Source organism: Pipistrellus kuhlii, unplaced genomic scaffold (genome assembly GCF_014108245.1).
Source record: "Pipistrellus kuhlii isolate mPipKuh1 unplaced genomic scaffold, mPipKuh1.p scaffold_m20_p_56, whole genome shotgun sequence".
NCBI lineage: Eukaryota > Metazoa > Chordata > Mammalia > Chiroptera > Vespertilionidae > Pipistrellus > Pipistrellus kuhlii.
In genome coordinates, this window is record NW_023425558.1 from 1,166,355 (window position 1) to 1,232,203 (window position 65,849).

A 65,849-nucleotide genomic window follows, 5' to 3' on the forward strand; every position below is an offset into this window, starting at 1 on the left:
GGCTCCGGGTCGGGGTCGGGGTCCAGGTCCGGGTCCGGGTCGGGGTCCGGTCCGGGTCCGGTCGGGTCCGGGTCCGGGTCGGGGTCCGGTCCGGGTCCGGGTCCGGGTCGGGGTCGGGGTCCGGGTCCGGGTCGGGGTGGGGGTCCGGGTCGGGGTCCGGGTCCGGGTCCGGTCCGGGTGCCGCGCCGCCGCTCGGAGGGCCGGGAGGGTCACGCGGGGCGCGGCCGGCAGGTGGCGCCGGGCGGCGGGCGGCGGGCGGGGCGGCGGCCCTGCGTCCGGGCGGCGGCGGCCATGGGGCGGCGCCGCGTGTGAGCGGCCGCGGAGCCGGGCGCGGAGCCGGGCGCGGGGCGGGCGGGCGGGCGGGCGGGCGCGGGGACGGAGGGCGCCGAGCGGAGGGCGCGGAGCGGAGGCCGCCGCCGCCAAGATGGCGGACCTGGAGGCGGTGCTGGCGGACGTGAGCTACCTGATGGCCATGGAGAAGAGCAAGGCCACGCCGGCCGCGCGCGCCAGCAAGAAGATCCTGCTGCCCGAGCCCAGGTGAGCGGCCGGCCCGGCCCCGGCCCCGAACCCGGCCCCGAACCCGGCCCCGAACCCGGGCCCGAACCCGGAGCCCGGCCCCGGCCCCGAACCCGGCCCCCGGAACCCGGCCCCGGCCCTGAGCCCGGCCCCCGGCCCCGGCCCCGGCCCCGAACCCGGCCCCCGGCCCCGGGCCCGCGCCCCTGAGCCCGGCCCCGCGCCCCTGAGCCCGGCCCCGCGCCCCTGAGCCCGGCCCCGCGCCCCTGAGCCCGGCCCCCGGCCCCGGCCCCGGCCCCGAACCCGGCCCCCGGCCCCGGGCCCGCGCCCCTGAGCCCGGCCCCGCGCCCCTGAGCCCGGCCCCGCGCCCCTGAGCCCGGCCCCGCGCCCCGGAACCCGGGCCCGCGGCCTCCCCGCCCGCGGCTCTGCCTTCTCCCCGGAGCCCGGCCCCCTCCATCCTCCCCCGGCGGCGCCTGGGCCCCTCCGGCCCCTCCTCCGCCTCCGCGGCCGCCTGGCCGCCTGGGACCCGGCCCTCTGCCGCCCACCGGCCCGTCTCCCCGGTCTCCGCCTCCGCTCCCGGCCCTTGTGGTCCCCCTGTCCCCTTAGGGTCACCTCGTCCCCTTAGGATCCCCCCGTCCCCTTAGGGCCCCCTATCCCCTTAGGGCCCCCCTGTCCCCTTAGGGCCCCCCTGTCCCCTTAGGATCCCCCCTGTCCCCTTAGGATCCCCCCTGTCCCCTTAGGGCCCCCCTGTCCCCTTAGGGCCCCCCTGTCCCCTTAGGGCCCCCCTGTCCCCTTAGGGCCCCCCTGTCCCCTTAGGGTCCCTCTGTCCCCTTAGGGCCCCCCCCCATGTGAGGTGTGAGGTCTGGGGGAGGCCGGAGTCTGTCTCCCCGCCGTCCAGGGGTCCCTGTGGGGTCGGGTGGCGGGGAGCAGGGTGTGGTGCGCCCCGTCCCCCTGCCCTCCTCCCCGGGGCCCTGCCACGGCGCACCTGGCACCAAAGTTTGCTGTGGTGAGGGTGGGCACAGAGCACCAGGATGAGGCTTCATGGTTTCTAGAGTGTTTTTGTTTTGTTTTGTTTTCATTGTTTGAGCCCGTGGCCACCCAGGGGCAGGGAGGGCGGGTGTGGTGTTGGCCCCGCGGAACAGGTGGGGAGGCTGAGTGCCCGCCTGGCGTCCCAGGTAATCCAGGGTGGTGCCCGCCACCCGCTCAGGGCTTCCGGCTCCGGTTCCATTTCTCCCACTGGCCGGCCTGGCCGCTCTGGATCTGAGAGAGCTGGTGCCCACGACCGTTCCTCCAGTTACCCAGCAAGGCCGGTCTCAGCACCGCCTCCCTCCTGCCTGGGAGAGGGGGCACGGGGGACTGCCCGCCCCGGAGCCTGGGCCCGTCCTGGCTGCCTGGTGTTGTCCTGTGACTTTGGGCAAGACCGTCTGGCATGGGGGCTCGGTTTTCTCATCTGTGCTGTGTGGACGGTGAGCCGTGTGGACGGTGAGCCGTGGGGACGGTGAGCCGTGGGGACAGTGAGCGTGTGGACGGTGAGCGTGTGGACGGTGAGCCGTGGGGACGGTGAGCCGTGGGGACGGTGAGCGTGTGGACGGTGAGCCGTGGGGACGGTGAGCCGTGGGGACGGTGAGCCGTGGGGACGGTGAGCCGTGGGGACGGTGAGCGTGGGGACGGTGAGCGTGGGGACGGTGAGCCGTGGGGACGGTGAGCCGTGGGGACGGTGAGCTGTGGGGACGGTGAGCGTGTGGACGGTGAGCGTGGGGACGGTGAGCCGTGGGGACGGTGAGCGTGTGGACGGTGAGCCGTGGGGACGGTGAGCAGCAGGTTGTGCCTGCAGTGCCCTGAGCCTGAGAAGCGGGGCCGAGCGCTGCCCGGGGTGCAGGCTGCAGCCCCCGGCGGCCTCCCCAGGGCCCCCTCGCTGAAGGGGTTTCGGATTGACTGAACTCCGGGCCTGGGAGAGGAAAATGGGTCGGCAGTGTGGAAAGGCCGTTAGGGCCCTTTTTTCTAGCCATGTGCAATCAGATTTCTCAAAACAGGAACCAGCCTGACTGTCAGCCAGGGCCGTCCGGGGAGCAGTGACAGTTAGAACAGAAAGGAGTTCAGAAATGACACAGCCCCGGGGGAGGAAACGGGGAGTCGGCCTCTGCGGCTTGCAACGGCCCTCCTCGGGGCCAAGACCCCAGACCCTCCCGCGGGGGTCGGAGTTGTGCAAATGGCGAGGCGGGCCTTTTCTGGAATGCTCTCTTGGGGTAACCTCTCCCCAGAATGCACTGCTCCCCACGGGGCCCCACCTTGGGTGGGCTCTGCAGGTGTCAGCACCGGAGACGCGCGTCCCCTTTCCCCGGCCCCTTTGCCGTCTGTGGTGGGGCTGGCGGCGACAGGGATGATGGTGGAAATGACAATAATTTATTATTTATTTTGACATCTGTCATCTTAATTGATCCAAGAACCAAAATGTGAGGTTGACGAGGCCGCACCTCGTGTGGAGTAGCTGCACAGGCGCTGAGCCCAGCGCCGTGTCCAGCACCGGGATGGTGTGCGCTGTGGGCAGACCGCAGGCGCCCGGGAGCCGGGGGTCCTGGGTTCTTGTCCAGGGTCACGCTGCCAGGCAGGCTGCCCACATCTGTGAGATGGACCAGAGGCGCTCAGCAGTGACGGGCTGAGCCAGGCCTCCGCTCCTGCTTCCTCCCCACACCGCGGCCAGATGCCCTGCGCGGGAAGGCCATTACCGCTGGGTCTGCCTGGCAGCTCCCAGTGTGCAGGGCTCTGTGCCCCACGTTCTCCTTTAGGATCGCTGGGCGTTCTGGGAGTCTCCCATTGCATAGTTGGAGCAACTGAGACTCGGAGGGGGGAGCTGGAGCCTGAACTCAGGCCCCGGGGCTCCCACGTGCTCCTCCTCCCCGCTGGGGTTCCTCCGTGCACCCCTCTGCAGCTCTGCTCTCACCCAGCCGCACCCCTGCTCCAGGAGCCCCCGGCACCGCAGCCGTCCCGGTTCACCCGGCCCGGCCCTCCCCAGCCGCTGCCCTGGCAAAGCTGGTGCCTGGAGCAGGCAGCCATGTCTGGGGTCACACACACAGGTCAGGGTCCGGGGGAAAGGCCTGCCTCCGCCCAGGACGAGGTGCCAGTGGAGTGCTCCCCTCGGGCGGGCTCCCTGCGGCCGGTGCCAGGCTGGGCTTGGCTGGGCACGGGGTCTGTCGTCACAGCTCCGGCTCCCCAGGGCTGGGGCCGAGCCTTTGGGCACAGGCCGCTTGGAGCTGGCACAGGGCCTCCCCTCGGCCCCTGTAGAAGCCAGGGAAGCAGACCCGTGTCTTCTCTTCCTCACTGAAGGACTGGCCTTGTGTGGAGAGGAGGCCCGGCCCAGCCCTCCTCCCGGCCGGCCTGCCTCCGCGCCTGCCAGCGACCTTTCAGGGTCCGGGCCTGCTCCTCTCTCCGGAGGAGCCCTGCGCCCTCTCCAGCGGCCGCAGCAGCTGTAATTACTGCCATTTGCTTAATGTGACCATGGAGGCCTCTGTAATTAATCTCCGGGCTCCTGCCGAGCAGCCCGTCTCGGCCGTCCCCGAGGTGCCTGTCCTCCCCAAGGTGCCTGTCTTCCCCGAGGTGTCCTCCCCGGACCTGCCCTCCCCGGACCTGTCCTCCCCGAGGTGTCCTCCCGGAGGTGTCCTCCCCGGAGGTGCCTGTCCTCCCTGCAGGAGGCTGTCCTCCCGGAGGTGCCTGTCCTCCCCGAGGTGCCTGTCCTCCCCGGACCTGTCCTCCCCGGGGTGCCTGTCCTCCCTGCAGGAGGCTGTCCTCCCCGGGGTGCCTGTCCTCCCCGAGGTGCCTGTCCTCCCCGGACCTGTCCTCCCCGGGGTGCCTGTCCTCCCGGAGGTGCCTGTCCTCCCCGGACCTGTCCTCCCCGGACCTGTCCTCCCTGAGGAGCCTGTCCTCCCTGCAGGAGGCTGTCCTCCCGGACCTGTCCTCCCCGGACCTGTCCTCCCCAGACCTGTCCTCCCGGAGGTGCCTGTCCTCCCTGGACCTGTCCTCCCCGAGGTGCCCTGTCCTCCCTGCAGGAGGCTGTCCGAGCCGGCGCCTCTCTCAGCCCGTTTTCCCGGCTCCTTCCTGGTCCCTCCCCCACCGTGGATTTCCTTCTTCCTGTCCTTCTCCCGGCTTCCCTGTCTCCCGGACCCACCGCTCTCAGCCTCCAGAACTTCCTGCCCCGATTTGTGGGGGATGGGGTGCGGGAAGGGCTTCTCCCCTCCTCCTCCCTCCTCTGCCCCCCCCTCCCTCCCCCCGGCCTCTCTTCCTCCTCCAGAACTTTCCACTCCAGTGGCAGTCCCTCCCTCCGGGCTCCGGAGCCCTGGGCCCCGGGAATGGGTCCCTGGCCTGTCTTTCCCCATCTGTCCTCCTCTCCCGATCGCTGGCTTTCACATGTCTGCCACCACGTTGCTCGCTGCCTGTTTACCCAGGAATCGGGGGACAGGAGCCACGGGCTGGGCTCCGTCCGCCCAGGAGTAATGCCTCCTGTGAATGCACCATCGGTTCCTGCGGCGAGTTCCCAGCAGCTCGGATGCGGGTCCTCCCCCCGCAGGCCCGGCCCGCCTGCAGACGGCCAGGGCTTCCTGGACACGGAGCTCCCCCGGGACCAAACAGGCCACGAACCCAGTCTTCGGGGGCTGCACAGCCCCCACCACACCTGCCCCTCTCCCGTGGCCGCTCCCTCCTCACAGATGGCGCCGCTCAGGGTATTGCTGCCTTTCGCACGGAGGCTCGGCAGCGGGACAGCCCCCGGGCACCTCGGGGCGCAGCGCCCGGGAGTGTGTTCTGGCCGCGTCCTGACGCGATGGGGGGATGGCAGGGCGTGGTGCTCGTGTCGTATCTGTGTGGAAGCCGGGACGTGGGGTGACATCCCACAGGGGCCTGGGCCGCTGCAGACATGGCAGCGGGCTGGTGTGAGGTGCCCGGCGGGCATCCTTCTCCCTCCCCTGGCAGCTGGCCGGTTCAGTCGGTCTTCCCGCCCCGTATGCGCCCCGTCCTCGGTCTCCGAGGCCATTGCCAGCCCGCGGGAGAGCCGTTGAGAAATATTAATAAGAAGCCCCAGGGGACCGCTCCTGCCGCTGCCACCGCGGTGCCAGGTTTCCTGGAAGTGCCACCGGGGAGCGCCTTCGCCGCCGCCTGCGGCTGGTTAACTGTCACCTCCCAGGCCGTTCCGGTGTGGCTGCATGGGCCTGCCAGGCCCCGGCCCCGTGCCAGCTTGCATTGTCCCCCCGTCACTCAGGGCACAGGAGCTACGGTCCGTGGCCTGCCAGGTGCCAGTCAGCCTGGTGGGTGCCCAGGGGACAGGCTGCTGCTGCCTGCAGCCACTGGCAGCGAGGCAACCAGGTCAGGAGCCAGGGTCCCCCGAGACCCTGCACAGAGGTTAGGGGGCTCCGCTGGTGGGAGCCCCTTCCTCAGAGAGGGCTGGAGGTTCTCTTGCCACTAACGCGGGTGGGACTCTGCTCCGCTGCCTTCAGCCCCGACTTCCTCGCCATCAGCCTGTGTTTGCTCTGACCCCTGCTGGCCCGCCCCGTCCACGGAAGCCACCGCCGTGGCCCTGATGAGGGTCCAGACCAGCCTGCCGGGCCACTGCGCCCCAGAGCCAGGGCCTCTGCGCTTCCTGTGGGCCACGTGCTGCCAGAAGGTTCCGGAAGTTCTCATCCCTCCCCGCCTGCTGTTCTGTCACCCCAACCCTGGCTCTGGGCTGAGGGAGGAAGTGCTCCCCTCCGCCCGCCCCCTCATGCCGTGTGAGCTGGACCTGCTCCTGGAGCAGCTGGGGCCGGTGTGGGCAGCCCTGGCTGCAGGTGGCAGTGCCACGCACCAGGCCAGCACCCCCTGCCACGGGGGCGGGCCTCGTGCTGAGGGGCCCCCGATACGTGGGCAGGGCAGGTGCTGGGGTCTGCCCGAGGCCCCAGGCTGAGCAGCGCCGGTGAGCGAGGCTGATCTGCCAGCAGAGTGGTGTGGCAGCCACGTCCTGCCCCCGGCTCCTGCCAGGCTCGCCCGTCAGGAGGCCTGCCACGGCCGCAGGCCCCAGAACACAGCAAGGTGCAGCTGTGGCCACAGCCCAGAGGAGGTGCGGCTGTAGCAGCCATTTGTTTATTTGTATTTTTGTTACTTTTGAGAGAGAAACAGGATGGGCTGCCCCCTGAACCCCCTCCCCCACTGGAGATGGAGCCTGTGGCCAGGCGTGTGCCCTGCGGGCGAACTGGACCAGCAGCCTCCGGGGCCTCCGGGGCCTCCGGCGTATTCGATGGCCAGCTGTGGCGGCAGGTCGGCGTTTTGTTGACATCCGCATTTCACAAATGAGGAACCTGGTGGGTGAAGTGGTGGCTTGGCCTGGCTCCGGGGAGGGCAGCCTCGGGGAGACGCTGCAGGACGGAGGCGGGCACTGGACAGCCCCGGTGGATGTGGGGCCACATGCCCCTGGGCATTGGCTGTTGGCTGGGCAGGGGCAGGAATGCTGCCTCCTCCAGCGTCACAGAGGTGGCCCGCCCGAGGCCATCGCGGCCCTGTGCCCGCCCGTGCGTGCCGCCCGGCGGAGTGGCCCCTGGCACGCTGTGACCTGCCAGCTCCTGGCGGCCCGGGGCGGACAGGAAGCCGCACGCTGTCGCTCCGGGGCTGCCGTTCGAGGCTCTGCCCGAGCGTGACCTTGCGCTTGGTTGGGGCCGTGTTTGTTTTGTTCAGGAAACATTTTCTTTTTAAGGAAGAAAGTGAAGAGTGTGGGCCGGGAAGAATGCCGCGGCCTCGTGCGGGCTCCGGGGAGGGCGGCTCGGAGCCGGCGGGCGGCCCTCCGAGGGGGACCCGGGGCCCGGTGTCCGTTCCCAGCTGCCCTGCGGGGCCGTCCGTACGTGGCAGCACGGCTCCCGGGGGCATTCCCGTGGCCTCCCTCACGGAGCCAGCACCAGGCTCGCTGGTTCTCATAACGGGAGCTGGGGCTCGGGGCTTCCCGGTGGCCATCGCAGGAGCCCCGTTGGGGTCACTCAGACAGGCTGTGCGCCGTCCGCGTCCCCTGTCCGGACACTCACCCGGGCAGCCTGGCCGCCGTCTCAGTGTCCACTCCAAGCGGGAGGGACATCTGCTCCACTCGTTCTCCCCCAGCTGCTCTCTCACCCCAGCACAGGAATGGGGTGCAGGGCAGGGAATGAGCGCCCGCCCTCCCGGTCCCTCTCCCGGGAGACACCCTCGGGTGTCTGCCCTCGGCCCAGGCTGCCCTCGGCCCAGCACCCCCACCGCCACCCCCACCCCACCCCGCGTCCCAGAGTCTGAACGGAGGCTCCAGGCTCCGCGGCCCCCGTGCTCTCTCGAGACTTTCCCCTGAGTGGACTGACCATGAGCCAAGGCCGAGGAAGGCTGGGCCCGGGGCTTCCGCCCGGACCATCTCAGAGGGAACACGCGGAGTGGACAAGGGCAGGAGCCCCCTTCCCTCGAGCCCAGGCCCAGAGGCTGTCAAAGGAGGATGTCAACAAGGCCTTGTCAACCCTCTCCCACCCTCCGCCAGCCTGAGCCGCCTCTCACCCCGTTCCTTTCCCTCTCCCGCCCGCCGGGCCCCAGCGGCGCCCGCGCACTCCTGCCCTGGCCGAGCTGCCGGAGGGTCCTTGGCGCTCACCCTGCCTGGCCTTCCCCGGTGTCTCCTCCGCCCGCCCACCGCCCTGGGCCTCACACCTGCTCACATCCTGTTTGCGCAGAGGGACCCACCGAAGTTCCGCCTTCGCCACAGCCTGTCCCCAAGGCCCAGAGCAGCGGTCGGCAAACTCACCAGTCAACAGAGCCGCATGTGGCTCTCGAGCCGCAGTTTGCCGATCGCTGGCCTGGAGCACTCTTCCCAGTCTGCGTCTCCTGGAGCCGGCCGGTCCCCCTCCGGCTTTGTCACCCTAATGGCACCCACCGGACCGGGCTGTGTCCTGGAAGCGTGCGTGGCGCCTGCCTTCCCGGAGGCTATGGCCACGTCCTTGCCCGGGGTCTCTGTTAGCCGCCTGCTGGTGGCCCACCGACCCTCAGGGCCACACGCCCTTGCCTGGCCTCAGGTGTGACCGCCAGCATGGCCCTCAGGGTGGGCAGCCAGCGTGCTCCTGGGATCCTGGGCCGGTGCGGACCGGCCGTGACCAGCGGCCGCCGTGACGGGCAGGCTGCAGGGACCGGCTGCAGGTGGCCCGGGGTGGGGGGTGGGGGGGACGGATGGCGTGTCTGCGGCCTGAAGCATAGTGGGCGGCGCTGCCCCAGACTGCGCTGGACGTGGGGGTGAGAGGAGCGGGCGGAGCGTGGGGCTGGCTTCGGCGTCAGAGCGGCCACCCCTCCCTGCTGCAGCCCAGGGACAGGCGTCAGGGACATGGGGACTGAGGCTGGGCTTTTTCTCTTTTTAACCATTTTAAAAAACTGAGATATAATTCAAATGACATAATTTTAGCCCCGGCCAGTCGGTTGGCCATCATCCTGTGCACCTAAAGGTCGCTGGTTCCGTTCGAGTCGGGGCACAGGGCGGGTGCAGGCTCCGTCCCTGGTGGCAGGGTGCAAGAGGCAGCTGATCGATGCTTCCCTCTCCAGTCTATGTTTCTCTCCTCCCTTCCTCTCTCTAAAAATCAATAAAATATATTTTTAAATATATTTTTATTGATTTTTTACAGAGAGGAAGGGAGAGAGATTGAGAGCTAGAAACATCGATGAGAGAGAAACATCGACCAGCTGCTTCTTGCACACCCCCTAGCGGGGATGTGCCCGCAACCAATGTACATGCCCTTGACCGGAATCGAACCCGGGGCCTTTCAGTCCACAGACTGACGCTCTACCACTGAGCCAAACCGGTTTCGGCTATAAAAATATTTTAAAAATTTATCATTTCAAAGAGTACAGTTGAGTGGGTTTTAGTGCATTCACTATGTTGTGCAACCCTCCCCGCTACCTAACTCCAGGACAGTCCCGTCACCCCCTTCCTTTCCCCAGACCCTGGCAGCCATAATCTGCTTTCTGTCTCCGTGGGTCTGTCTGCTCTTGGCATTCCATGTAAATGGAGTCGTACAGCGAGGTCTTTTAGGATTATCTTTTGTCACTTAGCGGGATGCTTTCAAGCCCCTCATATTGTAACGAGTCCGTGTGTCACTGCTGGTTCTCTGTGGCTGAGTGGTGTGCGTGCCATGGTGGGGACAGGCCACCATCTGCTGCTAGTGCCAAGACCCCAGAGCCAGCACAAAGCAGTGCTGGGACCCAGCTTCTCAGCAGCCTCCTCTGGCCACCCCGGCTTTGGGGGACAGAGCCTTGGGGGGCAGGCCCGGCTTTGGGGGACAGAGCCTTGGGGGGCAGGCCCAGGCTTCCGGTCCCTCTGGTGTGACCTTCAGAGGGAGCAGTGATGCCCACCGCAGTGCCCCCTGCTGACGGCGTCCGGGGCCCCGGTCACCGGCCTTCTGTCTTCCAGCATCCGCAGCGTCATGCAGAAGTACCTGGAGGACCGGGGCGAGGTGACCTTCGACAAGATCTTCTCCCAGAAGCTGGGTGAGTCGGGGACCGGGGCCCCGCCAGCCTGGGGACGGGGTGTGGGGACAAAAGGCCGAGGCTGGCGCCGGGCTTGGCCGCCCTCCCCTGGGGCAGGGCCCGGGAGCCCCTGGGTGTCAGCAGAGCTGACCCGCTGTGCCCCGGCCCTGGCTGTCGGCCCAGAGCCCTGTGGAGGGTGGGGGCCCCAGTCTTCAGGGCCCCGGGGGAAGTTCCTCCTTTGGGGTTTTTGTTTTTGCGAGTTGCAGCTTCCCCTTGGCGCAGGCACAGCTGCTCCGGGCAGTTGGTAGCGCTGACAGGAAGGGGCGGGGCTCTTCCTGAGGCGCCTGCCTCGCTGTGGTCGGCCCACCCCGCCCCCATGGCCCTCTTTGTGAGCAACCTGCCGGCCTGGTCCTCCTCCCTCCCCGCCGGGGCTGAGTCTGAGGGGCCCTGGCCTCGGGGCCGGTCCTCCTCCCTCCCCGTCCTCCTCCCTCCCCGCCGGGGCTGTGTCTGAGGGGGCCTGGCCTCGGGGCCGGTCCTCCTCCCTCCCCGTCCAACTCCCTCCCCGGTCCTCCTCCCTCCCCGTCCTCCTCCCTCCCCGTCCTCCTCCCTCCCCGTCCTCCTCCCTCCCCATCCTCCTCCCTCCCCGCCGGGGCTGTGTCTGAGGGGCCCTGGCCTCGGGGCTGGTCCTCCCTCCCCGCCGGGGCTGTGTCTGAGGGGGCCTGGCCTCGGGGCCGGTCCTCCTCCCTCTCCGTCCTCCTCCCTCCCCGCCGGGGCTGTGTCTGAGGGGCCCTGGCCTCGGGGCCGGTCCTCCTCCCTCCCCGTCCTCCTCCCTCCCCGTCCTCCTCCCTCCCCGCCGGGACTGTGTCTGAGGGGGCCTGGCCTCGGGGCCGGTCCTCCTCCCTCCCCGTCCTCCTCCCTCCCCGTCCTCCTCCCTCCCCGCCGGGGCTGAGTCTGAGGGGGCCTGGCCTCGGGGCCGGTCCTCCTCCCTCCCCGTCCTCCTCCCTCCCCGTCCTCCTCCCTCCCCGTCCTCCTCCCTCCCCGCCGGGGCTGTGTCTGAGGGGGCCTGGCCTCGGGGCTGGTCCTTCCTCCCCGCCAGGGCTGAGTCTGAGGGGGCCTGGCCTTGGGGCTGGTCCTCCTCCCTCCCCGTCCTCCTTCCTCCCCGCCGGGGCTGAGTCTGAGGGGCCCTGGCCTCGGGGCCGGTCCCCCTTCCTCCCCGCCGGTCCTCCTCCCTCCCCGCCGGGGCTGAGTCTGAGGGGGCCTGGCCTCGGGGCTGGTCCTTCCTCCCCGCCGGGGCTGTATCTGAGGGGGCCCTGGCCTCGGGGCCGCAGGCTCGTCACTCAGCTCGGATGGGGCTTCGGAGGACAGGACCTCAGCTCTGAGGTGGGAGTGGCCTGGCTGGTGGGATCAGGCTTTGAGGTCAGGAGGGAGCCAGCCCGAGGGGAACCACGTGGCTGGGGTACCCTGGCCTGTGCTGTGTGACCTTGGGCACGTTGCTTTACCTCTCTGAGCCCGCCGGTGTCCTCACCCGGGACCTACAACGCAGGAGCCCTGCCTGTGGGGGGACCGGAGGTGATAGTGCCAGTGAAAGCCCCCGAGTTGTTCAGGGGCATGACACTGGAGGGCCAGGCCCCCGGCAGGAAGTGCGTCTGCCCGCTCTGGAAGAGGTGCCTGGGCGGGAGGGGGGCAGAGCCCCCAAGAAGCAGGGAAGACTCCCAAGGGCACGATGCTCGGAGGGTGCAGGGGCCACGCCTCCTCCTCCTTCGCCCTCAGGGTGCTCTGAGCCAGGCCTCGGGCCCCTGCTCGCTGGGAGGGTGAGACCTGGCCTGTCCGGGGCCTCCTGGGAGTCCTTGCCATCGCCCCTCTCACCTCTGCCCCCAGGGGCCCCTGCCCTTCAGCCCGACTCCCCAACCTGCCTCTCAGGCCTGCCTGACACACCTCCTGAGCCTCAGTTTCCCCAGGTGGACCTCCCTCCCTGTGTGCTGTGTCTCAGCTGCTGTGAGTCAGCGGCTGACGGGGCTATAGTTTAGGGGAGCAGGTGGCCCTGAGAGGCAGCTTGCCCCCCCATGCACGGCGCTGGCGAACCTCACTGCGCGGCCACAGCTGCCCGGGGCGGGGTCACACTGTGGGAGGAGGTGCAGGTCCCTGGACGGCAGTGAGAGGGCAGGCACCCAGGTGCCAGAGCCAGCCCCGGCCTGTGCCTCACCAGCGTGCCGGCGCCATCTGAGGAGGAGATCCTGAGAGGGCGGACCTGCAGACGCCCTGACCCCGAATCCAAGACTCTGCCATTGGCTGCAGCCTTCAAGGCCGCCTTGCCCAGCCACGGCCTGGCAGAGACCGCCTCTGCCACCTCCTTGCCCTGTTCTGCCCAGGAAGCCCAAGCCCACACCACCCTCGCGGTGGGAGGGCCTCCGAGACGGGGTGGCTCAGTGTGACCTGACCTTGCTTGCAGGGTACCTGCTCTTCCGAGACTTCTGCCTGAAGCACCTGGAGGAGGCCAGGCCCCTGGTGGAGTTCTACGAGGAGGTGAGCCGGCCGCGCTGCTTTTGCCGAGTTCACCAGATGCCCGGTGCCTCCGGGCTCCCTGGGCCGAAGGTCACCCGGCATCTTGTCCTCCAGATCAGGAAATACGAGAAGCTGGAGACGGAGGAGGAGCGGCTGGCCTGCAGCCGGGAGATCTTCGACACCTACATCATGAAGGAGCTGCTGGCCTGCTCGCACGTGAGTGCCCGCACTGCCCGCGGCCGGAGCGCCCTGGGCGCCGGAGGGAGGAGGTCTCCTGCCCGCGGGGCGTTCACGCCGCCTCTGTCTTCCCAGCCCTTCTCCAAAAGCGCCACCGAGCATGTCCAGGGCCACCTGGCGAAGAGGCAGGTGCCTCCGGATCTCTTCCAGGTGTGTGATGTGCCCACGCTCCCGCCCGCCCGGCCAGGGAGCGGATCAGCTCCCACCCTGGCACCTCGCCAACCTCTGCCTTCCTCCCTTAGCCGTACATCGAGGAGATCTGTCAGAACCTCCGGGGGGATGTGTTCCAGAAGTTCATTGAGAGGTGAGCGGGCGCACGCAGGAGCGGAGAGGAGCAGAGGGAGGCAGGGCTGTCCTGAGTGGGTGGGTGGCGAGGGGAGAAGCCAGCCACTTTAGGCCCCAGGCAGGGGTGCCTGACTCCTCAGAGGTTAGGCAGGCCAGGTCACTGCCTGCCCACACTCAGCCCCAAGCCCGGCCCAGGTCCTTCTCCAGGGACCTTCCCTCCCACGGACTGTTGGCGCCTGCTGGGCCCGCCCGGGCTGAGAAGCATGGGGGGGTTCGGGTGGACACTAGAGGACACACTGCCCAGCCCGCCCTCATGGCGAGCACCCACCTGGTGGGGGGAGGGGGGACTGCAGGCGGATCTCGGCCTGAGGTGAGGCGTGGCCATGCGGGGCCTCCGGGAGGGGAGTGAGTGCCGTGTCCTGGAGGCACGGGCACCCTCGGGTCTGTCGGCAGGAAGTCTCAGGCTGGAGACCGTTCTCACCTCTGAGCGCGCGGGAGCCTGGTGCGGGTGGCCAGGCCCACACAGGCCGGCGTGCGGGTGCTATTCCTGGGCCGTTCCAGGAGAGGACCCTGAGGCTGGGACCCCCGGGAGCGGCAGTGGGTGGGGTAGGCTCATCCCATGGATCTGAGTTTGCCTGAGCCCAGGTCCTTCTCTTACAGCGATAAATTCACTCGGTTCTGCCAGTGGAAGAATGTGGAGCTCAACATTCACGTGAGTGGGCGGGTGGGTGTGGGGCTGGGCCGCGGGGCTTGGCCGGGGAGTCTGCCAGCCTCGGGTGTGGCTGTGGGCGCGTCAGGGTCCCCACGGGTGGCTCCGGCAGGCGGGCAGTGAGGGTGGCCGCGGCTGGGCCAGCAGCCGCAGTGACAGGCCGTGGCCCTGCAGCTGACCATGAATGACTTCAGCGTGCACCGCATCATCGGCCGCGGCGGCTTCGGCGAGGTCTACGGGTGCCGGAAGGCCGACACGGGCAAGATGTGAGCTCCCTGAGGGGAGGGAGGGCCCCTGGGTGCCCACGGGAGAGCCAGGTCTCTGCCCGGGACAGATGCTTGCTCGTCACTCCACGCCCCGTCTCTCCCCATTCTTACACCCTGAGCCTCCAGCCCACCAGCACTTCCTCTGGCCCCTCTGTCTGTGTGTCATAAGCGTATTGGGGTGCCCAGAGTTCCCCAAAAGGGCTCTGAGGACCCCCGCCCCGCCCCTGGGCCAGAGCAGCCTGGCTCCGCACACAGCGCCCCTGGGTGACCCTGCCGGCCCGCAGGTACGCCATGAAGTGTCTGGACAAGAAGCGCATCAAGATGAAGCAGGGGGAGACGCTGGCCCTGAACGAGCGCATCATGCTGTCCCTCGTCAGCACCGGGGTGAGCGGGCACCGGGCGGGCGCCGGGCGGGCGGGCGCCGGGCGGGCGGGCGCCGGGGTGAGCGGGCGCCGGGCGGGCGGGCGCCGGGCGGGCGGGCACCGGGGTGAGCGGGCACCGGGCGGGCGGGCGCCGGGGTGAGCGGGCGCCGGGCGGGCGGGCGCCAGGCGGGCGGGCACCGGGGTGAGCGGGCACCGGGCGGGCGGGCACCGGGGTGAGCGGGCACCGGGGTGAGCGGGCGCCGGGCGGGCGGGCACCGGGCGGGCGGGTGCCGGGGGCGGGCGGGCGCCGGGGGCGGGGGTGAGCGGGCGCCAGCGGGTGGCCCCGAGCAGCCGGGGCTCTGGGCCTCCGGGCGGCTCCCGCTGACCCCCGTCCCTCTCCTCCCAGGACTGCCCGTTCATCGTCTGCATGTCCTACGCGTTCCACACGCCAGACAAGCTCAGCTTCATCCTGGACCTCATGAACGGTGAGCGGGGCGGCCTGGGCAGGGGGGCAGGGGGCGGTGAGCGGGGCGGCCTGTGCAGGGGGACAGGGGGGGGGAGAGGGTATCAGGGGGCGGGGCCGGGGCGGCCTGGGCAGGGGGGCAGGGGGCGGTGAGCGGGTCGGCCGTGCGCGAGGGGGGGGGCAGGGGGCGGTGAGCGGGGCGGCCGTGCGCGGGGGCAGGGGGCGGGGCCGGGGTGGCCTGTGCGCGGGGGTGGGGAGGTGGGGGGCAGGGGGCGGGCCGGAGCTGAGCACCCCTCCCTCCGCAGGCGGCGACCTGCACTACCACCTGTCCCAGCACGGCGTCTTCTCCGAGGCCGACATGCGCTTCTACGCGGCCGAGATCATCCTGGGCCTGGAGCACATGCACAGCCGCTTCGTGGTCTACCGGGACCTGAAGGTGAGCCCGGCCGGCCTCCCCTCCCCTCGGCGCCCGCCCCGCCCCGCCCCGGGGCGCCCTTTTCTGGGTTCAGACTGTGACGGGGGGGGGGGGGGGGGGGGCGAAGACCCTGCCCGGGGCCTGGTCCCCGGACGCCCACAGCCCTTTGGAGGGAAGGCAGCGGCCAGCTGGCGCCTTGCCGGCGGGCCTGCCTGAGCTGCCGGGGCAGCTCACGGCCTCCCCGCAGCCCGCCAACATCCTGCTGGACGAGCACGGTCATGTGCGCATCTCGGACCTGGGCCTGGCCTGCGACTTCTCCAAGAAGAAGCCCCACGCCAGCGTGTGAGTGCCCGCCCGCCCGCCCACACGCCCTCCCGCCCACACGCCCTCCCGCCCGCCCACACGCCCGCCCTCCCCGGACCCTCCGCCCAACCCGCTCACGGCCCTGCGCCCACAGGGGCACCCACGGGTACATGGCCCCCGAGGTGCTGCAGAAGGGCGTGGCCTACGACAGCAGCGCGGACTGGTTCTCCCTGGGCTGCATGCTCTTCAAGCTGCTGCGGGGGTGAGTGGGGCGTCCCGCGTGGGTGGGCGGGGCCAGACAGAGCCAGGCAGGAGCTGGGGGAGGAGCCCACAGCTACCTGGGTGTGAGGTATGGCATCGTCCTGGCTTTGGAGGAGGACCAGGGATCCTACCTGCCTCAGTTTCCCCATTCCGTTCTGTGACTTTGTCCTTTCCCGCCCAGGCACAGTCCCTTCCGGCAGCACAAGACCAAAGACAAGCATGAGATCGACCGCATGACGTTGACAATGGTGCGTGTGGGGTTCGGCCCCGGGTGCTGGGTGGAGTCCATGGGCCACAGCGGGGTTGGAGTCGATGGTATCAGGGTCACGGACTCCTGGTTCTCACCGGCAATGACCTTGGGCCACTCATCCCCACTCTGGCCTCCTGCCCTGCGTTGTCAGAGCAGACATGCCCGCCAGGGTGGGGCAGTGAGGGAGCAGGGCCCGTTTCTCGCTCTCCTGGGCGCTGCTGACGGGCTCTCCCCGCAGGCCGTGGAGCTGCCCGACTCCTTCTCCCCGGAGCTCCGCTCCTTGCTGGAGGGGCTGCTGCAGAGGGACGTCCACCGGAGACTGGGCTGCCTGGGCCGAGGGTGAGTGCTCCCAGCAAGGCCCTGAGCACCCGGCTTGCTGCGGGGTCCAGGCCTCCGCAGTGGCTGCTGGGCCTGTGCCCGTGCCGCCTGCGGACCGGGCTGTGCCCCTCCCTGGAACCGGCCCCTCTGAGGAGCTCACAGGAGCCGGGCACAGCCAGCCGAGCCGGCCGGAGCTGGCTGGCGACCGGCTTCCGGAGGGCCCTGGTAACAAAGACGGCGATATCAGATGATGATGATGACAGCAGCTTTTTATGTTTATTAAACATTTACTAAGTGCCAGGCATGATGTTGCAAGATTTATGATATTAAAACTTACAACCACCCTGCGAGACGTGGGAACTCTGCTCTCCCCGCGAGAGATGAGGAAACGGCTCAGGTTTAGGGAACTTGGCCAAGGTCGCAGGCAGAAAGCGGCTGCCGCAGCCCGGTGCCCGGCGTCTCCCACAGGGCCCAGGAGGTGAAGGAGAGCCCCTTCTTCCACTCGCTGGACTGGCAGATGGTCTTCCTGCAGAAGGTACAGCGGGGGCCGGGCGGGGGCCGGGCGGGGGGCCCTGCAGGCCCTGCCCGTGCTGATTCGCCCTTGTTCCGCCACAGTACCCGCCCCCGCTGATCCCCCCCCGAGGGGAGGTGAACGCCGCCGACGCCTTCGACATCGGCTCCTTCGATGAGGAGGACACGAAAGGAATCAAGGTGCGGGGCCTGGCCTGGCCGGACCGGAGCTGCCCGGGCCTCCGCGTCCCTTCTCTGCCCCCGTGAGGCCTTGGCCGGCCCTGTGCTCCCTCTGGCTCCCTCCCCTGTCCCTGCGGGTGGACCAGCCCACGTGCCCCGGTCCCTCGGGGTGGGCACGCCCAGGGTGACGGACACCCCTGCCTCGTCCCCGGGGGCAGTTACTGGACAGCGACCAGGAGCTCTACCGCAACTTCCCGCTCACCATCTCCGAGCGGTGGCAGCAGGAGGTGGCGGAGACCGTCTTCGACACCATCAACGCCGAGACGGACCGGCTGGAGACCCGCAAGAAGACCAAGAACAAGCAGCTGGGCCATGAGGAAGGTGAGGGTGGGGCTGCCGCGGGTGCCCACTGCCCGCAGGAGAGAGGAGGGAGGCGTGGGCTGCAGGAACCAGCCAGGGCCACCGCCGGAGCGGCCGCACCAGGATTCTCTCTCTCGCAGACTACGCCCTGGGCAAGGACTGCATCATGCACGGCTACATGTCCAAGATGGGCAACCCCTTCCTGACACAGTGGCAGCGGCGGTACTTCTACCTGTTCCCCAACCGGCTGGAGTGGCGGGGCGAGGGCGAGGCCCCGGTAAGGAGGGCCGGGCCGGGGCCGGGGATCGGGGTGGGAGGGCCCGTCCTGTCCCCTCACCGCCCCTCCCGGCCCTCCCGCCTGCAGCAGAGCCTGCTGACCATGGAGGAGATCCAGTCGGTGGAGGAGACGCAGATCAAGGAGCGGAAGTGCCTCCTCCTCAAGATCCGCGGCGGCAAACAGTTCGTGCTGCAGTGCGACGTGAGTGGGGTGCGGGCCGGGGGCGGGGCTGCGTGGGGGCGGGGGCCGCGGGGCGCCGCCCCCCTGACGGCCCGGCGTGCGCAGAGCGACCCGGAGCTGGTGCAGTGGAAGAAGGAGCTGCGGGACGCCTACCGCGAGGCGCAGCAGCTGGTGCAGCGGGTGCCCAAGATGAAGAACAAGGCGCGCTCGCCTGTGGTGGAGCTGAGCAAGGTGCCGCTGGTGCAGCGCGGCAGCGCCAACGGCCTCTGACCCCCCCCCCCCCCCCGCCGCCTTTTATAAACCTCTAATTTATTTTGTCGAACTTTTATTATTTGTTTTCCCGCCAAGCGGAAAAGGTTTTATTTTGTAATTATTGTGACTTCCTGTGGCCCAGCCCCCGGGGAGGGGCCCGCTTGCCTTGGCTCCTGCTGCCACCAACCCAGCCGCTGTCCAGCCTCCGTCCCCCTGGAGCCCAGGGGTCCCGCTGCCCGCGTCTTCCTGTGCAGGGAGAGCGGCCCCCGGCCCGCCCTTCCCGGGTGGCGCCCCCGCAGGCTCTGGGCTGCGCTCTGTGCCAGCGGCAGTGGGTGGCAGCGTCCTCCGCGCAGGGCGGCCACAGCGCGGAATGCCGCCCGAGTCCTCCCGCTCCGGCCCTCCTGCCGCAGAGACGGCCCCGCTCGGTCCGCCCCGCCGTGGTGAGAGGGCCCCGTGGTCTCCCTGGCCCAGCGCCGCCCACGGTGACCTGGACTCCTGCCCCCTCACGTGGGGGAGTCCCCGTGTCACTGCTGCCTCCTCCCCCCCTTCCCTGGGCACGGGCTTGGCCAGGACGGTGGCGCTGGCAGCAGGTGCTGCTGCTGTCACCCCAGCCCCACTCTCCCACCCGAGCCGCAGGCTCAAGGACCACGGAAAGGCAGCTGTGGGCTGTGCCACGCTGGCCTCGCCGGGCCTGAGGTCCCCCAGGCCCCTGTCCTCATCGGGCCTCGCCCTCGCCATCACTCTGCCCAGGGCCACGGGGCCAGCCGGGGCGGGGGGCGGGGGGCTGCACAGCAAGAGGGGCCGGTTGGACCAGCCTCGCCACCCTGGGGTCGTCAGTGTGCCCGTGGGCTGTCCAGCCCCAGCCCCGTCCCACTCCCCATGGGCGCCCCCACCCGCCGCATGCCCCCGTGCCAATCGCGCTGCCCTGTGTGGTGCCACGTCCTCCCCCAGCGGCTGGGTCGGCTCACCTTCCCCTCCCTCCTGCTCACTCCCTGGGGCGTTTCTTTGCCAGTTTTTGAATGTGATTTTAAAGTGAGAAAATGAGATTATGCGTTTTTATAAAAAAATGGTGCCTGACCTCGGCCGTGTCAGACTCTTTTTTGCCCCGTGATCGTTTGCAGCCGCCCTTAGGCAGAGGGTCGTGGTGGTGCCTGCCCCCTCCGCCACCATGGGCAGGCATCCAGGGCCAGCCTGCCCAGGCCCACGCCCTCCCCTGGCCCATCCACCACTGGGGGAGCAGGAGGAGGTACCCGAGTTTCACCTCTGGGTGTCACCTTGGACTGACTGACACTCCAGCCGCAGGCACAGTGCTGAGGGCAGCGTCCGGGGCAGACAAGCACCTCTGCCCTCGGCCACAGTGAGCCTCCGGGCCCTGGGCCCGCCCTCTGGCCTGTGCTGCGCCCCGAGCAGCAGCCTGAGGCCTGAGGGACTCCCCAGAGGCTCTTCCCCAGCCCGGCCCACAGGCCCGTGGGTGAGGTCTGTTGCTGTCCACCCCTGGAAGGTTCTGCTGGGCAGGGCTGAGGGGCACAGGACCCAAGCACAGCTCGGCAGGTGGCGAGGGAAGGCTGCTGGGTTGGAGGCTGGGGCCTGAAAAAGGCCTCTGAGCTGGGCCTCAGTACGGGGTGGGAGGCGGGTGTTTCTGACCAGGGCTGGGCCGGGCAGTCGGGAGTGGCTCCAGCTGGCAGGAGCACTGTGGGAAGGAGCCAGGCTGGGAGGCCCTGAATGCCAGGCTCAGCCTGGCTCAGAGCCCAGCGCGCACTTAGTGGCCACAGGACGAAGATGGACGTGGGTCTGAGCTTGGATGGGCTGGGATGGCTGGGCACTGGGAGCGGCTGCAGGACCCGCCACCGATGGCCCCAGGCGGGATGAGGGGAGGGAGGCAGAGGATGGAGCAGGGAGGCGGCTTAGGGCAGACCCGGGGCAGTGGTACCATGATGGCCATGGTGGAGTCTGGAAGAGATGCAAACAGGCCCGAGGGGAAGAACATGGCCCATCAGTAATGGGGGGAGAAAGAGATGGGGGTTCAAGACGGCCCCTGGGGAGTATGGTGCCTTTGGGAGTCGGACAGCAGGGAGCACAGCGGCCTGAGGGGAGAGGGTGAGGGTGGCCGCCTCGTCGCCCAAGGCCAGGCCCAGGCGCCAGGCTAAGGCCGGGCAGCGATAGCGCTGGGCCGGGAGGCTGCCCCTCGGTTCCGTGTGGGCGGAGGGGCCGGCCGGCTCTGATTTCGAAACTCCTTCCTCTCCTTCCTCTGGCCCCGAAGGCAGCCTCTGCCGAAGGGCCCCCGCGGGGTCAGGACAGTCCTCGCCCAGGGACACGGGCCCAGGCCCCGGCCAGGCCCCTGCTGCGCTCAGCGGCCACCAGCCAGGCCCGGCGGGGGCCGGGGGCCGGAGGGGGGCCGGGGCCGGGACCGGAGGGGGGGCCGGGGCCGTGGGAGAAACACGGGGACCCACGCGCAGCACAGAGGCAGCCGCTGCGCGCGCACGTCCCGGGCCCCGGGCCCCGCCCCTCGCCCGGACGCCCCGCCCCCGCCCCCTCCTTCCGCTGCGGGACCGCAAGGAGGGGCCAGGCTGGGCTGGCGCGCCCCCTGCAGGCCGCGGGCGGAGCCGCAGCCAGGCCCCGCCCTCCGGACCGCCCCCCGCAGCCCCTCCCCGCGGCGGCCCCGCCCGGCGGCCCCCGGCGCGCACCGGCCCCGGGCTGGGCGGCGCGGCCCGGGCCTCCGCGCACGCGGCCCGGCGGCGGTTGCCATGGCTGCAGGCGGCGAGGGGCGCGCGGCCGACGCCCCGCCCCGGCCCCGCCCCGCCCCAGGCCCCGCCCCCGATCCGCCCCGCCCTCCCGCCACCTGCGCCGCCGCCGCCGCGGAGCGGGGTCCGGGCCGCGGGGGTGTAGCCGGGCGGGAGGACCGAGGCGGGGCCGCGCCAGGCCCAGGCACAGGCCGCGGGGCCGCCCTCGCCACGCCCGCCGCCCGGGATGCGGCGCTGAGGCCCAGCATGGCCGGCCCGGGCCCCACCTTCCCGCTGCACCGGCTCGTCTGGGCGAACCGGCACCGCGAGCTGGAGGCCGCGCTGCACAGCCGCCAGGTGAGCCGCCGGCGCCGGGCCCGCGCCCAGAGCCCGGCCTCCCTCCGAGGCTCGGCCCCGCCCGGCCCGCCGCCCCCGGCCGCTGGGAGCCTCCCGCCTCCCCGCTTCTCGCTGCACCAGCCCGACCTCCCGGCCGCCCGAGCCGGGCCGAGAGGACTCCCGGCCCCGGTCCCTGACAGCCCGGCCAGGCCCGCACTGGGCCCAGCCCTGTCCCCGCAAAGCCCCGGAGGCGGCGGGCCCTGCCCACCTGCCCTCGCCCTCCCTCAGGGCCAACGAGGGGCGCCCCCCACCCCCCGCCGCCTCACTGCCCAGGCCTCCGCCTGCCCAGCCCGCGGCCTCTGGCCGCCCCTCGCCCTCCGCGCCCCGGGCTGAGGGTCCGTCTCCCCCAGCACGACATCGAGCAGGAGGACCCGCGGGGCCGCACCCCCCTGGAGCTGGCCGTGTCCCTGGGGAACCTCGAGTCCGTGCGAGTCCTCCTCCGCCACAACGCCAACGTGGGCAGAGAGAGCAGCCGGGGCTGGGCAGGTACGGAGGGTGGCATCGGGCTGGCGGGCAACCAGGCCGGGCCGCCCGGAGGGCACCCCTCAGCCGCGCGGTGACCCCAGTCCTGCAGGAGGCGGTGAGCACGGGGGACCCGGAGCTGGTGCAGGTGGTGCTGCAGTACCGGGACTACCAGAGGGCCAGGCAGAGGCTGGCGGGCATCCCGGAGCTGCTCAACAAACTCCGCCAGGTACCGGGCACGGAGGGCGGCCGGTGCGAGGGCGGGAGCCAAGGCCGGGGCGGTCCCGCTGGTCCCCGTGCCTGGCCCGGCCTCGGAAGGGCACCAGCCCGGGCAGCATGCTTTCCCCACACTGCGGTGAAGTCCCCGCCCCTCTCTCTTTTTATCGATAGCTCTATTATTTTTATTTCAATTCTTTATTGTTTAAAGTATTATATATGTGTCCCCCCCATTGACCTCTCCCCGGCCCCTCCCGCCCCACACTGCCCTCACCCCCAGCCCCTCTCTGGGGACCCAGCCCGGGGTCAGCGAGGAGAGGGGCCGCAGGGACAAGAGCGGGCCCCGAAGGAAAGCGCTCACCGGGGTGGAGGCTCTCCGCTGGCCAGGCACCCCAGGGCCTTCAGGCCGGGCTCCCGGTGGCGGCACCCCAGGGCCTTCAGGCCAGGCTCCCGGTGGAGGCACCCCAGGGCCTTCAGGCCAGGCTCCCGGTGGCACCCCAGGGCCTTCAGGCCGGGCTCCCGGAGGCACCCCAGGGCCTTCAGGCCGGGCTCCCGGAGGCATCCCAGGGCCTTCAGGCCGGGCTCTCCGCTGGCACCCCAGGGCCTTCAGGCCGGGCTCCCGGTGGAGGCACCCCAGGGCCTTCAGGCCGGGCTCCCGGTGGCACCCCAGGGCCTTCAGGCCAGGCTCCCGGTGGAGGCACCCCAGGGCCTTCAGGCCGGGCTCCCGGAGGCACCCCAGGGCCTTCAGGCCGGGCTCCCGGTGGCGGCACCCCAGGGCCTTCAGGCCGGGCTCCCGGTGGCACCCCAGGGCCTTCAGGCCGGGCTCTCCGCTGGCACCCCAGGGCCTTCAGGCCGGGCTCTCCGCTGGCACCCCAGGGCCTTCAGGCCGGGCTCCCGGTGGAGGCACCCCAGGGCCTTCAGGCCGGGCTCCCGGAGGCACCCCAGGGCCTTCAGGCCGGGCTCCCGGTGGAGGCACCCCAGGGCCTTCAGGCCGGGCTCCCGGTGGCACCCCAGGGCCTTCAGGCCGGGCTCCCGGTGGAGGCACCCCAGGGGCTTCGGGCCGGGCTCCCGGTGGAGGCAGGCTCTGGGGAGGGAGGGTCTCACCAACTGCCTGGAAGGCTGTCTGCCCTCTCCAAACACACTACCTCCTTCCCCCATCCCGGGGCAGGCCCAGAGCGGTCCTTGTGCTCCGGCTGCAGATGAGGCTTCTGGGGGCCAGAACAGTCAGGAGCTCCCTGGGGGCCCCAGCACGCGGCAGCCAGGTTGAGGAGGGCCCTCAGATCTTACGGTTTGATTGCTGAAGGCCTTTAGGGCACCCCTTGGCCACCTTTCTCGGGGGGGGGGGGGTAGTGATAGGGGCACCCAGGGCCATGGCAACGCATCGGGATGTCCCCAAGCTGAAGGGCTCGGCTCCCAGGAGCGGCCGGGCCGCTGGCCCCAGCACCAGGCAGGGCCTGACCGGTGCTCCGCTCTGCCCAGGCCCCGGACTTCTACGTGGAGATGAAGTGGGAGTTCACCAGCTGGGGTGAGTGGGGATGAAGTGGGGGTTCACAGCTGGGGTGAGTGGGGGTGAAGTGGGGGTTCACCAGCTGGGGTGAGTGGGGATGAAGTGGGGGTTCACAGCTGGGGTGAGTGGGGATGAAGTGGGGGTTCACAGCTGGGGTGAGTGGGGGTGAAGTGGGGGTTCACCAGCTGGGGTGAGTGGGGATGAAGTGGGGGTTCACAGCTGGGGTGAGTGGGGATGAAGTGGGGGTTCACAGCTGGGGTGAGTGGGGATGAAGTGGGGGTTCACAGCTGGGGTGAGTGGGGATGAAGTGGGGTTCACCGCTGGGTGGGGGATGAGTGGGGGTTCACAGCTGGGGTGAGTGGGGATGAAGTGGGGGTTCACAGCTGGGGTGAGTGGGGATGAAGTGGGGGTTCACAGCTGGGGTGAGTGGGGATGAAGTGGGGGTTCACAGCTGGGGTGAGTGGGGATGAAGTGGGGGTTCACAGCTGGGGTGAGGGGGGATGAAGTGGGGGTTCACAGCTGGGGTGAGGGGGGATGAAGTGGGGGTTCACAGCTGGGGTGAGTGGGGATGAAGTGGGGGTTCACAGCTGGGGGGAGGGGGGATGAAGTGGGGGTTCACAGCTGGGGTGAGTGGGGATGAAGTGGGGGTTCACAGCTGGGGTGAGTGGGGATGAAGTGGGGGTTCACAGCTGGGGTGAGTGGGGATGAAGTGGGGGTTCACAGCTGGGGTGAGTGGGGATGAAGTGGGGGTTCACAGCTGGGGTGAGTGGGGATGAAGTGGGGGTTCACAGCTGGGGTGAGTGGGGATGAAGTGGGGGTTCACAGCTGGGGTGAGTGGGGATGAAGTGGGGGTTCACAGCTGGGGTGAGTGGGGATGAAGTGGGGGTTCACAGCTGGGTGGGGTTCACAGCTGGGGTGAGTGGGGATGAAGTGGGGGTTCACAGCTGGGGTGAGTGGGGATGAAGTGGGGGTTCACAGCTGGGGTGAGTGGGGATGAAGTGGGGGTTCACAGCTGGGGTGAGTGGGGATGAAGTGGGGGTTCACAGCTGGGTGAGTGGGGATGAAGTGGGGGTTCACAGCTGGGGTGAGTGGGGATGAAGAGAGAGTTCACAGCTGGGGTGAGTGGGGGCTGCTCGGCGCCGAGGGGCCCGGTGGGACCTCGGGGAACGAACCCTGGTGACCTCAGTGCCCCTGCAGTGCCCCTCGTGTCCAAGATGTGCCCGAGCGACGTGTACCGGGTGTGGAAGCGGGGCGAGAGCCTGCGGGTGGACACCAGCCTGCTGGGCTTCGAGCACATGAGCTGGCAGCGCGGCCGGAGGAGCTTCATCTTCAAGGGCCAGGGTGAGCTCGGGGACTCGCCGCGGGCTCGGGGCTTCTCCTGGGGCCTGTGGAGACCGGCCGTCCTTGCTTCCCGCTCTCAGAGGTGGACATGGAGTCTGGGGGCGGGCTCCCAGGGCTGAGGCCACCCTGAGCAGCAGGTGGCTGAGGGCATCGCCTTCGGCCTGGCACTGATGCGCTCCCCTCTCACCCCCGCCGGCTGGCAGAGGCCGGCGCCCTGGTGATGGAAGTGGACCATGACCGGCAGGTGGTCCACACGGAGATGCTGGGGCTGGCCCCGCCGGAGCCGGACGTGCTGCTGGCCGCCATGCGGCCCAGTGAGGAGCACGTGGCCAGCCGCCTCACCTCGCCCATCGTCTCCACCCACCTGGACACCCGCAACGTGGCTTTTGAGAGGTCGGTTGGGGTCTGGCCGCACGGCAGGCGCTGCCCTCCAGGCTCCGGGTGCAGGTCTCTGGGAGGCTGAGCCACTTGCGGAGGCTGCTCAGATTGCGGGGGTGGGGGGGGTGGGGGTTAGGGGTGTCACTGAAGGCCCAGTGCCCCCCGAAGATTGGCCACCTCAGCATCCTGTGGCAACTTCCAGCCTGCACCTGTTTGTCTGTCCTGGCAGCTGGCTTCCTGGGGAAGAGACCAGGTCAGGGTGTCCCCAGTTTTTTTTACTCCGAACCTCGCATATTTTCCCATCAAAACAAGGACTGGGGCTGTGGTCCAGGACAGCTGTTGGCGCGAGAGTTGGCTCCTCGGGAGCAGAGCTGTGCCTGGGCCAGAGGCCTTTGTGGGCAGCCGAGGAGCCTGACCCTTCCCGCCAGCGTGTGTTTCTGTGCCAACATATGCCCCAGTTCCAGCAACAGACTTCAGAATCACCTAAAAGAAAAACCAAACCGTTTCACTGGGATGCACTTGTCATACACCATCCAGCTCATCTCTCTCAGTGTACAATTCAGTGGTTTCTAGTGCGTTCACAGGTATGCACCATCACCACTGCTCATTTCCGGACATTTATCATCTCAGAAAGAAACCCTGTATCTTTCAATTTCCATTCCCTTTTCCCTCCCCCAGCGCTAAGCAACTACTGATCTTTATAGATTTGCCTATCCTGGGCATTTCCTATGATATGTTGCTTTTTCTTTTTTTAAAAAATAAATAAAGCCACAACCGGTTTGGCTCAGTGGATAGAGCATCGGCCTGCGGACTGAAGGGTCCCGGGTTCGATTCCAGTCAAGGGCGTTTACCTTGGTTGCAGGCACATCCCCTGTGGGGGGTGTGCAGGAGGCAGCTGATTGATGTTTCTCTCTCATCGATGTTTCTAACTTTCTATCCCTCTCTCTTCCTCTCTGTAAAAAATCAATAAAATGTATTTTTTAAATAAAAAATAAAATAAAATTTTATTGACTTCAGAGAGGAAAGGAGAGGGAGAGAGAGAAACATCAGTGAAGAGAGAATCATCAATCAGCTGCCTCCTGCACACCCCACACTGGGGACCGAGCCCACAACCCTGGCATCTGCCCTTGATCGGAATTGAACCTGGGACCCTTCAGTCTGCAGGCTGATGCTCAAACCACTGAGCCAAACCAGCTAGGGTAGTATGTAGTCTTTTGTAACTGGCTTCTTTCCTGTAGCATAATGTCTTCAAGATTCATCCTAGTTGTAGCATCCAGCTGCATCATCGTTTTCTATGGCTGCCTAGGTTGTGTGAATATACCACGTTTTGTTTAGTCATTCGTCCATTGACATTCTGATTCTTTCTACCTTTTGCCTCTTATGAAGAATGCTGCTCTGAAGAGTAGTGCACAGATGTTTGGGGGACATATGTTTTCATTTCCGTTGGGCATACATACCTAGGAGTAGATCTGCGGGGTCATGTGGTAACTGGATGTGTAGCTGGAGAACTGCCAGGCTGCCTACCAGAGGGACTAGCGTTTTCTGCTCCTGCCGGTGGTGCATGAGGGTTCTCATTGCTCCGCGTCCTCACTTAACGCTCCCTGCTCACTTACTTGTTCTGGATTGTGACATCCTATTGGGTGTGGAGCAGCATCTCCCTGCGGCTCTATTTGCATTCCCCTAAGGACGAGTGACGTTGAGCAGCTTTTCATGTGCTTTTGGGCCATTTGTATTTCTTCTTTGGAGACCTGTCTCTTCAGGTTCCTTGCACATTTAAAAAGTTGGGTTATCTTTTTATCATTTAGTTGTAAGAGTTCTTTTTATAAATTCTAGACATTCTAGGTAAGTCCCTTATCAGATACATGATTTGCAAATATTTTCTCCTATCCCGTGGGTTCTGTTCACTTTTTTAAAAAATATTTTTTAATTGATTTTTTACAGAGAGGAAGGGAGAGGGATAGAGTCAGAAACATGGATGAGAGAAAAACATCGACCAGCTGCCTCCTGCACGCCCCCCACTGGGGATGTGCCCGCAACCAAGGAACATGCCCTTGCCCGGAATCGAACCTGGGACCCTTGAGTCCGTGGGCCGATGCTCTATCCACTGAGCCAAACTGGTTAGGGCTCTTCTTTCTTAATGCAGTCATTTAAGAATTTCCCTCTAAGCTCTACTTTAACTATGTTCCATAAGTTTTGATATGTTGTGTTTTCATTTCCATTCATCTCAAAGTATTTCCTGATTTTCCTTTTGATTTATTCTTTAATCCTTTGGTTATTTGGGAGTGTGTTGTTTGCTTTCCATATGTCTGTGAGTTTCCCAAATCTTTTGTCTGTTATTGAATTCTAGTTTCATTCCCCTGTGACGGGAGGACACACACTGTGGTGTCTGTTCTTTGCGTTTTATTGCGGCTTCTTTGATGGCCTGGCATCTGGTCTGTCCTGCAGGCCAGTCCCCGTGCATTCCGGAAGCACGTGTGTTCTGTTGGGTGGGGAGTTCGAAGGAAGCCGGTGAAGTCTAGTTTATGGTGTTGTTCAGATCGGCTGTTTCCTTGTTGACCTTCTGCCCTGTTCTCCCCATCATTGAAAGGGAGATATTGAAGTCTCCAGCTATTATTGTTGAATGAGAAATACTTTTATTTCCAACTTTTTATCATGGAAAATTTCAAACATTTATGAAAGAAGAGAGAATAGTATTATATTCAACAAAATAGTATGATATTCAATAAATTCAACGTTTATTGAACATCTTGCCCGTCTTGTCAAATCTATCCTTCCTCGCCTTTTCTCTTTTTCCCTGGACCGTTTGGAAGTGCATCCCAGATGCCATGTCATTCCACCAGTAAACGCCTGTGCACGTGACTCTAACGCGCGAGGATGCTTTTAAACCCAGCCCTGCACTGTTACCACCCCTGACGGAGTCAGCAGTGCCTCAGCGCGTTCCGGTCCCCGGGCCTTGTCCCCAGTCCCAGCCGCCCGGGCGTCCCCCTCCAGCCCCGCACGCTTCGCAGTGAGAAGCTGATTGGAGGGAGCCAGGAAGGGAAGGCTTCGGCCAGGGCAGGGGGTGCGGGGCCTCAGGGACTCCTGTCTGTCTGTTTCAGGAACAAGTGCGGCATCTGGGGCTGGCGCTCTGAGAAGATGGAAACCGTCAGCGGCTACGAGGCCAAGGCAGGCGAGGCTGGTGGTGGGGGCTGGGGGAGGACAGGGCCCAGGGCTCCACTCCGCCTCCTCGCCCACCCCTGGAGGCCGAGGCAGAGGAGCCGGGGCTGGGAGCCCTGTGCGGCCCGGGCCCCCCCCACGGCACTGAGATGAAAGCAGACATGTTCCTGTCACTGTGACTGCCCAGGGTTTAGACCCGCCCTCCCTCCCTCCACTGTGGGGAGCGAGCGTTCCTGTTCCCGGGGACAGGATTGGGTCCCGTGCTGGTGAGGTTGAGTGTGGGAACAGGCCCTGAGCCCCCAGCTCCCCCGTCACCCCCTGCTCCCCAGGTGTACAGTGCCGTCAACGTGGAGCTGGTGACGCGCACACGCACGGAGCACCTCTCCGATCAGGACAAGTCCAGGAGCAAAGGTAAACCCAGGTGCGCCTACCGCTGCCCAGCCCACCCTGTGCGGGGCCACCCGGTCCAGGGGGCCAGAGTGTCTGGGACAAGCTGCGGGGTCACCCCACCCCGTCTGCTCCGTCTTCCACTTGACAGGAGGCTCCCAGGGGGGGAGGGGGGGCAGTGGCCTAAGGTCCCTTCACGGGCTCCCGCTTCTCCTCAGGGGGGAAGACTCCGTTCCAGTCCTTCCTCGGGATGGCCCAGCAGCACTCCTCCCACAACGGGGTGAGCCGGGGCTGGGGGGCGGGGGGCTGCTGGGGCCCGGGGCCGGGCCAGGCAGGTGCCGTCCTGAGCGCTAAGCGGGGTCCTGGGCCCCCCAGGTTCCTGTGCAGCAGGCAGCCAGCCCCACCAACCCCACAGCCATTTCCCCCGATGAGTACTTTGACCCCAACTTCAGCCTGGAGTCACGGAACATCGGCCGCCCCATTGAGATGTCCAGCAAAGTGCAGAGGTGAGGCTGGGGCAAGGTGGGACTCCCTCCAGTGAAGGGACCTGCTGGCCCCTGAGCTCTCACAGACTCCCGCCACACACACTCACACACACACACACTGTCTTCCTCTCGCAGAGTCCGGCCTCTCGGGAACAGAGGTCACACGTGGGCACTGGGAGGGTCTGATGAGCCGTGACAGGAGCTTACGATGGGCCCAGCACTGTCCCAGGAACCTCTCAGCTGCCCAGTGCACTGAGCCGGGCACCCTGGCCTGGGGCTGTGCTGGCCAGCTGTGGGTGAGGAGCGGTCAGGCCCGTAGATGGAAGCCGGCAGCCCCGCCTTGCCCTCACGCTGCTGCGTTGAGCTGGCACAAACTGCCATCGGCTCCAGCCTGGGCCCGGGCCACAGGACCAGATCACAAGCTCCTGGGGAGGCAGGCGGGGGCAGCGGAGGGAGGAGAGGGCGCCCAGGCCAGGCAGAGGCAGGCAGAGGCAGGCAGAGGCAGGCAGAGGCAGGCAGAGGCCAGGCAGAGGCAGGCAGAGGCAGGCAGAGGCAGGCAGAGGCCAGGCAGAGGCAGGCAGAGGCAGGCAGAGGTAGGCAGAGGCAGGCAGAGGCAGGCAGAGGCCAGGCAGAGGCAGGCAGAGGCCGGCAGAGGCAGGCAGAGGCCAGGCAGAGGCAGGCAGAGGCAGGCAGAGGCAGGCAGAGGCCAGGCAGAGGCAGGCAGAGGCAGGCAGAGGCAGGCAGAGGCCAGGCAGAGGCCGGCAGAGGCCAGGCAGAGGCCGGCAGAGGCCGGCAGAGGCCGGCAGAGGCAGGCAGAGGCAGGCAGAGGCCAGGCAGAGGCAGGCAGAGGCCAGGCAGAGGCAGGCAGAGGTAGGCAGAGGCAGGCAGAGGCAGGCAGAGGCCAGGCAGAGGCAGGCAGAGGCAGGCAGAGGCAGGCAGAGGCCAGGCAGAGGCAGGCAGAGGCCAGGCAGAGGCAGGCAGAGGCAGGCAGAGGCAGGCAGAGGCAGGGTCCGGAGTGGGTGGCCCCTGGGAGAGGGGCCACCAGAGGTTCCTTGGCCCACGCCCGTGGTTGGCCGGCAGATTCAAGGCGACGCTGTGGCTGAGCGAGGAGCACCCGCTGTCCCTGGGGGACCAGGTGACCCCCATCATCGACCTGATGGCCATCAGCAACGCACACTTCGCCAAGCTGCGGGACTTCATCACCCTGCGCCTGCCCCCGGGCTTCCCGGTCAAGATCGGTGAGGGGGGGCACCGGAGGCCTCGGCCGCTCCGGGGGCGGGGGACGTGGCCCCGGGGCCAGGCACGGGGGGGCATAGAGTAAGGCGACCAGACGTCCCACTTTTGGCAGGACAGTCCTGTTTTCTTTTTTAATATTTTTATTGATTTTTTACAGAGAGGAAGAGAGAGGGATAGAGAATTAGAAACATCGATGAGAGAGAATCATCGACCAGCTGCCTCTTGCACACCTCCCACTGGGGATGTGCCTGCCACCAAGGTACATGCCCTTGACCGGAATGGAACCCGGGACCTTTCAGTCCGCAGGCTCTATCCACTGAGCCACACCGGTTTCAGCGGGACAGTCCTGATTTCTAACAATTTGTCCCGCGACCCGCGGTGTTTTAAAAAAGTCCCAATTTTTGGACTTTTTAAAAATGCCGCAGGACAAATTGTTAAAAATCGGACGTCCGGTCGCCAGCGTATGGCCAGGCGGCTCAGGCTCGGCTTTCTCCCCGCAGAGATCCCCCTTTTCCACGTGCTCAACGCCCGCATCACCTTTGGCAACCTGTGCGGCTGTGACGAGCCCCTGAGCTCAGTGTGGGTGCCCGCCTCCGCCGTGCCCGCCTCAGGTACCGCCGTGCCCGCCTGGGTACTGCCGTGCCTGCCTCGGTACCGCGGTGCCCGGTTCCGGCGTGCCCACCTCGGTACAGCCGTGCCCGCCTGGGTACCGCTGTGCCCGCCTGGGTACCGCTGTGCCCGTCTGGGTACCGCCGTGCCCGCCTCAGGTACCGCCGTGCCCGCCTGGGTACCGCTGTGCCCACCTGGGTACTGCCGTGCCTGCCTCGGTACCGCGGTGCCCGGTTCCGGCGTGCCCGCCTCGGTACAGCCGTGCCCGCCTGGGTACCGCCGTGCCCGCCTGGGTACCGCTGTGCCCGCCTCGGTACCGCGGTGCCTGGTTCCGGCGTGCCCGCCTCGGTACCGTCGTGCCCGCCTCGGTACCGTCGTGCCCGCCTCGGTACAGCCGTGCCTGCCTGGGTACCGCCGTGCCAGGTTCCGGTGTGCCCGCCTGGGTACCGCCGTGCCCGCCTCAGTACCGCCGTGCCCGGTTCCGGCGTGCCCGCCGTGGGGGCGGAGGCCTTGCTGGCGTTGGGAGCCCCAGGGCTGAGCGTGGCCCCCTCCCCCCAGGGAGCCCTTTCCCGTGCGAGGTGGACCCCGCGGTGTTCGAGGTGCCCGAGGGGTACAGCGTGCTGGGCGCGGAGCGCAGCGAGCCCCTCCGGGACGAGGACGACGACCTGCTGCAGTTCGCCATCCAGCAGAGCCTGCTGCAGGCGGGCGCCGGGGCTGAGCAGGTGCGGGCGGGCGGGCGGGGCGGGGGGCACCGGGGCCGAGCAGGTGCGGGCGGGCAGGGGCAGGGGGCACCGGGGCCAAGCAGGTGCAGGCGGGCGGGGTGGGGGGCACCGGGGCCGAGCAGGGGCGGGCGGGCGGGTGAGGCAGGGGATGGGCAGGGGCGGGCGGGGCAGGGTGTGGGCAGGGGGGGTGGCAGAGGTGACAGTGCTGGGCTTTGGCCGCTGCAGGTGACTGTCTGGGAAGCCCTGACCAACACCAGGCCTGGCACCCGCCCTCCCCCCCGAGCCATGGCCTACGAGGAGCAGCTTCAGTTGGAGCGGTGAGTCCTCCCGGACCTCCTAGCCCACGTCGCAGCCCTGCCCCCCTCAGGGCCACGGGGTCCCTGGCCGGCGGGGTGGGATCAGGCAGGTGCTTGTCCCAGGATCGCCTTCCCTCAGCGTCCCTCCCGGCACCGGAGGCGCCTGTGGGATGGCTCTGGCCCCAGGACCCAGCCACCCTGTCCTGTCCGTGTCCCCCAAAGCCCCGTCCGGCCCGGGCCTCCCCGGCTGCGGCTCACCTGCCCGCTCTCCCTCTCGCCTCCCCGAAGGGCCCTCCAGGAAAGCCTGCACCCGTCCACCGAGCCCCGGGGCCCGGGGGCCCCTCGCAGCGCGCCCCCCGCCCCCGCCGCCCCCAGCTTCGAGGAGCAGCTGCGCCTGGCCCTGGAGCTGTCCTCCCGGGAGCAGGAGGAGCGGGAGCGGCGGGGGCAGCAGGAGGAGGAGGACCTGCAGCGCATCCTGCGGCTGTCTCTCACGGAACACTGAGCCGGACTGCGGCCGGGGGGCTGTCCAGGCCCCCCCACCCCCGCTTTTGTAACTTATTTATTTATGAACGGCCTGCCGCTGAGGCCGGGGCCTGGAGCCCAGATGGAAATAAAGAACCTTCGGCGGCCGCGTGCTCTGCTCCGTTGGGTGGAAGCCGCGGGGAGACACTGGGTGATGGCGTCACACCTGGGTGATGGCGTCACGTCTTGGCCACGCCCCCTCAGCCTCTGAGCCTGAGGAGACCACTGCTCCCCCAGGGCTGCCGGGAGGGGGGGAGCCGGAGGGGGGGAGGGAGCTGGGGGGGGTGGAGCTGGGAGGGAGGGAGGGAGCTGGGGGGGAGCCGGAGGGGGGGAGGGAGCTGGGGGGGGGAGCTGGGAGGGAGGGAGGGAGCTGGGGGGGAGCCGGGAGGGGGGGGGAGGGAGCTGGGGGGGTGGAGCTGGGAGGGGGGAGGAGCCGGGAGGGGGGAGCGGGGGTAGGAGCCAGGGGGGCGGAGCTAGGAGGGAGCCGGGAGGCGGGGGGAGCTGGGGGGCGGGGGGAACGGGGTGGGGGGGAAGGAGCCAGCGTGTGTCTAGTAGTTGGTGCTTCACAAAAACCAATTCCCCGGAGCCTGTGCCACCTCCCAGACCCAGGTGCTCCGGCCCCCGGTCTGGCTTCCCCGGGACCCACTCCTGTGCCGCCAGGAGGGGGACACGGAGCCCTCAGACCCTCACAGCCAGAGCCTGCACCGCCGGCCCCTGCTGACTGGCCGGCCATGGAGTCCCCCGCGGACCCGCTCAGCCCCCCCCCCCCTCCAGGCGGCCCGACCCCCTCCCCCCTGGACCCGCTCAGCCCCCCCCTCCAGGCGGCCCTCCCCCCCTCCCCCCCCGGACCCGCTCAGCCACCCCCCCTCCAGGCGGCCCTCCCCCCTCCCCCCTGGACCCGCTCAGCCCCCCCCTCCAGGCGGCCCTCCCCCCATCCCCCCTGGACCCGCTCAGCCCCCCCCTCCAGGCGGCCCTCCCCCCCTCCCCCCTGGACCCGCTCAGCCACCCCCCCTCCAGGCGGCCCTCCCCCCTCCCCCCTGGACCCGCTCAGTCCCCCCCTCCAGGCGGCCCTCCCCCCATCCCCCCTGGACCCGCTCAGCCCCCCCCCTCCAGGCGGCCCGACCCCCACCCCCCTGGATCCGCTCCGCCCCCCCCTCCAGGCGGCCCTCCCCCCTCCCCCCTGGACCCGCTCAGCCCCCCCCTCCAGGCGGCCCGGCCATGGAGTCCCCCCGCGGACCCGCTCGGCCACCCGCCCCTACAGGCGGCCCGAACCCCCCACCCCCGCGTGTCTCCGGGGACCCACAGGGGGAGCAGAGGGTCCGCCAGCCGGAGAGAGGTTTGGGGTGCCCCGCCCTGTCTGGTCCTCTAAGCCTGTGCTCCCCGTTCCCGCCTTCCCGGACCCACCTCTGCTCATAGGACTTTGAGGCCGAAGCAGAGTCCAGCGGCCCGGCTGGGCGGGGCGGGGGCCGGGGGCGGGGGCCGGGGGCGGGGCCGGGGCGGGGGGGGCCGGGGTCCGGGGTCGGGGCGGGGCGGGGTCCGGGGCGGGGGGGCCGGGGTCCGGGGTCGGGACGGGGGCCGGGACGGGACGGGGCCGGGGGCCGGGGGCCGGGCCGGGGCGGGGGCCGGGGCGGGGGGGGGGGGCCGGGGTCCAGGGTCGGGACGGGGGCCGGGCCGGGACGGGGCCGGGGGCCGGGCCGGGGCCGGGGGGCCGGGGGCCGGGGCCGGGGCGGGGCCGGGGGCCGGGGCCGGGGCCGGGGCGGGGGCCGGGGCGGGAGGCGGGCCGGTGCCGGGGCGGGGGCCGGGGCGGGAGGCGGGCTGGGTGCTCCGGGGAGGAGGACCAGCCCTCGCCCTCCGGGTCCGGCCACCTCACCTGCGCCCGCCCCGCCCCGGCTCCTCCTTAACGTGCTTCGGAGGCGGGACCGGCCGGCGGGAGGCCGAGGGCGGGGCGGGCGGCCTGCGGTGCGGGCTGCGCAGCGGCCGGACGGCGCTGGCCCTTTAAGGGCCGCCCCGAGGAGGTGCCAGGCCCGGGCGGCTCCGTCTCCTTCCTGGTCCCGCCGGGCAGGGCCGTCCGTGCGCCGGGAGGTCTGTGCCCGCGCCGCCAGGTGCTCCCGCCGACCCCATGGCCCTGGTCACCGTCAGCCGCTCGCCCCCCGCCAGCGGCTGCTCCACGCCGGTGGGGCCCCCGGTGAGTCCGGCTTGGCTGGTCCCGCCCCCGGAGCTGGCTGCCCGCCGGCAGCCTCCCTTCCAGGCTGAGGTGCGGGGAGGGGGGGGCCGGGGCTCAGCTGCAGGTGGGGGGGAGGACCCAGGGCTCAGCTGCAGGTGGGGGGGGAGGACCCAGGGCTCAGCTGCAGGTGGGGGGGGAGGACCCAGGGCTCAGCTGCAGGTGGGGGGGAGGACCCAGGGCTCAGCTGCAGGTGGGGGGGGGGAGGATCCAGGGCTCAGCTGCAGGTGGGGTGGAGGATTCAGGTCTCTGCAGGTGGGGGGGGGAGGACTCAGGGCTCAGCTGTAGGTGGGGGGGGAGGACCCAGGGCTCAGCTGCAGGTGGGGGGGGAGGACTCAGGGCTCCGCAGAGTGGGGGGGGGGGGTAGGATCCAGGGCTCAGCTGCAGGGGAGGGTCTTGAGGCTCCAGAACTCTGACAAGGTAAGGCGCAGAGCTCTGAGCGCCAGACCAGCCAGTGAGGCCCTACCCGCTTCGTGGCCCAGATGTGGGCCAAACTCCAGCACCCCACCCGCCCTCACCCCGCTGCTGCCTGGCCCCGGGCTGGACCCCTGGTGCCTCCGGTGGTGCAGACTGGGGTGGGGAGTACCTGGCACATTTTCTGGTTCCACCTGGGGGGGAATTCCCCCCCCCCCCCCCCCGCACGCCCTAACCCTGCCCGGGGTCTGCTGGTTCCACCTGGGGGGGAATTCCCCCCCCCCCCCCCCCCGCACGCCCTAACCCTGCCTGGGTCGCTGCTTTCCCAGCAGGACCAGGCCTCCAGGCGGAGAAGCCGGCTCCAGCGAAGGTGAGCACTCCCCCCCCCACAGGCCTCCGTCGGAGCGCAGGGAGCGGATGCTGATGGAGCACCTGGGCTGATGGGCACCGGCCGCGGCCGCCCGGAGGGCTGGCAGACAGCCAGCCGCCGTGGGCAGGGCTGGCTCGCGCCCAAGCTGGCTGCCTTTGCCTTCATCTCCCCCCGATCATTTGGGGCCCTCCGCCCGTTAGGCCAGACCTTGGCTGTAGGGCAAGACGGGCCTGCAGGGCCTGAGGACCCCTGGCCCCCGTTCGGCGTCCAGGGCCCGTGAGCTAGGCGGGTGGGAAGAAAGAGGGAGCAATGCTCCGAGGGTGGTGGCCCACGCTGGAAACTCAGTTCCCAGGCCTCCACACTGCACACCTGCTGGCGCTGCCGGTGGGGCCCAACACCTGTTTTATTTATTTAGATATGTTTCATTGATTTTTCACACACAGGAGGGAGAGGGATAGAGAGTCAGAAACATCGATGAGAGAGAAACGTCGATCAGCTGCCTCCTGCACACCCCCCACCGGGGATGTGCCCGCAGCCAAGGTACATGCCCCTGACCGGAATCGAACCAGGGACCCTTCAGTCCGCAGGCCGACGCTCTATCCTCTGAGCCACACCCACCAGGGCTCCACTCCTGTTTTGAGGGCCCTCGGGGGGATCTGAGGGGCCTCTGTCCTGAGAGGGACAACCGGCCGGCACGTTTCCTCGCCCCACCAGGCAGAGCTTCGCGGTGCTGCATGGGGCGGTGCTGGGGCTGCAGGACGGAGGGGACGGTGAGGAGGCCTCGGAGCCCAGCCCTCGGCCCTCGGGGGAGCCCTCGGGGGAAGAGCAGCTCGGCGGGGACCAGACGGACAGCGGGCATGGGCCCCAGAGCCCCCAGAAGCAGGAGCAGAGTCAGCACCTCCGCCTCATGGTGGAGCTGCTGAGGCCGCAGGACGACATCCGCCTGGTGAGGGCCCTCTGGGGGGGAGAGTCCTCCCTGGAGCCGCTGTGCATGTCTGGGGAGCAGTGGGGGGAGGGCAGGGGGCACCCTGGGTGGTTTATCAGGGAGAGGCTCTGTCTCCAGGTGCCTGAGGGCTGGGAGAGGACCGGGGTCTGTTCTGCAGGAGCCTGTAGGGCCCGTCTGACCCAAGCGCTGGGGCCACACAGGGACGGGTTTCTGGGCAAATGCAGCAAGGCCTGCCCAACAGTGCGAGCCGCCCAGAGGCCGGGCTCAGGGAGCCGTGAGCGCTCACAGGAGCCGGTGCTGGGGGCCTGGGGGGCGGACACAGGTGGGAGCGCGAGGCCTGGTCCCCGGATGCCTGGGGGCCCTCTCACTGCAGCCAGAGGGAAAGGGAGGCGGTCCGTCTTTCGTGGAGCTGAGTTCACTCCACGGGGACCGTCTTTTGAGGTGAGATCGCGTCTTTCCTATTTCTTTGGTGAGAAACGTTTCTTGGATGAAATGGTGGTAATGGCAAGCGAAAGGGTTTGTTTGAAACCTCCTTCCCAGGCAAAAATAAAACACGGGCAGTCTTTGTCGGGTTCATGCTCCCCTTCTCCCCACACGTGCACCCTTTCAAGAAAACCTTTCAAAACGTTTTATTGACCATAACGTTCAAAAGTTGGAACCCCTGGAACGCGCCCGCGGATTGCTGTCTGGGGAGAAGGGGGCGGTGTGGCGGGAGCAGGTCTGCCCTAGGCCCGGTGTGCATCCCGGGGAGGGGGGCAGGGTCCACGGGGCCACGCTGACCTTGGCATTCTGTCTCCCCACCCCCCACCCCAGGCAGCCCAGCTGGAGGCAGCCCGGCCGCCCCGGCTCCGCTACCTGCTGCTCGTCTCCACAAGAGACGGCGAGAGCCAGGACGAGATGGTCCTCCTGGGAGTGGACTTCCCGGACAGCAGGTGGGAGCGGGGAGAGGAAGTGGGGGGGCTGGGAAGTGGGGTGCTGGGGAGCAACGGCCTCCCCCTGTCCCGCCAGCTCCCACAGCTGCACCCTGGGCCTGGTGTTGCCTCTCTGGAGTGACACCCAGGTGTACCTCGACGGAGATGGGTAAGAGGGGCACCTGGAGGGCGGGGGAGGGGAGAGGAGCGGCGAGGCGAGGATGTGGTGCAGATGATGGGGGTGGGGGGCACCGGGCAGCTGCTGTGGTCCCCAGGCCGAGTGTCTGAGGCCCGGCCTACTCCCAGCCCGACCTCAGACTTACTGTGTGGTCCTGGGCAGGTCACCTAACTGCTCTGGGCCTCAGCTGCCCCAGGTCTGGCAGAAGGGGCTTATTTTGAAGCTCAAAGGCGTACGTGGTGTGAGGACCCGCCTCATGAGGTGGCCGGTGGGTGCGCCTCCAAGGGGCTCTGTCACAGGCCCGGAGCGGGTTCCACCTCCCTGCTCTCCCTCAGGGGCTTCAGTGTGACGTCCGGCGGGCAGAGTCGAATCTTCAAGCCGATCTCCATCCAGACCATGTGGTAAGAGCCGGCGGGCCGGCTCAGCGGGCCCCTCCTCAGAGCCGGCTGCGGGTCCCGGCGGGGAGGCGGGGAGGACGGCGCCGCCCAGCCTCTCTCTGCCCCAGGGCCACGCTCCAGGTGCTGCACCAGGCGTGTGAGGCGGCTCTGGGCAGCGGTCTGGTGCCAGGGGGCAGTGCCCTCACCTGGGCCAGCCACTACCAGGACAGACTGAGCTCTGACCAGAGCTGTCTCAACGAGTGGATGGCCATGGCTGACCTGGAGTCTCTGCGGCCCCCCAGCGCCGAGCCTGGCAGGTCGGTCCAGGGCAGGCAGGAAATGGGGGGCGGGGGGAGGTGGGGTGGTGCCATGGCAAAGCAGGGAAAGGGCCCCCGGACTGACTGACTGACGGGCTCGGCTCTCAGGTCCTCGGAACAGGAGCAGATGGAGCAGGCCATCCGGGCCGAGCTGTGGAAGGTGTTGGACACCAGTGACCTGGACAGCGTCACTTCCAAAGAGGTGGGCAGGGTGCGGGGCCGGGAGGAAGCCGGGCTCGGAGGGGGTGGAGGAACCCTCCGGCTGGGAGCCAGCTTTCCTCCCCTCGGAGTCTTCCCGCCCAGCTTTCCCCCGTCCCCGGCCAGCCCGGGCGCTTGGCCTCAGCTCTCCCGCACGGATGGACGGCCTGTCCCCAGAGGCCCGGAGGGGAGGGGGGCTCAGGGACCTGTCCCGTCCTTCCCGCCCGCAGATCCGCCAGGCCCTGGAGCTGCGCCTGGGGCACCCCCTCCAGCAGTACCGCGACTTCATCGACAACCAGATGCTGCTGCTCATGGCGCAGCGGGACCGGGCCTCCCGCATCTTCCCCCACCTCTACCTGGTGAGCCGGGGGCGGGCAGAGGTGGGGGTGGCGGAGACCGTGGCCGGCCGGTGCGGTGCGGGGGAGAATGGCGCTTCTCTCCCTGTCTGCCCACAGGGCTCGGAGTGGAACGCAGCGAACCTGGAAGAGCTGCAGAGGAACAGGTAGGGTTTGAGCCTGCCCGTAGCCTGTCACCCCTCTTGCCTGGCCTCCCTTCAGGGGCCGCCTGGTCAGAAGCCCCCGGACTCCCCTTGGCAGCTGCTAACTCAGCTTCCAGCCCGAGCCCGGGCCGTGCCCCTCGGCATGCTCTTGGGCGGAACAGAACCGCCCCGTGCCGGCTGGCTGTGGTCCCTGGCCCCTCTCCCCCCCCCCCCCCCCACGCCGTGAGGGGGATGGAGGTGCCCCTCTCGCGGGGGCACCGGCTGCTGGCTCCCGTGGGTTCCGATCATTCGCCCACCAGTTAGGGCCCAGCACCAGCTGCTCTCAGCGGCTGTTCTCAGACTGGCTTCTGAGAGTAACCGGAGGCCCAGGTTGCAGACTAGAGGGGACCCAGGCCCAGGGGGTGCCATGATGGGCCCGGGGCTGCCGGCCTCACCTCTCCCGTCGTGCCCGTGCCGCCCCACCTGGCTCAGAGCCGAGAACGAGACAGGAACGCCCGGCCCGCCAGGTCCCCTGGCCGGTGGTGACCTGAGCCCCCGGCCAGGCAGCTGCCCGCCCCCCGCAGGGTCAGCCACATCCTGAACATGGCCCGGGAGATCGACAACTTCTACCCCGAGCGCTTCACCTACCACAACGTGCGCCTCTGGGACGAGGAGTCCGCCCAGCTGCTGCCGCACTGGAAGGAGACGCACCGCTTCTTGGAGGCCGCCCGGTCCGTGCCCAGCCCCCGCCACCGCCCGCGGCAGGGCCCACACCCTCCTCCCGCTGCTTCTCCCCTGCCTCCTCCCCCGTACCCAGCCCCCGCCACCGCCCGCGGCAGGGCCCACGCCCTCCTCCCGCTGCTTCTCCCCTGCCTCCTCCCCGGTGCCTGGGCCCGTGTGCTCCCCCGTGTGCTCCCCCGTGTCCTCCCCCGTGTCCTCCCCCGTGTGCTCCCCCGTGTGCTCCCCCGTGTGCTCCCCCGTGTCCTCCCCCGTGTCCTCCCCTGTGTGCTCCCCCGTGTGCTCCCCCGTGTCCTCCCCCGTGTCCTCCCCCGTGTGCTCCCCCGTGTCCTCCCCGTGTCCTCCCCCGTGTCCTCCCCGTGTCCTCCCCGTGTCCTCCCCCGTGTGCTCCCCTGTGTGCTCCCCCGTGTGCTCCCCCGTGTCCTCCCCCATGTGCTCCCCCGTGTCCTCCCCCGTGTGCTCCCCCGTGTGCTCCCCGTGTCCTCCCCCGTGTGCTCCCCCGTGTGCTCCCCGTGTCCTCCCCCGTGTGCTCCCCCGTGTCCTCCCCGTGTCCTCCCCCGTGTGCTCCCCCGTGTGCTCCCCGGTGTGCTCCCCCGTGTGCTCCCCGTGTGCTCCCCCGTGTCCTCCCCCGTGTGCTCCCCCGTGTGCTCCCCCGTGTCCTCCCCCGTGTGCTCCCCCGTGTGCTCCCCCGTGTGCTCCCCGTGTCCTCCCCCGTGTGCTCCCCCGTGTGCTCCCCCGTGTGCTCCCCCGTGTGCTCCCCGGTGTGCTCCCCCGTGTGCTCCCCCGTGTGCTCCCCGGTGTCCTCCCCCGTGTGCTCCCCCGTGTGCTCCCCCGTGTCCTCCCCGTGTCCTCCCCCGTGTGCTCCCCCGTGTGCTCCCCCGTGTCCTCCCCGTGTGCTCCCCCGTGTCCTCCCCGTGTCCTCCCCCGTGTCCTCCCCCGTGTGCTCCCCCGTGTCCTCCCCGTGTCCTCCCCGTGTCCTCCCCCGTGTCCTCCCCGTGTCCTCCCCCGTGTCCTCCCCGTGTCCTCCCCGGTGTCCTCCCATGTGCCCGGGCAGCCTCCTCCCCTGTGCCCTGCCTGCCCCCCCCATACGGCAGGGCCCTCGCAGCGAGGGGCCGGGCCGGGGCTCACCCGTCCTGCCTCCACAGAGCGCAGGGCACCCGGGTGCTCGTCCACTGCAAGATGGGCGTCAGCCGCTCGGCGGCCACGGTGGTGGCGTACGCCATGAAGCAGTACGGCTGGGGCCTGGAGCAGGCCCTGCGCCACGTGCAGGAGCTCCGGCCCATCGCCCGCCCCAACCCGGGCTTCCTGCGCCAGCTGCAGACCTACCAGGGCATCCTGACGGCCAGGTACCGCGCGGGGGGCGGGGCGGGATCCTGCCGGCCAGGTACCGCGCGGGGGGCGGGGCGGGATCCTGACGGCCGGGTACCGCGCGGGGGGCGGGGCGGGGCGGGGCGGGATCCTGCCGGCCGGGTACCGCGCGGGGGGCGGGGCGGGGCGGGGCGGGATCCTGCCGGCCGGGTACCGCGCGGGGGGCGGGGCGGGGCGGGATCCTGACGGCCGGGTACCGCGCGGGGGGCGGGGCGGGGCGGGATGCTGACGGCCAGGTACCGCGCGGGGGGCGGGGCGGGATCCTGACGGCCGGTACCGCGCGGGGGGCGGGGCGGGATCCTGACGGCCAGGTACCGCGCGGGGGGCGGGGCGGGGCGGGATCCTGACGGCCGGGTACCGCGCGGGGGGCGGGACGGGGCGGGATCCTGACGGCCGGGTACCGCGCGGGGGGCGGGGCGGGGCGGGATCCTGACGGCCGGGTACCGCGCGGGGGGCGGGGCGGGGCGGGATCCTGACGGCCGGGTACCGCGCGGGGGGCGGGGCGGGATCCTGACGGCCAGGTACCGCGGGGGGCGGGGCGGGGCGGGGCGGGATCCTGACGGCCAGGTACCGCGGGGGGCGGGGCGGGGCGGGGGCGGGATCCTGACGGCCGGTACCGCGCGGGGGGCGGGGCGGGGCGGGATGCCGCCGCCGCTCCGAGCTGACCGGGCCCGTCTCCTCGCAGCCGGCAGAGCCACGTCTGGGAGCAGAAAGCGGGCGGGGCCTCCCCGGAGGAGGCCCTGGCCCCCGGGGTCTGTGCGCCGTCCCCGCTGTTCCCGCCGGAACCGGGGGGCAGTGGGGAGGTGCTGGCCACGGGGTTGGCGGAGAGCCAGCCGTCCCCGAGGGAAGAGCCCGGACCACGGCCGCGCATCAACCTCCGCGGGGTCATGCGGTCCATCAGCCTCCTGGAGCCGCCCTCGGAGCTGGAGCTGGAGCCGGAGCGCGCCCCCGGGGCCGGGGCCGCGGACCTGCCGGAGGTGAGGCTGGGCTGGGACCAGGAGGAGGGGCAGGTGGCGGGAGGATGGAGAGGGACCAGGATCGACGAGCAAGGGGGCCTGAGCACGGGGACCTGGTCCCTCGGAGCGGAGAGGAGCTAATGAGGGCAGCTGAGGCTGCCTCCAGGGGGCGGGAGAGCCGTCGTGGGACCGGGGCACCCGGGCTCCGGGGAGTGAGCCCGGCGGGAGGCTGCAGGCGGCTCTCCTCCTGGCGAAAGGATTTGCTTCCTAAGGGGCAGGGCGGCCCGGCTGTGCGGTCAGCATCCTCCCCAGGCCAGGGGCTAGACCTCTGGCTGCTGGCCCTCGAGGGGGGCAGATGAGATGATCTTGGCAGCCCTTCCCAAATCTGAGAGGCAGCACATCAGAGGAGGAGATGCAGAGGGTTACAGCACTGAGGCGAGCAAAGTCCTGGCTGGCCCAGGGAAGGAGGGCTCATCTCAGAGAGGGGGCGTTTGGGGAGAGCCTCCCGGAGGAGGAGGCGCTGGTGTGGAAGGATGGGGAAGAAGGAATGGCGGTGGGTGGGTGTGGGCGGTCCTTAAGGCAGGCTGTCCTCACCCCACTCCCAGCTCAGGGCCCTGGCACCTGCAATGTGTTTCACAAATGACTGTCTAGGCAGAGGGGGCACCTGGCTGGGTAGCTCAGTTGGTTAGAGTCTTGTCCCAACACACCAAGGTTGTGGGTTCAGTCCCTGGCCAGGACACATACAAGAATCAACTAATGCGCCCTAGCCGGTGTGGCTCAGTGGATAGAGCATCAGCCTGCAGACTAAAGGGTTTTGGATTCGATTCCGGTCAAGGGCACATGCCAGGATTTTGGGCTCTGTCCCCAGCAGGGGTGTGCAGGAGGCAGCCATTCAGTGATTCTCTCTCATCATTGATCTCCCTCTCCCTTCCTCTCTGAAATCAGCAAAGAAATATTTAAAAAAAAAATCAACTAATGAGCAGAAACCGGTTTGGCTCAGTGGATAGAGCGTCGGCCTGCGGACTGAAAGGTCCCAGGTTCGATTCCGGTCAGAGGCATGTACCTTGGTTGCAGGCACATCCTCAGAGGGGGTGTGCAGGAGGCAGCTGATCGATGATTCTCTCTCATCGATGTTTCTAACTCTCTGTCCCTCTCTCTTCCTCTCTGTAAAAAAAATCAGTAAAATATATATTTTTAAAAATCAACTAATGAATGCATAAATAAGTGGAACAACAAATCTCTCAAATCAAAAAAGGCAGAGGGAGCCGAAACCGGTTTGGCTCAATGGATAGAGCGTTGGCTTGGGGACTGAAGGGTCCCGGGTTCAATTCCGGTCAAGGGCATGTACCTTGGTTGCGGGCATATCCCCGGTGGGGGGTGTGCAGGAGTCAGCTGATCGATGACTCTCTCTCTCATTGATGTTTCTAACTCTCTCTCTCCCTTCCTCTCTGTACGAAATTAATATATTTAAAAAAAAAAAAAAAAGGCAGAGGGGGCGAGATGAGGAAGTAGGGGCCTTGATGACATGGCAGGTGCAGAGAAGCTAGGGAGGGCTTCTGGGGCCAGAAAGCTTAGACAGGTGAGGGCTGAGGAGCAAGGGCAGTAGGGCTTTGAGGGGTCTTCCCTCCTAGGGAAATGTGACTCATGAGCAGCTCGGTTTTTTCGTATTCAGTCAACAAACATTCTGCACCCAGCCTTTTCCGGGCTCTGTGCTCTGTGACTCTTTTTCCTTATCCTTTCCCCCTCCCAGGTTTTCTCTTCGAGCGAAACCTCAGACGAAGACCCTCCACAGCCCGTTCTTCAGGTCTCTGAGGCCAAGGGAGGCAGGCGGCTCTGCAAGGGGTCTTGGCCTGCCCTGAAGTCCCGCCAGTCTGTGGTTGCTCTCAACAGCGCCGCCCTGGTGGCCAGCCGGAGCCGGGCCTTCCAGGAGCAGGAGCAGGAGCAAAAGCAGGAGCAGGAGCCGGGACCGAGGGAGGCTGGTGCTTCCTCCACACCCAGGCTCAGGAGGGTGGTGAGGCAGGCCAGCGTGGACAGCAGCGGGGAGGAGGGCGAGGCCTGAGCCTCACACGTGCCTGCGCCCCCTTAGACACTAGCAGAGGCCCTGCACACAGCTCCTGGGATGGGCACACCTCACTCCGGGCAGCGTGTCTCACTCCTTAGCTCCGCCCAGGGGGTCCAGGCCCCTTCACTACAGCCTCAGACTCTTCAGCCTTAAGTCTCAGACCCATGTCCACTGTCCAGGGCTCAGCGCTTGCTCTGCCATGGGGGATAGAGTGAGAGAATGGGGGTGCTCTGGGGGCGTTCTCACCCGCTGCCTGAAACACGTGCAGCCGTGGGATAAAACAGTCCCCAGGCTCCCTCCTCTCCCTCCCTCACCCACCCCGTCTGCCTCATCTCTGCCCCCTTCCTCCCGGGGGGCTCTGAGGAGCAGAGAGCTGGGCGCTCTGGTGGGGCCGGCAGGTTGGCCTCCCTCACACACCTTACAGCCATCTGCGGTTTTTTGCTGCTGCCCCTTCCAACCCCTCCCCCCAACACCCACCTCCCTGCCATGGCACAGCCCTGGGACACAGGGCACCAGGCCAAAGAGAGTCCTCTTTTTGTCCTGCATAGTTTTCCAGTCTTCGTAGTGTCTGACTTTGTACTTAGAAATAAAAAAGACATTTTCATATTATTTTTGATTTTATGATGAAGCCATCTGCTGTCAGCCCCTTGCTTCTGTGGTCCCACAAGGAGTCTGGCCTCTTTTTACTCCTCCAGTCCCCCACCATTCCCTGGTGTCCTGAGAGGTGCCTGTGGGGTGGGGTGGGAGGGAGAATGGGAAAGGAGGGAGGCCAGTGTGGTCTCCCCGTCTCCTAGGGCAGGGCCTGGGTACTGCCAGCTGCCCACGCCCCCTCGGTGGGGGTGGGGGGGCGCGGCGGGGAACAAGCCTGCATTGGGCCTGAGGAGCTTGCTCTGCTGGGACAGCTGGAGGGAGTTACTCATGAGGAGGCGGAGGCTGCCAACACCTGCCCGGACAGGACCAAGCCTGCTCCGAACCTCGAGGCTCCTTTTGGACACCTGATGCTAGTTCTTGGGCACACGTTGGGTCCTAACCACCCTTTTCCTGCCAGCCTCGCTGGGCCTCCCCCTTGGCCTAGGGGCTCCTTCTGCTTAGGTGCAGCATTCGAGAAGTGGCCCCATTGTTGTCACTGGTCGCCCCTCTTCCCAAGGTCACATCCTCTGGCCTGCGCCACACTGCTTTGGTTGGGGTGGGTAAGTGGGGGGTTATTCCCTCAAAGCAAGCCTCAGGTAGAGCTGGCACCAAATGTTTTCATTAATTTGAGACCTGATGCCCAGTTTTTGTTTTGTTTTTTTTTTAAATATATTTTATTGATTTTGTACAGAGAGGAAGAGAGTGAGTTAGAGTTAGAAACATAGATGAGAGATAGACATCGATCAGCTGCCTCTTGCACACCCCGCACTGGGGATATGCCCGCAACCAAGGTACATGCCCTTGACCGGAATCGAACCTGGGACCTTTCAGTCCCCAAGCCAACGCTCTATCCATTGAGCCAAACCGGTCTTGGCTAATGCCCAGTTTTGTTTTGGGTTTTTTAAATATTTTTTTTATTGATTTCAGAGAGGCAGGGTAAGGGAGAGAGAGATAGAAACATCAATGATGGGAATTATTGATCAGCTGCCTCGTGCACGCCCCCTACTGGCGACGGAGCCTGCAACCTGGACTGTATGTGCTTGCTCTGTTGGGACAGCTGAAGGGAGTTACTCATGAAGTGGAGGCTGGAATCAAACCCGGGACCTTCAGTGTGCAGGCTGATGATCTACCCACTGAGCCAAACCAGCCAGGGCCTGATGCTTCGTTTTAAGAATGAGTCTCTTCTCCATAACCTGGTGCGCTAATCCTAGAGCACTGAGGGACAGGAGGCTTCTAACCCTGGCTCTCCCGCTTAAGGTGAAGTACCTTGTAAGTTACTATAAAACAGAGGGATGAGGCCAGGAAATCCCTGAGCACCCCTCCCACTGGGATATTTTAACATACATGTCATTATGCCGGACAGAATTCAGCCTCTGAGGAATTGTCTGTTCCTGTCTGTGGCTGTCGGGCCAAAGGTCATAAGGTGGGGTACAGAGAAGTTTGATCTGATTCTCGATCCACTTAGCTGGTCCACCCTGCTGAGCAAACACTAGGGACTGCATGTCTCCCTATAGCTACCCAGGAGGCTCACCCACACTCCCCTGGGGCAGGTGGGAGGGACAGTGCTGGGAACGTCCAGCTGTGAGCTCAGAGCTGTGGGCCCACTAGAGTCTATGGAGGACTCTTGAGAAGTAAGAGTTCAGCCGAAACTGGTTTGGCTCAGTCGATAGAGCGTTGGCCTGCAGACTGAAAGGTCCCGGGTTCGATTCCGGTCGAGGGCATGTACCTTGGTTGCAGGCACATCCCTAGTGAGGGGTGTGCAAGAGGCAGCTGATCAATGACTCTCTCTCATCGATGTTTCTAACTCTCTATCCCTCTCTGTAAAAAAATCAATAAAATATATTTTTAAAAAGCAGTAAGAGTTCAGCACACAAAAGAACAAAAACTGGAAACTGCATAAAAAATGCAGACAAATGATTAAGAACGCTATATACAAACTCACGAATTGTTAAAGGGGCAAAAAATGTTTTTTTAAAAAAAGACAAAATTAAAAGTGTCCCTCAGATCCTATCCTTCAATCTTTCACAGGCAACCACTGTTACCAGCTTCTTGAGAGGTTCCAAAGACATTCGTGCTTATGTCATCAAATATTTGTGTGTATTCTTTTCAAAAATATGAATTGTATGTTAACATACTATTCTCACTTTGAAAAGTTTTGCATATCACAAAGAGTTGCACACCAGTATAACAAGCTCTGCCTTATTTTTATTTATTTTTAAAGAATAAAAAGCATTTATTTGAGCAAAAGGAGCTGCTGCTCTGTCTTATTTAAAACTAGAGTCCTGGTGTGTGAAATTCGTGCACTCGGCCCCGCCTGACCCTCTCACAGACTGGGAGCCCTGAGGGGATGTCTGACTGACACTTTGGCGCTGGGAGTGGGCCTGAGCTGTCAGTTGGACATCCTTAGTGCTGCCACGGAGGCTGGAGAGGCTCCGCCCCCACCTCCACAGCAGCCATGAGCCCAGCTTCCGGCTGAGTGGTGCTCCCCCGATGGAGCACCCTGACCACCAGGGGGCAGCTCCTGCGTTCAGTGAGCATCACAGCCACTCTCTGCTGTTCGGTCAGTTTGCATACTAGCCTTTTATTACATAGGATAACCACACATTCTACAGGATGGAACCCATGATTTACTTAAGTGAACTTAAATGGTGAACATTTCAGTTGATGTGTTGTTGTTTTTTCCCCATTCGTGCTATCCACAATTTCTAAAATTGCCGAAGCAACGGCTGCGTGCATTTTCAATGTTGAGAGGCGTTGCCTCATTTCCTCCGGAGAAGTTGCACCAATGCACAGCGCACGGACGGTTCAGCCTGCACCTCAACGCCGTCTCACGGGAGCCTTGCAACACTCCCAGGGCAGAAAGGGCAGCTTTATCGTGACCGCCGCTTTACCGGGCAGGAAACGGAGGCCGGAGCGGTGACCTGAGTCACTGAGTCAGACCCCGGGTTTCTAGGTCTCAGGCCGGAGGGCGGTCCCCGCACTGAGCTCGCAGCTGAGGCCGAGGCGGGCTCGGAGGGCTGGGAGCTCCGGGGGAGGATCAGGGCGGCCTCTGCTCCCCCGGACACAGGGGCCTCAGGAGCAGCCGCTGTCGCCCAGCCCAGGCTCGAACACCTGTGAGCTGACGCCCCTCGGACAGCCGCTTCCTCCGGGGCCAGCTCCCGCCTAGAACCTTCGCCCTCCGTCGGGCGGCGCAGCCAGGGCGGCCCCTCGCCAGGGCAGGTTTCCCAAAGGCAAAGCTGAACGCGCCCGGTCTCTGCACCCGGCATCCCAGACGCCTCAGAGCCGCGGCTGCCGACAGAAACCGCCTCTCAGGCCTCCGCGGCCTCTCCCCCGCCCGCGGCGGCGCCGGGGCCGCAAACCCGGCGACTCGGAACCGCCCGCTACGCTCGGGCGCCATCTCGCGTTAGTTCTCGGCTACCCGGTGCGCCAGGCCTGGAACTACGTTTCCCAGAGTGCCTAGCGCGTCGGCGCAGGCGCCGAGAGCCTCCGCTGGTTTCCATGGGAACCTGGCCCCTCTAAGGCCCGGCAGCTGGACTGGAGCGCGACGCCGTCGCTCCCCCTCAGGTGCCCGGCGTTAGCCCAGGTCTGCGGCCGCTTGAGGGGGAGCGGAGGGGGCTGGCCTCCCGGGCTGGCGCTCCCCAGTTCTCCTTGGGGTCCTCCGTCCGCGCGCTCGGGCCCCCGCGTTCCGAGGCGAAGGGGTCCGGCGAGGGGAAGCCCGGCTCCGTGTCGGCGTCCTGCCCCCCGCGCCGCGGCCTGCGCGCCGCCGGCGGAGTCGGGCGCGGGCGGTGGGCGCCGCCGGGGGAGGAACTGCGGGTGGGCAGGGCCGCGCCTGGCGCCCGGGGCGGACCCGGCTCTGCCTCTGAGGGCCCGGGACCAGGGCTCCCTCCCCCTCAGGCCCCCTGGTGTAGGGTGAGCCTGGCCTGGAAGTCCGCGCACGTTTCTACGCCGGGCACAGCGGGCCGGCCCTGTGGGGCCCGGGGCAAGTCCCCCCAGCACTGAGTCCCAGAGTCCTCCTCTCTGAAGTGAGGACGCGGCACCGAAACCGGTGTGGCTCAGTGGATAGAGCATCGGCCTGCGGACTGAAGGGTCCCAGGTTCGATTCTGGTCAGGGGCATGTACCTTGGTTGTGGGCACATCCCCATTGGGGGGGGGGGGGGGTGTGCAGGAGGCAGCTGATCGATCTCATCTATCCCTCTCTCTTCCTCTCTGTAAAAAATCAATAAAATATGTCTTTTAAAAATAATAATAATAATAAAGTGAAGAGGTGGAAGCAGAGGGCCCCCCGGGGTCACTTCCAGCAGACACAGGACCAGACATGGGCCCGCGGGCCCTCACTGCACGCCACGCTCAGGAAGAAGGAATGGGGACTGGATGGTGTGAGCGAGGGCCTCAGCTCAGGGTCTCGTCAGGAAAAGCTGGGCATTCTGACTTTGGGCAGCAGTTAGTTGTTCTGTCTCCTGAGCCTCACGTTCCTCCTTTGCAAAACTGGGAGTAACAATGGTACTTCCTCGGGATTTTTAAAATTAAGTGAGACATTTCATGCGTAAGGTTAGCCCGCGGGCTGTACAGAGTAAGCGCCATCCCAAGACCCAGCCATCATTTCTGATACTTTTTAAAAGTTCCTTTACCCCCTCCTCCCCAAGCCATTCCTTAGGCACCGGGAGACCTTTTCCTAATTTTTTGGAGCCATTTCTTTTCATGTGGGGCAAATCCATCTTTCTAGGCAGGAGGGTTTTATAGGCCAAGTCTCTCTCTCTCTCTCTCTCTCTCTCTCTCTCTCTCTCTCTCTCTCTCTCTCTCTTTAATAGATTTTATTGATTTTTACAGAGAGGAAGGAAGAGGGATAGAGAGTTAGAAACATTGATCAAGCTGCCTCCTGCACACTCCCCACTGGGGATGTGCCCGCAACCAAGGTACATGCCCTTGACCGGAATCGAACCTGGGACCCTTGAGTTCGTAGGCCGACGCTCTATCCACTGAGCCAAGCAGGTCAGGATTATAGGCCGATTCTGATGGAGAAGCCTGAGTCTTCTCACCCGAGGTGGGTGGAGGCTCCTGGCGGGGGAATCTCCTCCCTTGAGGGCGCTCTGGGTTTTAACTTGACCCACAGCACCTGGGAGGTGCGGAGCCAAGGCCCTTTCCCTTCCTTAACATCCGCCAGGATGTCAGCACTTCCATAGCATGACGCGGAAACAGCTGGGTGCTGACGACAATCCTCATATAACAAAATTACGTAAGGCTGGATACACACAGTTGCAAAGAAGCACGTAAGAATCCTGTGCTATCTGCATGGAGTTCGAGCTTTGTGATAATCGGTGAAATCCTACCAAAGAGTTTTGTTAGTGATAAAATTTTAAAATCTGGGAACTCCCCAGAGCTCCATAGACAAGCCTTCATTCACCCAACAGGCATCCTTATGGAAGGAAGTGGGACTATTTTTGGAGCACTTCTCAGGTCCCTGGTGCTGTGTGGGGTATTCTGAGGAATACAAAGATGTATAAGATCATCTTTGTGCTAAGAAACGTAGTCTAGCAGAGAAGACCAGCTATGCATACAAACGCATCTGGTACACGTGCCTCTCACGATGCGTCACGAGAGAGATACCAGCACCTGTGCTGTGAACGTGGAGAGGCAGGAAGGACCCCTGCTCAGCGGCTGTATAATCAAGGAAGAGCCAGCATTCGAGCTGGGCCCTTCCACATTTTGTGGAAAATGGGAATATGCCAAAAGCGGGCACCCTCTCTATAGCCCTGAGACCTGGAGGGAAAATGCCCGTAGCCCTAATTACATGGTGAGCTTCTAGAAGGCAGCTCCGTGCATGGAGAGCACACAGTGCATATTAGTGAAGAAACGGGGTCACGACTTTCCTGCCAAGAGGGACCAAGATGTGGTCTCTGCTACCCAGAGGCCCTTCTGTTAGGCTCGCATGGCCTCTTACAGTCACTCCTCTTAGGGAAGAATGTGAACAGGCAGAGGAGCGTGGGGCAAGGGCCATATTGTTGGCATAGGTAGTACAGTGCCAGCCAACTGTACTGAGCAGAGTGACAGGGTCTTGTGAACGGGTAGGAGGGTTCTGAGCTGCACTTCACAAGGTGAGGAAGCCGCAGCACGGGGTCACGAAACAGTCTTAGGACTACGAAGGCTATTTCTCTGGCTCTTATGGCATTTGCCTCTTTTCCTGGCTCTTCTTTTTCTGTGGCTCACTCCACCCCAGAGACATCCCCCTTCCCTCCCCCTCCATGGCCTACCTGGAGTGGGAAACTGTTCACCATGCCAACAGATTGCTGAGACCTGCAGCTATTGCAAAGGAATGAAGTTGGCTTTGGCAGCACCATCTTCAGGCTGACCTCTGGGTCCCGCCCTTTAGTCCTCCCTGGGGTGAACCTAGGAGCTAGCCAGGAGCTAGTCCTGAAACAGACCACCACTCAGAGACACTGTCCAATGACCTCAGCGAGGGAAGAAATACTTTAGGACCTGGGGTGGAGATGTCGCTGGAGGAGGGCAAAGCAGAGAAGATGGAAAAAAGAATGTCTTTATTGTTATTGTTGTTATTATTATTACTACTTTTGACTTCAGAGATGAAGGAAGAGAGAAAGAGAGATAGAAACATCAATGATGAGAATCACAGATCTGCTGCCTCCTGCACACTCCCCCCCTCCCAATTGGGGATTGAACCCACAACCCGAGCATGTGCCCTTGACCAGAACTGAACCTGGGATTCTTCGGTCCACAGGCCAATGCTGTATCCACTGAACCAAACTGGCCAGGGTGAGAATGTCTTGAGGACAGGAAAAAAAACCTTCCTTAGATGTCTCCTTTCCTATTTAGGCTCACAGATGATGCAGTATTTTCAGAATGAGGAATGTAAATAAGAGGTTAAGTGAGTACAGCCAAGGAAGGGATGGGGCACAACTGACTGCCAACTTTCTTCCTAGATGTGGGAAGGCGCAGGACTTCCAGGAGCCACAGAAGCTCCTTTTCCTGGCGACGCGACCCCAGGTGAGCTGTTACGCCGCCTTCCTGGCAGTCCCTGCTCTCCCCCCGGACCCTGCTCTTTCTCTCCAGCTTGCTCCCACTCCACTGGCTGCAAGTAAGTGCCTGCCAAGTATGTCGAGATTCCTGGGTTGCTGAGTGCCGCGTGAAGCCTTAACTCTGGACCTGCCTCTTGAGAGGAGGTTACAGCGGCTCGGGGCCTGCCACGGAGGCCTGCATCAGTTTACAGCAGCTAGAGAGCTTGTATGACCCCTTTCCCCTTCCCATCGGAGGAATCTGAGTTCTTAGGTTATAAGTAAAGAGCCAAACGGAGGCATTGAAACCAGTGAGCTCTCCGTTGCCTCCGCCGTCCCTGAAGGGGTGTATCCGCCTGCTGGAGCGGCCACAGTCCTTGGCTAACCTGGGGTTAGATCAAGACTCTCCTTCCTTCCCCTTTCAGCCTGCATTTCCTGCCCGTTTTCCTCAGTTCCCCAGCCCAGCCCAGCTTCTCTCTGACGCAGAAGACATGTTTGGCCAGAGTCTCTCACCCTCACGCTCTTGCTGGACACTGCCGTGTTCCCGGGCAGCAGGCCCCATCAGAGAGCTGGTGTTCCTCCCCGGACTCCGCCAGGTCTGTCCGCTCCCAGGTGGCCTCCCTGGGTAGCTGGACACTTCAGGGGATTCTGTATCTGGGCTAGAGGACCAAGAATACAAAAGCTATTCTCCCACTGAATAGGGAAGCAAGTTGACAAAATTTGCTCAATGGGATTCCCTGGCCTGGGTAGGGAATGCCACCCCGTCCCCGCCCCACCACACACACCCCTTTGCCACCCCGGGCAGCAGCTTAGTGAGCCGCAGAGGTACAGGTGGGGAGGTGGGTGTGGCAGAGACGGGCATGCCGAACAAGCCCAAACCAAAGCAAGGCCCCACATGCTGGCCTCGCTCGAGCGAGGTGTAATTGCCGGGGTGGGCAGCAGGCTAAGTGAAGGGGGATGCCCCCGGAAGTTGGCGTGAGGAGACAGAGCTGATTATAAGTCATGTACATGGTCTTCCTGTGACCTGAGAAGGCTTGGAGCTGGGTGGGTGTGCCCAGGACAGCGGCTGCCAGTCAGTCTCCTCGGGTGGCACACACTGCCGTGCAGCTTATCTCTTGGTCTGGTGGACTGACTCCCATCTGATGAAGAACTCGAGAGACCTTCTCCACAGCTTTCACTCTCACCAGCTCCTCCAGCCCCGTCCACAATCTGATTACCTCAGTGTCCCAAATGGTCCCGTGCTAGCTGAACTCCGCCCCATCAGACTGTCCGCGCTCCTGCCAACCTCAAGCTCTTTTCACACAGAAATGGGAATCTGGAAGAGGGAGGCTCAGTGCCATGAGAATAGAATAAATGGTTTGAGGCAACAGATGGAAGATTCTGGGTCAGTAGATGCCTGCACTGGGAAGCAGAGATCCCCACCCCAGGACTGCCGGCCATCCCATGTGGTGGGTGAGGCCGGGAGAACCAGGCCAGATGCTCTCCCTGCTGCCAGATCCGCTGCAGGCAGTCCCTGCTGCCCCACCCACCATCCTGCTGAGGCCTCCCCTCCCCCTCAGCCCTGCTCTTTTATCTGCTCCCCCTCTGCCTCCGCCCGGCCTCCCTGTGGCTGAGCTCCTCAGGAGTGCCAGCCTTGGCCGGCATGCTGCAGGACTGGTGTTCCTGGGCAGATACCGCTGGTTCTTCTCAGATAAGAGAGGAGCTTTGCCAGGTAGAACTACATGTGGGCTAAGTGGTGAGGAACCAGGTTGAAGAGACAGCACCAAGGAGGGACTGGAGGTCCCTGTAAGAGCCTGCTAGTCCCTGGGATGGGTTGTGGGGCCAAGGTGGGGCTGGTCTGATGGAGAAGCTGTCCTCACAAAGAGAATTCTGTTTAAAGTTGGGCCTTGGATAAAACTAAACCCATTTCTTTTGCTTTCAGTTCCTCGTTCTGTGTCTTGAGCTGCTGACTTTCCCCTCCTGCTGACTTTCCCGTTCCTCTATTCTTCCACACCCAGGTGTAAACCTCAGGGTGATAACTCTCATTTAATCACTTATCAACTTCTGAGGATCCTCGCAAAACCGTTGCCTTGTCCTGCCTTAGTGGATTGAACATCAGCCTGTGGACTGGAGGGAAGGGACCCAGGTTCTATTCCGGTCAAGGGCACATACTTTGGTGGCGGGCTCCGGCCGCAGTTGGGGTGCGTGCAGGAAGCAACTATTCAGTGTGTCTCTCCATATCAATGTTTCTCTCTCCCTGTCTCTCCCTCTCCCTTCCACTCTAAAAATCAATGGAAAAACAAACTCACATGAGGATCAACAACAACAAAAAACACACAGTTGCCTTTTATTCCCACTTCTCCTAGCCCAAGCTCCTGCTCCCATGGCTAGGCCATTGGAGTACCTCCTAGCTGCTTACATCCTGCAGACCCTCCAGAGCGTCATGACTAGATTGCCTTTGGGAGTATTGTGTCATTTCACATGTTACTCTCGTGTTCATTGCCTTCAGGAGTGCTCCCGTTGCCTGGCAAGAGCAGTAGAAACTGTTCTTTAGCTCAGGGCCTCTGCTAATCTGGCTCCAGCTAACCTTTCTGGCTTTATCTCCCAGAATGTCCTAGTCCACTCCTTTCACTCAAATCAAACTCAACTGCTGACTATTCCTTGAAAACGCTTTTCCGCCTCTTCATCTTTGTTCATGCTGTTCTCTCTATCTGGGAGGTCCCCTCTTGCATTTATTCATTAAAAGAAAGTGTTGAAAATTTTTAAATTATTTTGAAAAATTTCAGAGCTACAGAAAGTTGAAAGAATAGTATAGTGAACACATACATACCCTACATCTAGATTCACTGGTTGTTAGCTTTTTGCCACATTCCTCTCTCTCTCTTTTTTTCTGGACCCAGTGAAAATAAGATGATGCCCTGACTGGTGTGGCTCCGTGGCTAGAATGTTGGCCCACACACCAAAGGGTTGCAGGTTCGATCCCCAGCCCTGGTGTGGTATGCGCAGTAGGTAACCAATCGATGTGTCTCTCTCACATCAGTTTCTCTCCCTCTCTCTTTCCCTTCCTCCCTCTTTCCTCTTTTTCTGAAAAAAAAAAAAAAAAAAAAAAAATCCTCTGGTGAGGATTAGCAAGAAAAGAAAGTAGGATGTAGCCCTGGCTGTTGTGGCTCAGTTCGTTGGGTATTGTCCATGCAGCTAAAGGTTGCAGGTTCAATTCCCATTCGGGGCACTTGCCCAGGTTTCAGGCTTGATCCCCAGTAGGGAATGTGCGGGAGGCTTTCATATTGATGTTTCTCTCTCTAAAAATTAATAAAAACATTTTAAAAAGACACTTCACCCCTAAATATTGTGGCCATATTTCCTAATAATAAGAACCTTAATGACATTCAAGTTTTGAAAATAACATGTATGTGGTTTAGTTTTTGCATTGGCAAAAAAAAAAAAAAAAAAATCTGAAGACCAAAATAAACTGGTGAATATAATAGAATCAGGGGCAAAGAAAGGGAGTGGGTTGATAATTATCAGGGGAAAGGGGTGTGGGGGTGCAGAAAGAGACTGGATTAAAATCGTATAACCTATGGATGAGGACAATGGCGATCGGGGGGCGGGGGGAGCAGGAGGTAAGGGCAGAGGGTGTGGCAGGAACCTGGTGGAAGGGACCTTAACAGTGTAGCTCAGTGGTTGAGAGGTCATAGTTCAATTCCCATTTAGGGCACATGCCCAGGTTGTGAGTTCAATCACCAGTAGAGGCCATATAGGAGGCAGCCAATCAATGATTTTTCCTTCATAATTTCTTTTATGATTGCACCATATTTTATTTTATTTTATTTTTTCAAGTCTTTATTGTTGAAAGTATTACATATGCCCCCTTTTCCCTCCATTGACCTCTTCTTCTCCCCCCTTTTCTCATCATTGATGTTTCTATCTCTCTCCCTCTCCTTTCTTCTCTGAAATAAATAAAAGTATATATATATTAAAAAGAACATCGCCAAAACCGGTTTGGCTCAGTGGATAAAGTGTTGGTCTGTGGATTGAAAGGTCCCAGGTTCAATTCCGGTCAAGGGCATGTACATTGGTTGCCGGCACATCCCCTGTGGTGCAGGAGACAGCTGGTCGATGTTCCTCTCTCATCGACGTTTCTAGCTCTATCCTTCTCCCTTCCTCTCTGTGGAAAATCAATAAAAATATATTTTTTTAAAAAAGAACATTAACTTACATAACCACAATATCATTTCTTAAAATTTGTGGTAAAATACACATAACATAAAATTTACTATTTTAGCAATTTTAAGTGTATAATTGTGGCATTAAGTACATTAACAGTGTTGTGCAACTCCAGAACTGTTTCATCATCATAAATAGAAATTCTGTACCAATTAGTATATGTGCTGCCGAAGCGAGCACAGAAATTCTGTACCAATTAAATGTCCCACCCCGGGTAATTTCTATTCTACTTTTTGTCTGTATGAATTTGTCTATTCTAAGGACTTAATATAAGCAGAATTATGCAATATTTTGCTTATTTCACTTAGCACAATGTCTTCAAGGTTCATCTATGTTCACACATGTAGCATGTAACAGAATTGCATTCCTTTTTAAAAAATATATATTTTATTGATTTTTTTTACAGAGTGGAATAGAGAGGAAGAGTTAGAAATATCAATGAGAAAGAATCATCAATCAGCTGCCTCTTGCACACCCCCTACTGGGGATGCGCCCGCAACCAAGGTACATGCCCTTGACTGGAATTGAACCTGGGACCTTTCATCCATAGGCTAATGCTCTGTCCACTGAGCAACACCAGCTAGGGCAGAATTGCACTCCTTTTTAAACTGAATAATATTGTATTGTAGGTGTATGTGACATTTTGTTTAGCCATTCATCTGTTGATAAACACTTGTTTCCACCTTTTTGCTATTGTGCATAATGCCTCTGTGAACCTGGGTATAGAAGCATTTTTTTGAGTGTCTGCTTTCAGTTCTTTTGGGTTTGTACCTAAAAGTGGAACTGCTGGATCATATGGCAAGTCTATGTTTAACTTTCTGAGGAATTGCCAAACTATTTTCCTTAGCAACCAAGAAATTTCACAGTGATTCAATATTATTATCTACAATAGACTACAGACCATAATTACATTTCTCCAAATATCCCTAAAATTTCCATTACAGCTTCTTTAAAAATGTTGATTCAGGACCCAATCAGGGATCACAGGCTGAATTTGGTTATCATGTCTCTTAGTTCTTCTTTAGTGTAGAATAGTCCCGCCTTTTTTGAAGAATCCAAGCTTGTTATATTGTGAAATCTATCTCCCCTTATATTTGATTGTTTTGACTTATTTAAATATTCCCTCACAATTAGATTTAGGTTAAACCTTTTATAAAAATACATGTGACATGTTCTTTCTGTTGTATTACTTTAGTCATCTACTATTGCTCTATCCCATTATTGTTGATGCCGGATTTGCATTCTTGGTTAAGATGGTATATGCTAGATCTCTCCATTTCAAGGAACCCTGTTCCCTTTGTAGTCATAAGTACTCTGTTGGATGATAGATTGAGACCCTGTGAATATCCTGTCTTCAACAATCTGTCAACTGTTAGTTTCAGCCTCAAGTTATGATCTTTGCCTGAATTATTTATCTCATTGTGTTTCAAAAATTATAACATTCTTTCTACATTTAGTATGCTTTTAATATAATACAGTATTATTCTTTAGTAAAGAAGAATATTCTCTTGATCTCTTTTTAGTGTCACTATAGATTAGGGGTGTCGAACTCAATCAGAGAAGGGGCCAAAATCTAAAATCCAGCCTAAATCGCGCGGGATTTGTGTTTGACACATGTGCTATAGATTAAAGTATTCTTTTTAATTCAGTTTATTCTAAGCTATTACCATAATTATTGTTTTAGATGCTCAAATTTTCTTATATTTGGCTAATGAGAGCTCCTTCAAGCTGGCCCCAAGTCCTGCTCTCATATCGTTTTGAACACTTTGCTGCACAACATGATGTCCCAGATGCACATAGGGTTTTCCCATCCTGAATATGGAATCAGCTATTTGTCCAAAGATCTCTAGTTTCTTATTAGGGGAAAGATATTTAGAAACTGAGATCTAGGTTCTAGGTATACTTGCTGCTACTAAGGTTTTATTGCTTTTAAGCTTTGTCAATGGACAGAGAATAAATTTTATTTTTAAACATATGACTCTGCTTTTGACCATGTCAGAGCCTTCCCATTATAAACAACTATAAAACTTGCAAATGTAAATAGGGCAACTATTATTAGGCTCTGAACGTTAAACAGGATGTGAGTCCTGAGAGAAGGAAAACACTCGAAGTGAGCCCCACATTAATCCTGCCCCTGAGTCTTTGCCTGAGGACAGTGTGCTGACCACAGCACAGAGGAGAAAAGCACAGCGGTTCTGCTGAGCTGATCGGACAGAGCCCAGAGTTGAGGGTTGCTAAAGCAGCTAGAAATTTCAGGGCAGGGGTCAGAGAGGTGGCAGCTGATTAGAGGGCAGAATACCCATAAGCCCTATGGGTCCTTAGCTAAAGACGGGGCTGGATATGTATAGGGTGAGACTCTGAGACCTGGCAGGAAGTTGCTGCTATGGGTTTGGAAATGGAATGGAGATGCTAGAGGTTACACAGTGCTGGGAGAACTTGAGTTCTGTCCCAGCCAGAACTTCTTTTTTTTTTTTTTTTTTTTTTTTTTTTTTTTAATAAGTTTTTATTGTTCATATTATTACAAATGTTCTTTCCCCCCCCCCCCACCATTGCTCTCCTCCACCAGGTTCCCACCCCACCCTCTGCCCTTTCCCCTCTCCCCATTGTCCTCATCCATAGGTGCACAGTTTATGTTCAGTCTCTTCCCACGCCCCCCTCTCCCCTTTACCCCAAGAATCGTCAGTTCACTCCCCTTCCATACCTCTGATTCTATTATATTCAACAGTTAATATTGTTCATCAGATTTTTTTAATTTCCTTGGTTTTTAGATTCACTTGTTGATAGTTATGTATTTGTTGTTCATAATTTTTATCTTTGTTTACTTTCTCTTCTGAAAGAACCCCCTTCAGCAATTCATATAATTCTGGTTTGGTGGTGATGAACTCCTTTAGCTTTTTTTTATTAGTGAAGCTCTTTATCTGGCCTTCGATTCTGAGTGATAGCTTTGCTGGGTAGATTATTTTTGGCTGTAGGTTCTTGCTATTCATCACCTTGAATATTTCTTGCCATTCCCTTCTGGCGTGCATGGTTTCTGTTGAGAAGTCAGCTGACAATCGTATAGGTGCTCCTTTGTAGGTTACTACCTTCTTTGCTCTTGCTTCTTTTAATATTCTCTCTTTGTCTTTTGCTCTTGGAATTTTAATAATGATGTGTCTCGGTGTGGTCCTCTTTGGATTCCTTTTGTTTGGAGTTCTGTGCGCTTCCTGGACTTGTAAGTCTAATTCTTTCACCAGGTAGGGGAAGTTTTCTGTCACTATTTCTTTCAGTATGTTTTCGATATCTTGCTCTCTCTCATCTTCTGGGACCCCCATAATTCTGATGTTGGTTCGCTTGAAGTTGTCCCAGAGGTTTCTTACATTATCTTCAATTTTCTGGATTCTCTTGCCTTCTAGCTTCTGTGGAGGAGTGTCTTCTGGTTCTTTATGTTCCAAATCTTTGACTTGATTCTTGCGATCTTCCCTTATGGTTTTAGGACTCAGTAAAATATTTTTTATTTCAGACAATGTATTCTTTATTTCTTGTTGACTCCTTATTAATTCTAGTTGATCTCTTTTCATATCCTCATAGGCCTTATCCATCTTTTCTAGGAAATTCTTGAAAAACCTTATAAGCGTAGATTTGAACTCTATATCCAGTCGCTTTTTGTCCTCCATTTCTTTCGTTTGTGATCTATTTTGTTGTCGCATTTTGCAGTTACAGATGGGACGGGGTTTCAGGGTGGAGCCTGCAGCTTTGGCTTGTCAGCCCCGCCCTATGCGGGTCCTTCAGTGCTCGCTGCTGCGGGCGCCTCTGAGAGAAAGGTGCCCTCGATTTTCGCCTGCTGCCAAACAGTCTATGCTCTCCCCTAATGAGCCCGGTATTGGGGTTCAGTTCAGTTGGAAGTGGAGTTGGAGGTGGCGTTCACAGCAGTCTGGAGCCCAGGTCTCCTTCCCTTCAGGGCAATCTCGCGGCACAGCCGATCGTCCCTTCTCTGTGCGCAGTGTGCGCGCCTCCGGGACCTCCTTTCGCCTCTCCCCGGGGTTCCGCCTTACAGCCCGGCTCCCTATGGCTGAGCCTGAGTCCCCGGGGTCTGGCCCAGAACCGGGTTCAGAGCAGTTGGGGGCCCAGCACAGTCGGAGCTTTTCTCTCCTTTCCGCTCGGGAACGCCTGCCAGGCACTCGGCCTCCCTCCTCTCTGGCTCCGTCCTCTCCGTACGCCGCGTCTGCGTACCTTGGGCTTTTCCAGCTCCTCCGCGCCTCCTTCTGGTTTTCTCCTTGCTTCTCGCTGTAGAATTTCCAGTCAGTCAACCTTCCTGTAGTTCTGGGCAATGTCCGTTTTATATTTTAGTTGTATTTTATTGAAATTGTTGTGTGCGGCTGCGGCTAGGTGTTCACCTGGGCGCAGCCATCTTGGATCCTCCCCAGCCAGAACTTCATTGGTACTCTAGAACCACATTCTCTCCAGACGGCACTGCTAGACTTGACCTCTAGGTTTTCATTGCCCACTAACTAGATATTTCCATTTGGGTGCCCTGTCATCATCTCAAACTAAACATGCATAACATTGAGCCTCCCAGTTTCCATTTCCCTGCCCATGGCATCAGTATTCTCTCACCCACTGAAGCTCAAACCTGAGTCATGTTTGATGCCTCCTCCCCATTCTTCCTTTCCCAAACACAACTTTTGCCAACTTTATTTGCAGCATCTCTCTAGCTCTTTGTTCTTTCCATTCTGTCCACTAATCGAGGATCTCAGTGCCCATGCCTTGAATACCTAAGGGCTTCTCACTCGGTCTTCCTGGCTGTAGTTTCTTCCTCCTTCCCTTTGAGTCTTTCTTCCATGTCTGGCCAGACAGATTCTCCAGAATGATTGTATCTTCTCTCTCTCCTGCTCAAAAACCTTCACGAGCTCTCCTCACCATGGAAAAGTCCAAACTCCTCAAGCCCAGGCCCCTGTGTTTGGTCCCAGCCCACCTCACTGGCACTATTCCACATGGTGATAGTGGTCTCTGAGCTGGACTCTGGGGTCATAGCTTATTCTCGACACTGACATGCTGAATGACTCTGGGTAAGATTTAGCCTCTCTGTGTGCCTGCATTTTTTCTTTAAAATCACTTTATAAAAATGTTACAGTCATTTCTAGGATTATAGTGAGGATGAAAGGCATTTAGAACAAAGCTGGATGCATAATAAGCGCAGAAGTGCCAGCTGTTTACTGTGCGGATCGGTACAGAGCACGTGCTGTGGTCTGCACACCTCTCCCCGGTGCACACGTCCACCTCTCCTAGTTAGCTGCCTTTGCTCAGTCCAGACTCTCCATCTGCTGGCTGGCTCTCACTCACCCTGCAAGGCCCTTATCTCCCATTTCCTTCCGGTAAACGCCCGTTTGCTGCCTGCCGTGCTGCTCAGCCTGGCCTGGGTAGAGGTGGTGGCGCGGCAGGGTGCGTGAAGCCAGCCATAGGCCACACGTGGTGCATGTATCTGGAAGGCTCGTTTTAATTAATAAGTACGTTTATTCATTTTTATGTCCAGACGTATCACGGAGAAGAATGCGACATTGACCAAAGGTTTTTAAGTTCAAACACACAGCTATTAAGAATATTCAGAGGGAAGGGGTCCTGGGCCGCCCCCCGGCCCTAGTGGGGAGCCTGTATTCACTCTGCGGTGAAAAGGTCTGAGAAGCGGTCTGAATAGAAGGGCCAGTGTGGATGAGTAAGGCAGGGTAATCCCCGGGCAGCAGAGATGGCGGGCCTTGTGCGGGGACCCTTGCCGTGAGGGTCACTTCAGCAGGTGGCGGCTCGCCTTCCTCAGAATTCGTGTCTGTTCCACTCCTCCTTGCCCATGGCAGCACTTGTATATCAGGTTGGTTTTCGGCTTTCTCCATGGGTAGGACTGATCTCTTCAGCACCATCCTGAGTGCCTGGAGCTCAGCTGCACGAGAGTGCAGGTGCAGAGTAAACGAGTGGAAGACAGAACGGTGTGAATTGGACCCTGGGCTTTACTGATTGAGCAAGTCACTTTCCTGTCAGCCTCAGGGTCCTTACCCGGAACCAGGAATAGTACTTCCCCTAAGGACGCTGTTCTAACGAGTTAACCAGATTGAGTCTGTGCAGCATTCGGCACAATAGATGACATGATGGCACTTAGCAAACATCAGACCCCTCCCAGCGTGCCAGGCTCTCCGCAAACATCTGATCCTCTAATGTCCCCACTCCCAGCCATACCTGCCTCCTGCGCGGAGCCTCACATCCTCTGCCTCCTTTCCTGCCGCAGTGTGTTCCCGTCCAAGGCCCTCATCCTCTTCCTGGCCCTTCTCACCTTCACAAAAACCTCACTCCTGACCTGCCCCGTCAGGGTCCCTCCCAGGCGGATCCCTCTGTTCACCATGTGACTGTGCTGTGCTATCCCTCTGTCTAAAACAAAAGACAAAGCAATCGAGAAAAACCTCTCTTGTCCCACATCCCCTTCTAGTTACTACCCTAGTTCCCTGCTCTCTTTATAGTCAAAAAGTCACGGAGGGGTTGGCATACTGCCTGTTTGCATTTCCGACATCCCTCTGAGCCTGCCCCCGGCTCACTCCTATCCTCAGTACTTCACGGAACCTGCGTATCTCCAGCGACCTCTGTATGCAGTCAGCATGCTGCTCCCAGGCTGCTTTACCGGTGAGACCTCAAAGCACCTCTGCCCAGGCCGCCTAGACCCTACTCCTCCTTATTTTCTCCAGTCTTGCCACTCCTCGGCTTCTTTTGCTGCAAACCCTCTCCTCCATGATCAGTGCTCAATAAAATGGGGCTAAAAAGACCATGTGGTCATTCTCTAGGCCTGTTTCCAAGGAGTCCCTAGTGCCATCTCTATCTGCCCCAGGATGGAGGGCTGGCCCAGCAAATGAAGGTGACACCATGTGAGGAGGACTGATTACATTCCCCACGTGATACTGTCCCAGGGTCCCTTAAACGTTGTTTCTGGCTCCAGCCAGTTCTCTTCTATCCCCAACACTGTCCAGTTCCCTGCCAAAACCCCTCCCACAATGGCCATCTCTGAGGAGCTCCTGTGTTTGAAACCTCCCCCAACCCTGCTTGGAACCCCCATGTATAAGTCTGTCTGGACCTTATGAGCCGTGGGCCGGCCCCATGGCTGCTCCTCTGACAAAGGACCCGTCTTCCGAGGTAGAGAATACTGCACAGACTAGTGGCCGGTCTTACAGGTTTTCTCTGGCTGGTCAATGCAGGTGACTAAAGAGTACTTCCCCTGTGCACCACCAGGGGGCACCGGAGGCCGCTAAGCTCTTGTGAGGACTTGTCCGTTGGTGGTCTTGTAGGTGTCTTTCCTCTCGCTCAGGTCTGTTAGGCAGTGGACGGAGGAACATGCACCTTGTAAAAAGAAGCCTGGTGCTAGCTGTCTCCCACCTATCAGCTTGCTGGGTGATGCCAACACAAGTAGAGCCACATTAAGGGACGGGAGGTTAGGGCGCCAGGCTGTGTTCTTTATTGATAAGCATTAGTGAACCCCTTGCCCTGTAAGCTTAGCCAGTTCTGTCCTCAGATTCCTAGCCGTAGGCAGGGAGTGCATCTGCTTAAGTCAGTTCCGCCAAGACTGTGCCTACACTGCTACAGCGGCCCCCATCAGTGTTCCGGTCAGGGAGGTGTGTGGCTGGTATCAGAACGGTCATGCTCAGGTCCTTGTCCTCAGAGGCCACCACCAATGCAGGCAGTGCTCTTCGGCTCTCAGAGGGGCTCTGCTGGTCAGATGGAGGGCTGAGTGCGGAGACTTCCAGACTCAGTCTCTTTCCTTGCCTGCAAGACTCCTTCCTGCGATGTTCTCCACACAGAGCTGAGCTGAGAGGCAGTAACTGGCTCTTGCTCGTGTCCTGAGGTTCTTGGGTAGCGGCAGGAGACTTAGGTGGGACCTCAGAGGGGATAGAAATGCCAGAGACTGTGCGAGGGGATTGGGGGAAGAGAAACAAGAGAGAGTCATTAAGTCCCTTGTCTGATTTCACCAGCACCAGTTCTTGGCTATGCCTGTAGACCTTGGCCATCCCCCTGGTACTAGATAGTACCTTGTGCCCTGGGCATACCCTTCCCCCACCATTATCTCCGAGATGAGAATCATTAAACTGCCCTGGCTGGTTTGGCTCAATGGATAGCGTATCAGCCTGAGGACTGATGGGTCTTTGGTTCGATTCCGATCAAGTCCACAGGCCCAGACTGCAGGCTCGATCCCCAGTAGGGAACGTGCAGGAGGCTGCCAATCAATGATTCTCTCTCTCTCTCTTCCTCTATGAAATCAATATATATATATATATTTAAAGAATTATTAAAGCAACCTCTGCCCTCCTTAGCCAGGCACCTTGTAGACCTTTCTTGCTTGCTCAGCAAGGACTCCCTCAGGACAGGGCAGGGCAGCCCCGCCCAGGCCAGCAGCTGGTGGTGCCCGGAGAAGACTGGCTCCCCTGAAGGCCCCCCACACTCCCTGGCTTGTCTCTGACCTGAACTGGAAGCGGGGGTCTCCGGGGTGGGTCTGTAGCACTTGGTACACTTCTGGGGGAGGCTCCAAGCCCATCCGCTCAGCCCGATGCCAGCGCTGCAGCCTTGTGATCCCTGCAGGGCGGGAGGACAGTGGGCCTCGGGGTCCAGGCTAGAGCGTGTGTGGAGGCACAGCGCCCAAAAGGATCGGGCAGGGCTTGGATTGCCTCGGAGATGTGTGGGTGACAGGACTGGGTCCAGCATGTGCTTCGGGGCCTTCGGGGTCCTCACCTGTGCAGGGGCCGTACTGCCAGGCCAGGTCAAAGTGCCTCAGCAGCTCCAGCTCTGCTTCATCCACGCTCAGGGGCTGGATCTCTGCCTCTGCAACGACAAGCTGCTCCTCAGGCCTGCCCGGGACTGTGCCCGCAGGGCTGGGCCTGTGCGCTCCCTCACAGCTGTCCCCCTGCTTCTCAGCCTCCCCCTCCGCCTGTCTTCTGTGCCCGGCCTGGTGTAGGAAGTGGAGGACATACTTCACTTCCCCTTGCGTTGCCCACATCCGCCCACAGCCCATGTCCCTCCGTGTCCACGCCCCCGCCCTCCCCGCGCCCCAAAGACCTAGCTCTGGTGCCAGCTCCCCCTTGCTGTGTCCGGCGGGGCCCTCCCTTCTCTTCACTGCTGGGAAGGAGTCAGTGATGAGCCGCTTCCGGCCCATGGCGGCCACCCAGGCAGGCGGAGAAGGCGACTTCAGGGAAGGGGAGAGACAGGCCAGCGGGCACGAGAGAGACAGCTGCTGAGAGAGAGAGAGGGACAGAGGGCTGGGCCAGAGAGCGAGCCTGGGACCAGCACCCGGCAGACAGAAGGACCAGGCCGGCAGAGAGGAAGTCCGCAGGTTCCAGGGAATGACGTCTCTCCCCCAGCCCTCAAGCACGCAAACATCAAAGGCCTAAGCCAATGGCAGGCCGCCTCGGAGAGGCGTGGCCCGCCTCCACCAATGGCAGGCTGCGCAGGCAGGGGGCGGGGCAGCTGCAGCAGCTGTGTTCTAGGGGAGGAAGGGGTGAGGCTGGGTGGGGGACCTGTCAAAATGCCCCAGACTGCACCACCGCCTCCTGCGCCCCCTCATTGGCCCGCAGGGGGTCTCTGGGGACTTACAGAGCGTTATCCTCAGACTCTCACTTCCCGTTTTCCCTTCCTAGGCAAATGTTCTTTCAGCCTCACTAATCCCCGTGGCAGGTTTGTAACTCCCCAGGGTCCAGCTGGAGCCTTGCGCCCGTCTCCCCCTCCCCCCCCCCTTGGCCCACAGAATGTTGTGCGGCAGGTCTGGAGGTCCGAAGAGAGTTTGGGCTAATCCAGCCCTCTTCCCTGCTCCCACCCCACCCCCACTGGCCCCAGGAGAGCTGGCTGGAGAAGCCCATGGATTTGGAAAGCTCCTTTCTCACAGTCTGCGCCCAATGATACTGCCACCCTTAGTCCAAGCCAGCGTCTGCCTTATCGG

The 65,849-nt window shown here is 63.0% G+C and overlaps 4 protein-coding genes and 1 long non-coding RNA gene across 7 annotated transcripts; 4 read left to right on the plus strand and 1 right to left on the minus strand.

The window, feature by feature from the left end:
- Positions 1–324: 324 nt before the first annotated feature.
- On the plus strand, positions 325–19,188 carry GRK2 (G protein-coupled receptor kinase 2). Its single transcript, XM_045573831.1, has 22 exons — positions 325–342; positions 382–537; positions 9,926–10,002; positions 12,431–12,504; positions 12,598–12,699; positions 12,796–12,870; positions 12,963–13,024; positions 13,666–13,717; positions 13,889–13,980; positions 14,265–14,364; positions 14,749–14,827; positions 15,111–15,241; positions 15,468–15,562; positions 15,678–15,785; positions 15,966–16,032; positions 16,273–16,373; positions 16,821–16,887; positions 16,968–17,063; positions 17,261–17,423; positions 17,543–17,679; positions 17,767–17,880; positions 17,965–19,188. Exons 2-22 carry the CDS (start codon positions 425–427, stop codon positions 18,127–18,129), a joined length of 2,070 nt encoding a protein of 689 aa, XP_045429787.1. The 5' UTR covers positions 325–342; positions 382–424; the 3' UTR covers positions 18,130–19,188.
- A 1,791-nt stretch (positions 19,189–20,979) lies between these two features.
- On the plus strand, positions 20,980–32,636 carry ANKRD13D (ankyrin repeat domain 13D). Of its 2 annotated transcripts, none has more exons than XM_045573832.1 (15): positions 20,980–21,188; positions 21,578–21,713; positions 21,794–21,918; positions 23,385–23,430; positions 24,610–24,753; positions 24,957–25,146; positions 28,230–28,296; positions 28,617–28,698; positions 28,893–28,954; positions 29,050–29,180; positions 30,240–30,397; positions 30,896–31,017; positions 31,559–31,726; positions 31,952–32,043; positions 32,311–32,636. In XM_045573832.1, the coding sequence occupies exons 1-15, from the start codon at positions 21,099–21,101 to the stop codon at positions 32,522–32,524; spliced, it is 1,827 nt and encodes a 608-aa protein (XP_045429788.1). In that variant the 5' UTR covers positions 20,980–21,098; the 3' UTR covers positions 32,525–32,636. The 2 variants fall into 2 exon arrangements, with proteins under 2 accessions (XP_045429788.1, XP_036272604.1); XM_036416711.2 differs by having other exon boundaries at positions 30,896–31,006; positions 31,563–31,726.
- SSH3 (slingshot protein phosphatase 3) lies at positions 31,061–44,687 on the plus strand. 2 transcript variants are annotated; one of them, XM_036416706.1, is made up of 16 exons: positions 31,061–31,069; positions 31,264–31,265; positions 34,647–34,729; positions 35,512–35,549; positions 36,264–36,495; positions 37,309–37,427; positions 37,504–37,575; positions 37,920–37,985; positions 38,090–38,278; positions 38,387–38,480; positions 38,707–38,835; positions 38,932–38,978; positions 39,539–39,685; positions 40,838–41,038; positions 41,746–42,037; positions 43,767–44,687. In XM_036416706.1, exons 3-16 carry the CDS (start codon positions 34,664–34,666, stop codon positions 44,073–44,075), a joined length of 2,001 nt encoding a protein of 666 aa, XP_036272599.1. In that variant the 5' UTR covers positions 31,061–31,069; positions 31,264–31,265; positions 34,647–34,663; the 3' UTR covers positions 44,076–44,687. The 2 variants fall into 2 exon arrangements, with proteins under 2 accessions (XP_036272599.1, XP_036272600.1); XM_036416707.1 differs by lacking the exons at positions 31,061–31,069; positions 31,264–31,265 and adding exons at positions 31,332–31,340; positions 33,082–33,084.
- A 923-nt stretch (positions 44,688–45,610) lies between these two features.
- On the plus strand, positions 45,611–46,680 carry LOC123651458. The gene is made up of 2 exons (XR_006740197.1): positions 45,611–46,339; positions 46,562–46,680. It is a non-coding gene; the product is annotated as an uncharacterized LOC123651458 (long non-coding RNA).
- A 16,899-nt stretch (positions 46,681–63,579) lies between these two features.
- On the minus strand, positions 63,580–65,275 carry POLD4 (DNA polymerase delta 4, accessory subunit). The gene is made up of 4 exons (XM_036416641.2): positions 64,973–65,275; positions 64,649–64,738; positions 64,381–64,492; positions 63,580–63,827 (listed from the first exon to the last, which is right to left on the minus strand). Exons 1-4 carry the CDS (start codon positions 65,067–65,069, stop codon positions 63,803–63,805), a joined length of 324 nt encoding a protein of 107 aa, XP_036272534.1. The 5' UTR covers positions 65,070–65,275; the 3' UTR covers positions 63,580–63,802.
- Between the last annotated feature and the right edge of the window lie 574 nt (positions 65,276–65,849).

Coding starts and splice junctions, on each gene's coding strand:
- GRK2 (XM_045573831.1), top strand. CDS start 425: ATGGCGGACCTGGAGGCGGTGCTGGCGGACGTGAGCTACCTGATGGCC. Junction 15,242..15,467: donor TGGTCTACCGGGACCTGAAG/GTGAGCCCGGCC, acceptor GCCTCCCCGCAG/CCCGCCAACATCCTGCTGGA. Junction 15,786..15,965: donor CTCTTCAAGCTGCTGCGGGG/GTGAGTGGGGCG, acceptor TTTCCCGCCCAG/GCACAGTCCCTTCCGGCAGC.
- ANKRD13D (XM_045573832.1), top strand. CDS start 21,099: ATGGCCGGCCCGGGCCCCACCTTCCCGCTGCACCGGCTCGTCTGGGCG. Junction 25,147..28,229: donor CGCAACGTGGCTTTTGAGAG/GTCGGTTGGGGT, acceptor TGTCTGTTTCAG/GAACAAGTGCGGCATCTGGG. Junction 28,699..28,892: donor GGACAAGTCCAGGAGCAAAG/GTAAACCCAGGT, acceptor GCTTCTCCTCAG/GGGGGAAGACTCCGTTCCAG.
- SSH3 (XM_036416706.1), top strand. CDS start 34,664: ATGGCCCTGGTCACCGTCAGCCGCTCGCCCCCCGCCAGCGGCTGCTCC. Junction 38,979..39,538: donor GAAGAGCTGCAGAGGAACAG/GTAGGGTTTGAG, acceptor CGCCCCCCGCAG/GGTCAGCCACATCCTGAACA. Junction 41,039..41,745: donor CAGGGCATCCTGACGGCCAG/GTACCGCGCGGG, acceptor GTCTCCTCGCAG/CCGGCAGAGCCACGTCTGGG.
- POLD4 (XM_036416641.2), bottom strand. CDS start 65,069: ATGGGCCGGAAGCGGCTCATCACTGACTCCTTCCCAGCAGTGAAGAGA. Junction 64,739..64,972: donor GGAGCTGGCACCAGAGCTAG/GTCTTTGGGGCG, acceptor TTGTCGTTGCAG/AGGCAGAGATCCAGCCCCTG. Junction 64,493..64,648: donor GCAGTACGGCCCCTGCACAG/GTGAGGACCCCG, acceptor CCCGCCCTGCAG/GGATCACAAGGCTGCAGCGC.